The sequence below is a fragment of the Vigna unguiculata genome, chromosome 7 (assembly GCF_037176805.1).
Source record: "Vigna unguiculata cultivar grain cowpea cultivar isolate G323 ecotype 2 chromosome 7, ASM3717680v1, whole genome shotgun sequence".
NCBI classification, from domain to species: domain Eukaryota; kingdom Viridiplantae; phylum Streptophyta; class Magnoliopsida; order Fabales; family Fabaceae; genus Vigna; species Vigna unguiculata.
Window position 1 is genome coordinate 34,721,659 of NC_140798.1, and position 65,398 is coordinate 34,787,056.

The 65,398-nt window shown below is 30.7% G+C and overlaps 4 protein-coding genes, 1 long non-coding RNA gene and 2 pseudogenes across 7 annotated transcripts; 3 read left to right on the forward strand and 4 right to left on the reverse strand.

Annotated features, from left to right (window-relative positions):
- Nucleotides 1-596: 596 nt before the first annotated feature.
- LOC114186348 (uncharacterized) lies at nucleotides 597-3,914 on the reverse strand. 3 transcript variants are annotated; one of them, XR_014996687.1, is made up of 5 exons: nucleotides 3,830-3,914; nucleotides 2,695-3,321; nucleotides 2,503-2,560; nucleotides 2,187-2,292; nucleotides 597-1,039 (listed from the first exon to the last, which is right to left on the reverse strand). It is a non-coding gene; the product is annotated as an uncharacterized LOC114186348 (long non-coding RNA). The 3 variants fall into 3 exon arrangements; XR_014996688.1 differs by having other exon boundaries at nucleotides 3,720-3,833; XR_014996689.1 differs by lacking the exon at nucleotides 3,830-3,914 and adding an exon at nucleotides 3,564-3,686.
- A 2,524-nt stretch (nucleotides 3,915-6,438) lies between these two features.
- Nucleotides 6,439-15,002, reverse strand: LOC114190960 (serine/threonine-protein phosphatase PP1-like). The gene is made up of 4 exons (XM_028080056.2): nucleotides 14,566-15,002; nucleotides 7,957-8,516; nucleotides 7,388-7,603; nucleotides 6,439-6,810 (listed from the first exon to the last, which is right to left on the reverse strand). The coding sequence occupies exons 1-4, from the start codon at nucleotides 14,738-14,740 to the stop codon at nucleotides 6,787-6,789; spliced, it is 975 nt and encodes a 324-aa protein (XP_027935857.1). The 5' UTR covers nucleotides 14,741-15,002; the 3' UTR covers nucleotides 6,439-6,786.
- A 7,037-nt stretch (nucleotides 15,003-22,039) lies between these two features.
- On the forward strand, nucleotides 22,040-24,909 carry LOC114192776 (RNA-binding ASCH domain protein). Its single transcript, XM_028082592.2, has 7 exons — nucleotides 22,040-22,285; nucleotides 22,393-22,536; nucleotides 22,615-22,682; nucleotides 22,781-22,831; nucleotides 22,933-22,992; nucleotides 23,069-23,569; nucleotides 24,605-24,909. Exons 1-7 carry the CDS (start codon nucleotides 22,156-22,158, stop codon nucleotides 24,638-24,640), a joined length of 990 nt encoding a protein of 329 aa, XP_027938393.2. The 5' UTR covers nucleotides 22,040-22,155; the 3' UTR covers nucleotides 24,641-24,909.
- Nucleotides 24,910-30,018: 5,109 nt separating this feature from the next.
- LOC114191348 (ethylene-response factor C3 pseudogene) lies at nucleotides 30,019-30,717 on the reverse strand (annotated as a pseudogene).
- A 2,607-nt stretch (nucleotides 30,718-33,324) lies between these two features.
- On the forward strand, nucleotides 33,325-34,910 carry LOC114192391 (rubisco accumulation factor 1.1, chloroplastic-like). Its single transcript, XM_028082098.2, has one exon. The coding sequence runs from the start codon at nucleotides 33,471-33,473 to the stop codon at nucleotides 34,809-34,811; it is 1,341 nt and encodes a 446-aa protein (XP_027937899.2). The 5' UTR covers nucleotides 33,325-33,470; the 3' UTR covers nucleotides 34,812-34,910.
- A 1,440-nt stretch (nucleotides 34,911-36,350) lies between these two features.
- Nucleotides 36,351-39,793, reverse strand: LOC114192640 (nucleolar/coiled-body phosphoprotein). The gene is made up of 5 exons (XM_028082416.2): nucleotides 39,449-39,793; nucleotides 38,305-38,594; nucleotides 38,104-38,193; nucleotides 36,930-37,279; nucleotides 36,351-36,846 (listed from the first exon to the last, which is right to left on the reverse strand). Exons 1-5 carry the CDS (start codon nucleotides 39,696-39,698, stop codon nucleotides 36,582-36,584), a joined length of 1,245 nt encoding a protein of 414 aa, XP_027938217.2. The 5' UTR covers nucleotides 39,699-39,793; the 3' UTR covers nucleotides 36,351-36,581.
- An 11,829-nt stretch (nucleotides 39,794-51,622) lies between these two features.
- On the forward strand, nucleotides 51,623-52,928 carry LOC114189935 (AT-hook motif nuclear-localized protein 20 pseudogene; annotated as a pseudogene).
- The last annotated feature ends 12,470 nt before the right edge of the window (nucleotides 52,929-65,398 follow it).

Sequence of the window (65,398 nt, forward strand, 5' to 3'; positions counted from 1 at the left end):
CATTGGTACGCACAATTTATGAGAAAATGCAAATTACTAAGGGGTACATTTCTTTAGCAAACTGAAGCGCGATATTTAGAAATTTATACATTTTGCTCTTTAATGTTTCTATTTTCACCGTTTTCAACAGTTACCGTAGTACTAAAGTCTCATAAAAAACAGTACATTGTAATAGAGTTCTACTAAAAAAAAAGTGCAAAGGTCATATAAAAATATTGCCCTCTATATTACTAAGCAATGTTTAATACCAGTATTATAGTATAAGAAGAAAATATGAAAGACCTGCATCAAAGTTCAAAAAAACAAAAGACATTCAAAAGTCCAAGACGTGCAATGATAGCCCATGAAACCTAATCAAATTACATATTCAAATGTCATATTAATGCATTTTGTATTTTGATATACTTGAATACAATTTTTTTGTTTTTCCATATTGTGTTTATATTTTGGTTATAGACATTGGAAATAAAAATATAAAGCATTACTTATTTTTAATATGAAAACATGAAAAACAACTTGATCTGCTTTTTTCAAAATTTTTATTTCAAGTTTTTCTAGACAAAGATGCAAACCAACATAAGTGAAGTATGCGTTAATGATTGGAAACGTATTCAATTCTTCTATGTAAAAAAATCACCACAATCTAATGTCTCTTGGATGGGTAAATCCAAGGAAGTAAAATTGGCTAGAATCATTAACACAAACTGCTCTATCAGTGTAAATTTATAGTCTAACAAAACCTTTGAGAGCAAAGGTCATTTCATTTCCACAGCATCCATAAAGCATATATGTACATAATATATGGTAGAAAAATTATGAAACATGAAACAGCCATAGAAGATGAAGATAAAAAGCCTTTGCTTTTGTGGCCACCTAGCAGTGTCAAATATCTCTTATAGTACATCACGCTCAATGCATGATTGGATGTTCTACCAGTAAATGTAAATTTGCTCATCCATCATCATCACCTCAGAATAGATAGAACATAAGACCATAAAATCTTCTGTATTTAAATATAACCCCGTCAATACATGTGCACCTATCAGTACATAAAAAGATGAAAGAAAAAATTTAATAGTTAACACAAAGCATTTGAGTGATGAATACATATAGTATAGTAGTATATACTCAAATAGATACTAACATGAAAAGAGATGAAAAAAGGAGTTGTGTTTGGCATTTGATAACAGGGGGCACTTAAGGGAATTTCCTATTCTAACATACCAGATAGTCGAATAAAGGAACAATTTCACATAAAAAATGTATAATATACATACACAGTTTCAATTCAACCTAGTTGTTATCCAAACTACAAATTTTTTATAGTTACTAAATTCATTAATTGTGGAAGAGGAGGGAAGTAAAAGTTTATAGGAAATATCTAATAGAATACAAAATAAAAAGCCTCTAACTATTAATCAATGAAATAAATTTCATTCATCTCAATGAATAACTAAAAGAATACAATATAAAATAAGTTTCATTTATCTCAATGAATATAAATGACGTCATGTGAGCACCAATATTCATAATACATGTTGATAATCCATTTACATGACTGCTGCAATATCGGTCAAGTCAAATAAAATAACACCTTATGAAAATGTTAGAAACTAATTAAGAAATCCTGACAAAGAAATCGTTTCCAATTTTGTCAGATATTGTATTGATTGTTCTCCACCAACCCCGTCCTACAAATAAATTTCATAATCCATCATAATCACAATTCCAGATATAGATTAAAGATATCATGACCATTATAGCACAAAGGATTTCTAAATCAAGAGAATAAAGTTTGAGAGTACGAAAATATGAACAAAATGGAATGCAACAACTTCCAACTGTAACACTTGGTTTTATTTGGAAAGAAAGGTTACAATATTATCAAGAGCAGCAACAAAACAATTACAACCACAATGATGAATGTGTATCATCTCAGTCATTAATATTAATAGTCATTTATACCTGCAATCATCATATGAAGTTATAACAGCAAGTCCCTATATGGGACAAAAATTAAGTTTGGGTCCATTCTAAAATGAATTCAAATAAAAAAAGAAAGTCATTAATTGATGTTAATAACCATGTCTACCAAATAAAAAATAGCTATAAAAGTAGCAACAAAACAATAAAAAAAATGAAAAGAGAATAATAAAATACTGATATGATCATTAAATTATACTTACTTTCAAATCATTAGCAAGTTTTAAATTTTCTTCAAGATAACCTTTTCTTGAAGCCAAATCATTAGACACACAGAGAGATAACTTCATTTTGCTCCTCATCAATTGCCTAATAAAAATGTAAGATTCGAAGTTTAAGATTGATATCATATAAGTAAGATGGTAAAATACAACAATAATTTACAAACATATTTACTAATCATTTTTAGTTTAGAGAATTGTCTCTCTAGTTTGCATTTCTATTCAATAGCTGTAGTTCCTGCTGCCATTAAATTTAGTTAATTTCCTTAAACATAAGTGACACATTTATATTTTGTACCTTCGTGCGGGAAAAAACAATTTTTTCATGGAGGGATCTCCTATTCTTGCCTGCTTGCCTGTAAATAAAGAATTTTTGGGATCTTTTTAGAGTATATCTATCATTGCATTCATACATATTAAGAATATATATGAATTTAGAGTGATTTCAATCTAAAACCATGAAGGAAAAATATGGAGAAGGCAAACTTACAGTAAACCTTCAGCAACTCCAAACACGCAGATCAAGGATTATGCTCCCTAAGGTTTCATAAGGACAAAGAAAGGAAAAACATTAGATAAACATTCACATGGAAAGGCTTTTTTGGATTATAAAACATATTCAAGATACACAACAAATAGAAACATCAAGATAGAAAACAAAACCTTAACAAAAAAAGCCAAAGCAAACCTTAACTGCAAAAGCTAAAACAAACCTTAACAACAATCATCTCATGAAAGAAAACAAAACCTTAATAACAAAAGCAACAAACAAACCAACCATCAATATAATAAACAAATATACAAAAATAAAAACAAACCACAAACCCATTTGATAGATCCACGAAAATACGGTAATAGGAAATGGAAACAAAACAATCAGTTGATTAAGGAGAACAAAACCTTAACAGAAAAAAGCCAAAGGAAAAATATATAAATTTGGGGTTTCAAAAATATGAGCAGGAGAGAAAGGAGGGACTGTTCGCAAGTTCATTCCACAAAAGCACCACAAAATATAAAATTTCAGTCGTGGCTAGAAGCTTCCTCGACAATTGATTTGCAAAGGGCCTTAGATCCTTATCCATGAGTCTTATTTTCTTTGACGTCAAAGCACTTCAATCTGCAAAAAAATCAAAACTTTCATAAAGAACAGTCACCACAAAGTAAAAAAAAATAACAGAACACAAAGTAAAGAAAAAATAACAGAGTATGAAGAAAAAGAAAGAAGAAGGATCCACAAAGAAGAAGAAAAAAAAAAGAAAAAAGGATGAAGAACAACAAAAACTTCTGTAAACCTTCAACAACAACAACAACCACAAAAAAAAAAGACCAACAAAAAAAATAAATAGAAGAAAAACTTACCTACACCAACCAAAACTTCTGTCAACATGCAACAACAACAATCAACCCAAAAAAAGCATTAAAAAAAATATCTTCCACCCAAAACTTCTGTTAACATTCAATAACAACAATCAGCCAAAAAAAATAAACAACCAAAAGAATATTTAAAACACTTACGGTGTTGGTATGAAGTAGAAGAAAGAAGAAGCAATGGACTTGAAGAAGAAGAAGGAAAGCAAAAGACGGAGAGGAAGAAAGATAATGGAAGAAGAAAAAAAATCAAATACCTCGATCAACTGCAATGGCTTGAAGAAGAAAGCTCCGCCTGTCAGCAAACGTCAATCACCATTTAATGCTTTCAGCTGAAAAAAAATAAAACCCAAAAGACGAAATTACCCTCAATTTGAGACAGGTGTCAATTAATTACGATGTCTATCTCAGTAAATTACCTATACTAAGAATTTCTTAGATATATAGTAGATTCCAAATCCTTGAACCGTGCATTAATTATGAATGTCAGTGCTTCTTTTCATCACAAATTCAAACCTAGGTTCACGTGCGTGTGTGTGAAGTGTTAAAACTTATATACTAACAAAAAGTTAATTATAAATATTATAAATAATATCTTTAGAAGTTAAATATATTTTTGTTCCTTAATTTTTTGGTGAAAATTGAAATTAAACATTTGTTAAAATTTTGATCTAATTTAATCTTCAAACTTTATAAATGCATGAATTTAATCTCAAATTTGGTGGTTAAGTTTATTTGACGCTTTATGCGGCTAACATCGAAGGGAATATGTGTCAAACAGTGTAAACAACTTAAATGATATCATAAAACACGTTTCAGACATCAAATACACTTAATAAATTTTGGTTAAAATGACTAATCGATACATTTCTAAAGTTTAAAATATTAAATGAGGCTAAAATTTCAAAAAATGACTAATTTCAAATTTCATTACAAATTAAGAGATTAAATACATATTTAATTCTATTTTTAACTATTAAAAAGATAAATGAATAAATTGATTGAGTGAGAACAAAACATAACTTTAGGATACTAATTGTTACTCTTTTAAACTCTTCGACTTGTTGTCGATAATTAATGCGAAATCTGTTTGATGGGTTGCAATTTGATTGTTTTTTTTCTGGACTAAAATATAAAAATAAAAGCAACTAATTTCAATTTATTATTTTTTAAATATTCCTTACATATAATGTGTTTTTCCTAACCAAAGGCAAACGTGTTTCTAACCAAAAGAAAATTCTTATATGTAATGTTTTCCTACCCGTTTTTCTTTTTTTAATGTTACAATATATTCAGAGGTAATGGCTGTATTTTTGCTTGATTTGAAATAGATTATGAAAACTTATTGTCTAATATTAGAATCTTACTTTTAAAGATAAATTTCAAACGAATAAAAGTAAAAAGCTTATAATTAGAGGTGAGATATAACCGTATCTTGTTAATATATGATGTGAGATGCAATATATGTGTATATGTAGGTAATATATGATGTTTAAATTAGATTAGTGCACTCTTATATGTGTTAAAAGCATTCTTTTAAGCACTTCATCTCCTCAAATTGCGTAGTATATTTTATATAAATAAAAGTATACATATTTAGTAATAGTTTAGATTGATCATATGTGCTTAGAAAATAAGATATTATACGAAGTTTGTAAAATAAAAAGAAGAAAAATAGGTGAAAATCGGAAGAACAATGATTTACATTAAAAAGAATGAAGATAAACGAGAAAAAACTTAAAATGTTTTAATATAATTAATTGATTGTTTTAATTATTTTCATATAATCATATTTAATGTGTTATAAAGCTATTTTTCACATTTTTACATATTATTTTCATTTTTCTTTGAAAAGCACAACTGTTTTCTTTTTTTCTTTTGCATTTTGTATACTATCTCTTTCTGAAAACAAACAGCTACTCTTATCTTCCAACAGAAATAAATAAGATGTATAATTATTTACGATTTTTTCCCAATATACTTTATTGAATTAACCTTGTTATATCTTTATTAAAAAAAAATCAAATCAACCTTAGCAAACGATGAACTTTATTGGTCCATAAGCACAATTTTGTATTGGGTTCAAGTTCATTGGGCCAGTTTTGTCTCTGTCTACAATAAAAGACTTGTTATTTACACCTCTCACGTTTATTGATCTATATTTTCTTTGCATTTTTTTTCAAAAGTTATGTTTTGAAGCAGAATTTAAAATTTTAAGAAATTAATACATTCGGAAATTCCTTTTTTTTTTTTTTAAATTTTCGACAGCACAACCTTTAAGAGCTTCAGAATTTCTCTATATTGATAATCGAAAGTGGTACGTAATTCCTTCAAGATCTTATTAACTAATCAAGGTTCAGAATATAAAAGCACAAAGAAACCCTCCTACTTCATTAAACATATATCGTTAATAGTTTAATTTATCATCAGGACTGAATTCCTTGGTCACATTTTCTTCTATGTTTTTTCTCATTTATATATTGTTAGGAAAATAAATACGGATTAATTTTATTTCTTACGACGTAGAAAACGTAAAAAAATTAAAAAAAAGTCTTATTTATTACACTAGATGCCATTTCCAATGGGATTATTCACTTAACGTGCAATCTTTTAGCCAGGATTATCATAAAATACCTGCACATGCTAAACAAACAACGTTAAAATTCACTTGATTTTCCTATCAAATTGTGTTGCTATAGCAATACACTGTAACAAAACCAATGGGTCCCGTATAGTAATTCAAGTGTGTTGAACATGGTTTCACTGTTTCATACACGTATTCATCAAGAAAAAACTCGACAGATTCAGCACAAACAGGATTTCCACACCGAAGTGAAAATGGCTACCCCAAAAATTAACGAGACCATTTTTAGCTGTTTCAACGTCATTCATACACCAACTGTAAACACTTTTAATTAGTTTTCAGAACACATTTAGATGTATCACCAATTCTTGAGAACCTTACAACTCAACCACATATAGAGGATATTAGTGTACAAAAGAAACAAGGAGGAAATTATGGCTGTCCACCTCAAAATGCAAATTTGTACCAGAGAAAAACAACGGTCTACATAGTTTCATGATGTGTTTCCCTTTGTTTTTACATTTCCAAATTATCATAGGATACCAAATGGAACTATTTTCTTTCCTTGCAACTAATACGTCTTCAAGTTCAAGCTGACCAGTTGCGGCAGCAATTTCACCAAAATTAACTTCATATTCTTGTACCCATGAAAGACTGAAAGGCAACAACAAGAAGAGAAATTTAGAAAATATTGGTAGCATGCATCGAATGTGAACAAAACACTACAAAAAAATTGACACTTGTGATGTTTTAATTGAAAAGCTGCATTCTATGTCCACTGTTAGTAAATTCAATCTCCCAAATATTTCCTAGGATGATTGTCACAATATAAAATCAGATCATTACAAGTTTTCAACAATCATATATTTCACCTGAATGGTTTAAAACTATGTAATCCCAGAAAACTACCAAAAGTGTACACCAGGACAATATTTATTAGAAAAAAGAACACAGCGAAGATCTGCTCCAACAAAAAATACACCTTCCCTACAAATTCTTTGTAATCATGACAAACAGCTATTTCAAGAATAGAAGACAAAACAAGAAGTAAAGCAGATTTTGGCATTTAATACGATAATCTTATTTGTGAATCTCTGCAAAAGATTCACATACCAAGTCTGAGATAAATTAATAACAAATATCCACATATATTCCCTACACATGCCATAAAATATATACCACTTGATTTCGTTTACGTATTGCATCAGTAGATATTAAAATATCATCATACCTTTACACCTGCTGGGGAGTTTCCTGGCTTAGTAGTGGTAGTACTGTTGAGCTTTGCTTTTTTATCAGCTGGCTTCAATATTTGGAAAGAGCACATTAGTGTCTCATCAACACTCATCATAGCACCAGCATTGTCAAACTCCCCACAATAATTAGGAGCCGAAAATATTGTTACAAGCTGTCGGTTAGCAAAGAACTCATACCCATCCTCAACCACCTGGTCAAAACTCAAGACATCAATCCAATTTAAATTTAGTAGCACGTCTGCTTGATGGATACTATCCTTCAATCTAAATGCAGAAATGTAAAAATGAAGCCTCAAGATAATAAATGGCATGTGAAAGGGAGAAGTTTGGCCTCAATGAATAACCTGTGTAAGAATTTATGTGGAAAATAGTAGTTCCAAGTTTGTATGAAGTAAAGCAAGTGTAATAATCCTCCTGATAGATAGATAAATATTGTTGGAAAAATCTAATAGTACTTTTAGTTAAAAACTTAAAATGGAGATACAAACTCAACCCTTTTGAAGACTTGCTATAACACATTGAACACTAAAGGCAGAAGTTTAACCTGATGAGCACGACAAATAAGATCCAAATCATGTTTCTGAAGAAACTCCGAGACTTTATCAGCACCAAATGTATATGAAACTCCCCTGTCATTCATTCCCCAACCTTGAACCTCTTTGCTAGGATCTGACCAGAGGAGATCACAAAGCAAACCTGTATCAGGCACATCAGTGGGCCGTAGTAGATTTCTAATTTGATCCAAATTATGTAAATCAGGAGAAAGGCCCCCATGCATGCACAATATCTTTTCATCAATGAGTGCTGCCACAGGGAGGCAATTGAAGCATTCGGTAAATGTCTTCCATAACCTTACATTGAACCTTCTTTTACACTCGTCATAAAATCCATATATACGGTTAATAGATGCACATTCATGGTTACCCCTCAAAAGAAAAAAGTTCTCAGGATATTTTATTTTATAAGCTAGGAGAAGGCATATTGTTTCCAAACTCTGCTTCCCTCGATCCACATAATCCCCCAAAAATAAGTAGTTAGCCTCAGGAGGTAATCCACCATACTCAAAAAGCCTTAAAAGATCAGAATATTGACCGTGTACATCACCTGAGAGATAAAAAAAAGGGTAATAAGAAATCATCACACCTTTATTTTTTCTGTAAACCATAATAAAGTACTACGTGGCAATTACAATACTAAAGGACAGCAATAAATAGATCATGTCTTCCGAAACCAAGATCTTTGCAGATTTGTATACCAGACAATGTCAAGCTCAAAAGGGAACATTTGATATTGCCAAGCCATATTTGACATTGGCTAAATTTTGTCATTTCAAATAATACTTCAAGCAGAATTATTATTTGGACTCGTGGATATCAATTCTTCTTTCACCAATGCTAAGTAACTTATTTTACATGAATACTGGATATCTTTATTAAAATTTTTTTGTTTCAAATAACTGCTCCAAGCAGAATTGTTATTAGAGTCCACAAATAATTGAATACAAAGTCCTCAATCACTAAGGCCACATTAATTGGTTATACATGGATACTGGATATCTATACCACTTTAAAGGGAAGTTTCACGGCTACAAACAAAATAGCTTTTTCTGTTTGAATTTACCCTATTATTCATGTCTAGGAACATGTTAGTAAATGGTACTCATCAAATAGATGTTCTTGCTTCATGTGGTCCTTTACAAACTACAAACATAAAGAACTTGAGCTGAAGCTCTATTTGAGATCGGATATCTAATATTGTTTTATACTTCGAATTTAACAGCCCTGGTTTAACTGGCTAAGCATAAATGATACATATAGATGTTTTTGATGTAACAAATTAAGATCTCTAGTACAGGAGAAATAAATTATGTGTAAAAAAAAAGTTTCACTAATGGAGATGTAGAAGTCAAAAATTCCTAAAATCAACTACTTTAAAAGCTTATTTTTCCGAAGTTCTCTTAATTAAAAAAAAAGGTTAAACGAGTTTTTTGGTACCCCCAAATTGACTCAGTAAAATTGGTACCAACAAAAAGAAAATCCAACATTCAATACTATGTAAATTTGGTCTTGATCAAGGTTATCAGACTCAAGAGTCTACGTAGACTCGTGAGAGCTTCGTAGACTCGACTCGTAGACTTGACTTGTAGACTCGTAAGAGTCTACTACACCCCTACTTCATATGAAAAATTGTATATAGTACCATACCAATTCAGAATTTAATCACCACAATTAATGCAAATAGTAAACAATAGTTCAATAATTGTAAAATAACTTAGTTCAACACACATGATTGTTATATAAGTTCAAATTACAGCAAACACATAAGTTAATACGAATCAAAAAACATAAATAACTTCTACTTTCTGGCCCCAATCCTCTACTTATATCATCTCCAATATCATCATCTTCTTCATTAGGATCACAAGAATTTGAAGTAGTGCCCGTCCCACTTCCAGACATTATAAACCAGTCTCAATCAATTAAAAATCAAATAATTTACTTTTTTAGAAAACCAAAAATAAATTAAATAAAAAAACAAAACTACATATATATTATATATATGTAACAGAACAACAACAAAAGCCAGAGAAAAAAAAAATGAAATAAAAAACAAAGAAAGATATATAATATATTATATATGTAATGATTAGTAAAAGTAAAAAAACCCAAACGGGAATACGTATGTCAATTACTTCGAAAGAGGGAAGATAGAAGAAGGGAACAACGACGCCACTGAACCAGCGACCCGACAGAGCTGCCACACAAGGCGATCAGAGTTGCCATGCGATCGAAGCTGCAACATGGATGACCAGGGCTGAAATGTCGAAATAGGTCAACATTTTCAACTTCGATCTTCTCTTCTTATTTGATTAGGGTTTTTGAGTTGGGATTCGATCTCTGTTTTTGCTTGGATTTTCAATTTGGGTCATTGGGGTTTTGGTTTGGGCTTAAAAGCCAACATGTTTTTGTGTCATTTCGTCTCGTTCTTCGAACTCGGTGACTCGCTCTCGAACTCGTGAGTCTAGTACGAGTCGACGAGTTTACTTCGAGTTCACTATGAGTTTGAAAAAAAACGAGTTTATATGCAAGTTAACCCGTGAACTCTGTCATGACTCGCAGGCTCGTATGAGTGTACGAGTCAACCCGCGAGTTTGATAACCTTGGTCTTGATAGTCACTCTTAATTTTGAATTAATAATGTTGACATGCTAATTTGACAATGTCACATGCCAATAAATATCTTACTAAGATTATTACATGCCAACACTATTAACTCAAAAGTAGTAGAGTTAGTGCTAGAATCAAATTGTCATATTTATTAAATGTAGAATATCAAAAAAACTGAGGAATTTTTGGAACTACCAATTTCAATACGGAAAATTTTAGAAGCACCCAAAACTTATTTAACCCTAAAAAACTACTAGATGATTTCAGAACCAAATTAACATATTTACTATAGGGTGAATACCAAAAACACTACAAATGTACCAAGTTTAAACAGGAAATTTTTGGAAGCACCAAAAACTTATTTATCTCCTAAAAGAGCTATTTTTTAAGATCTCTTTTTCATAAAATTTCTGTTTGACCCATTTTATTTAAAAGAGAAGAAAAATAAAACAAAAGTTGGGGCAAACAACACTATACAAATCATAGAAAACTTTCCTTATATATCAAAATCTGAACAACCCGATCCAGAAACTCGGTTTAGAAATTCAATTTTGCTTAACACTTCAACTCTCAGATACAACAATAAACTTGATTAAACCTATATGACTGAACCGGGACCTTAGGGATCTGTAAAAGAATTATATAGCAGCGGAGATAAATTATGTTATTGTAATTAGAAACACATCATCTTCTATCCACGCCATTGCTTAAAAAGCTTCATTCCCATATGATATAACTAACTCTGTGTGTTAGACATGTAATAAATAACTTAAAAATCCAATTCTGGGTGTTAGACTCCATGCAACTAATGATTAGGATAATAAAATGAAAGGCGGGGACATTTAATCAGTGGGTAAGTAGTTGGGAGAGGCTAGGCTCTTGAACTCCAAGTGATCTCATACTCTTTCTTTTTGTGTTTTTATCTCTTTGTTTTTCATCTCTGTTTGGGAACATTTCCCTGAAGATCATCAAGAAATTGGCTATCTTTAAAACAATATTTGAATAGATATAATCAATTCTATCAATGGGTATCTGAGCTATCAATCCCAGGAGCATTTCATGGTTCACACTCAAAGGATGGAGGCAAGACTGGAATTTTTGGAGTGTAGGTATGAGAATTTTGTGAAGGCTCATGAGGAAAACAAACAAGAAATGAGGTGTGTTCTTCAGGAGGAAAGGGCAACAAGTCATACGCAATTTAGAGGAAATGCTACAAAGCCTCAAGCAAAAATTGAAGAGAAGAGGTCATCACGTTCACAGCACTGGTAGGAGTAACACCAGCGATGAAGGTCAATTTGAGGGTTTGATTCATAGAAGGATAAATAGAGCAAGCTTGAGATTCTCATATTTTTAGGTGAAGACGATTATGGTTGAACAGCAACATTGAGAAATATTTTGGTATAGAGGTATCTGATACAGAAAAACTTCAAGCCGCTATGGTCACAGTGGATTGTAAGGTGTTGGCATAGTACCGATGCCATGAGTTTTGTACTCTAGAACCCAAATGGAAGGATTTTCGTACAACACTCACTGAGCAATTTCAACCATCCACGACCCAGAACGCATGAGTTCTTGGTAAGCCTCAAGCAAGCCAGTTCAGTGGAGCATTAAAGGGAGCCATTTGAACTGTGTGAAGGGCCACTCCAGGGAGTAGACCCCAAGTATCTTATAGAGATTAACTTGAATGAACTGAATGATTTCATATGGGCTAAATTGAAGTTGCATCCACTGAAGGATTTACCCAAATAGATGAGGGATATGCACAAAGAATTAGAGAAAATTGCTTCTCGGTCAAGGGGTTCCTTGGAGTAATAAGAGAAGGGGTTATAGTTAGAGCTACTCAACTCATGTGCAAGAATCTATGATGCACAAATACAATAAGAGTATTAGATCCGACACATCCGATATGGTGATTCATCTCATCTTTAAAAATATATGCATATATATAGTTCACAAAATAAAATAATATTATTATTAAATATTATATATATATATATATATATATATATATATATATATATATATATATTAGTTGAATGTTCTAAGGCTAGTTTAGGAAAATCGGGTAGTGTAGAATCTAAGTCTTACTCAAAGGACAATACAAATTTATAAAACAGAATTATAATTAGCTCACATAATAAGCAATCGTGTTAGCTCCACAGCACTTTTCTGAAGCACTTTTTCTTATCATTTTTAACTGCTGACTGACACTTCACGATATGTATTTTAAATGTCCAAACGTATCTGTATCAGATATATACTAGACACAAATACACAGGTCTTATCCACATATCGATGCTTCACAAACAAGAATGATGCGTTAGGAGGTAGAAAGCAAGAGGCAGCATACAATAAGAAGTAAGAACACATGCCCGGGAAGTGATTCCAGTAGCCTAAAAACCACAAGCCCTTTCAAGAGCAGAGGATTTAAAAGAACATCCAATGCTAAAATGCAATAAAGGAGAAAAATAGGCTGTGTTTTAGGTGTGATGAAAAGTTTGATCAGGGCATTTGAATGGCAACAAGAAAATGCAAGTATTGATCTTAAAGGTGGAAGGTGACCTTGTTAGTCAAGAAATGGATCTCAAATTTGTAGCTTTCTATGTACAACATAACAGGTCTAACCTCAGAAATCAATTAAGATATGGGCTTAGGCACCTCGTAATACCCAAGTCTCTAGCATAACTTTCACTCTATAACACTACACTCGGTGACACATAACTCAACTCCCTTGTTGGTCAAAACCCTCCATAGGTAGCCATTTCCAAGACAGCAACAACCATAGTTTGATACCAAATGATAAGCACTTAGAGAACTCACCCCCAAATACTAGCAAATAAGGGAAGAAAATAAAACACTTAAATACTCTATCAAACATACCATACTACTCAATGTGAAACTTATGCACTCAATAACACATGTTTCCCTATCACAGTAGCATTGCTCTTTCTCAGCACGACATTTCAGTGTAAAACAGTTTCGTAGGTTAAAAAATATAGTTCTTTTTATTAGCATAGCTGATCTGCCTTTGTTTCCAATATTATGTTAAAACAAAACCGCACAACTCTTTTAAGGTCGTAAGCTGTTTGGGGAAATGAAAGCTGATTTTAAGGCTTGGGTTTATTTTCCTGCACAATACACCCTACTAGTAGCATCAACCTCCAACCATTATCCCATAGTAACAGACTGAGCAAAGAACTATGTTAGAGATGACACACAGATCTTGATCCAACAAGACTTAATAGAGGAACGTAAAAAAAGGGATTAAATTATTTGATCATTTTCATTTAAACAGAAAAAAAAAATGAAAAGAAGATAAGCCACCAATACCTCAACTTTTAACAGGAATGAGAACACAAGACAACAACTGCATTTGGTCAAGGAAGACTTAAGTGCAATGATCAATGGATTTCACCCCGGGTCAAAAGTCGGCAACTGTTTGCCTCGGGAACTTTAGCTAATATGGTATATGAAGCTACATCCATTTCTTTTTCCACTATACATAAGCTAACAACAAATGTCGCTTAACAGTTTATCAGTACTAACATTGGACTAATCACACAACCTTAATAGATACATCATCAACACCTCGGCCACACCAAAAAAACATTGACCAAATTTTTCTTCCATACATTTCACCACTAATCCCCTCTATAATACAACAATTCCCAATAACCTAGCCCAACGCAACAAAAAAACATAATGACGCATGCAACGAATTTGCAACCAAACACAGCAGAAAAGTAAACTAAACTAACTTCTTAAACCCTAGACACAAAATAAGATGCAAGGAATTAAAACAGACTCGAACCACTCGGATCATAACAGAAGCGCAAAAATAAAATAAACCCTCGCAGTTGACCATGCCAGATGCCGTGTTGTAGTACAGGTATTCCTATGCACGGCGCGGTTTCGGGAGGGTGATGTAGGGGTTAAAAAAGGAACAAAGGACAAGAGCAAGTTGGAAGAGAAGAGGAAAGAAATTACCGCAAATCTTAATCGGTGCTTCGAGCTCCAATAAATTAGGTTGTTGCAAGAAAATCTCTCTGGAAGCGGCACAGAGCTGTCGGATCTCGGACTCCGACAGCTGCACCTGCTTCCCCGGTCGGCCGCGAACTTCGAGAAGGCGATTGATTATGTCGTCAAGAAGTGCTTGGTCCATTTGTTCCACTTCCAGAACAAGCACGAAGTCAACGTCTCTATTGGATGCAAGTAAAAAGATGGTGAGTGATATCCGAAGAGTAGAGATAGTGAGCGAATAACATGCCTCGGTGGAGACGACGACCGAAGCGCAGTCGTTTTGCTAGGAAAAGGGTGTGCTTTTAGGGTGTTGCCTTCGGATACTTACATACATTGGTTTCAACTTGGTGAGGGAAACATTAGGAAGAGGCCAGAGGGATTATTTCGATTAGGTTATGGCAAGATAGAGAGAGAGTGAGAGAGAGATTAAATTTCATAATAAGCTTCTTTCGCTGACCTACCTAATTAAATTACTCCGGTCATCACCGGAAAAATCAAATATTGGTTTTCAAATATATAAAAAAGCAACTTTAATTAATAAAAACAATGAAAACAATATAATTTGTAAATAATTTAAGAATGGGAACGTTAAATAGAGTGAAATTAGTCATTTTGCTTATACTTTATATATGGTTAGATTTTGTAAAATTAAATTGTTGAAATGTTTTTTTTTTGTTTTGAATTAAGAAATATGGGATTAAAAAAATTAATTATTTAAGAAATAAAAAAATGTATAATTGTAATGCAATTTGCTGATACTTTTATAAATTGTTTGTAATTTATTGAGATAAAAAAAACTGAAAATATATAAGTATATGGCTAAATAATTTAAGTTTATTATTATTTTGTTGTTCAAAGTTTAAAAAGTAAGAATTGATAATTAGTATATTGTAGTGAATTTATATGTTATTAAAAATATAGTTTAAAATTAAATAAAAGAATCATTGAGTGAAATTTTTTGTCTTATGAAAAGTATTAATTTGAATCGATTTAAGAGTTAAATTATTTATTGAAATAAATTGAGTTGATAGCATTCAGAAAAGCAAAATTTATTTTACTTGTACTTTTTCTTTTAAGAAATGTTACTAAAAATTATTAATAGATGTGTGGTCAACCAAAATAAAGTAATGGTTTATTTTGAAATTAATTGTTAAAAATTAACAAGTGTTTAATTATTAAAAAGAAATGGTAGGAATTTTTTAATATTAATTTTTTTTAATAATTAAAAAATACTAATAGACGTGTAGGTAAAACAAATAATTAGTTATTGAATTGTTTTATTGGCAAATCTATTAATGCTTTTTTATCAAACAATTTTTTTTCACTCAATTATTCTTTTATTTAATTTCAAACTATAATTTTAATAACCTATGGATTTACTAAAATGCAATTATTGTCGATTCCTACTTTCAACAACAAAATAATAATAAATTAAATTATTTAACCATATACTTATATATTTCATAGTTTTATTAGCTTATAAATTTTTTTTAAAAAATTACAAGTATAAACAAGATTACACTAACAATTCTTGTAATAGTTAATTTTGTATAAAGCTCACACGCAAATCATATTATTCAATTAATTTATTATATATATATATATATGTAATACTTTTGAAAATTTATATTATACAACTAATATATTTAACATTTAAATTGTATGCATTAAAATTGATATTTTTAAATATGTAAAAATAAAGTTTTATTACTTTTCAAATTGGAGTATTATTTTTTTGGTTAAATTGCTCTTTTGGTCACTCTATTTGTCATGAAATTTCAATTTGATTCTCTGGTTTTTCGTTGTCTCAATTTGATCCTCATTTCCTTAAAAATGACTCAATTTGGTCATCATGTTAACTTTGATTAGACGATGTTAAATTCAACGTCACCTGTCAATTTCTGGTTTTTTTGAATTTTTTTAATATTTTTAATATATTTAAAAAAAAAATAAAAAATAAAAATTTTTATTTTTTTTAAATTTTTATTTTATTTTTTACACGTGTCACTTCACAATTATGTCACATGTCAAAAATTAACAATTTTGGCATGTGGCACAACTATGAAGTGACACGTGTAAAAGATTAAAAAAATAAAATAAAAAAACAGAAATTGACACGTGGCGCTGACTTTAACACTGTCTGGTCAAACTAACGGTGAGGACCAAATTGAGTCATTTTTAAGAAAATGAAGACCAAATTGAGACAACAAAAAACTTGAGGATCAAACTGAAATTTCATGACAAATAGAGTGACCAGAAGAGTAATTTAACCTATTTTTTTTATCATTTAATTTAAAAGTTCCATCGATTAATTCTTCAATTTTATAAAATGTTACTTTTAAACCCTGAAGTTAGATTATGCAAGCTTAATCAATTAAGCCTTTTGTTATGTTGATCGTGAAAATCTAGAAGATGGTACTTTAGGATTGGTAGATGAACACTCAATAATTTTGATATTAAAAAGATAAATATAAATATAAATTTTATAAATGAGTTTTATTATTTATAAATACATCATTATTGTGTAAACATTTTTCTCTTAACCATCTCCCTTCTCTCTTGATTTTCATTCTTAAGTTCATCTTTTTGAAGATCAGAGACGGCTAAGGTGATCCCTGTAGCGGTTCTCCACTCATGTCCGATCAATCTTTCAAATTGAGTAAGTTGATTTTTTGTCTTTTTCTTTCATCTGATGGTAATCCCTGTGCATGTGAGTAATCTAGGCTCACATGTGACTTCTATGTTTTACTCGTGAGTTTTTGTTGATTAGTGGCTCTAATGATTTCCATGATCGTGTTTGTGATGTTCCCAGGTTGAGTAGTGTGTCCTCACAGCTTTGGAAGGGATATTTTATACTCCTTAAGTGTTTTAAGCAATCTTATAGTTAAGGGAAGCTAATTTAAGTGTTGTTAAATTGTAGAAATATTGAATTGATAAATTGTATGATGGTCATGTGAATGGTAGGTGTGTTTGATATGAGGATTGATACATGATTGTGTGAAATTGAGGTGTTAAACCTGAGATTGTTAGATGTGAGAAGCATTTGAATTGGTTTTGTATTTGATAGTTATTGACAATATTGTTTGTGGTTGATTCATTTTTGTTATGAGTTTGGCATATTTGAAGGTTATTGAGTTGTTTAGAATTGACTGAGAATGCATAATTATGCAGAACCATGTTCTGTTCTGCATAATGATGCAAACTTGTTGGTCAAGGGATAGCTCACTCAACGAATCTAAAGTCAGAGGCTCAATGACTTAGAAGTTGTTGAGTGAGAATTTACTCGTTGAGCAAAACTAAATTTAGAACTTAGTGACTTAGAAGTTGTTGGTCAAGTACCATCTCACTCAACGAATCCAAAGTTGAGAGTTATTGATTGTATAGTTGCCAGTTGATAACACCCTCGCAAAGTGAATTTTAAAAGAATTTTCTCATGGACTCCTAGTGATACACTCACTAGGTGAGCCATTTGGTCGTTGGATGAGTGCATTCGCCTAGCGAGGAGGTAGTTTTGTTGAGCCAGTGGATCAAAACCCGAGTAGATGTTAGATGATCAATTGTAGAGGATGTGTAATTTATATGAGTGTTTTGCTTAATAAATGATTGATCTATGGGATGTAATTGAGATTTGTTTATGCTAATTCAAGGAGAATCAATGGTAAATTGTTGTAGTGCATGCATTGATATAGAGATTCAGTTGGAAGTTATCTTGACGCTCTAATAACTATCCAATTCTTAAGTAGAGAAAGATATGGTATACCTTGGCCAAAATACGTGTTAACCCTTATGTATGGTAATGATTACCGCTCTGCAGAGCATTGAATGCCACCACAAGTGCACAACTTACCATGGTCCAATATCAATGCATGTATCCAGATAATTGAAACATAACTTTAGGTCTCTGTGTGAAATAAAATGAGTGAATTTGTATGATTTAAGTATTTAAATTCTTGAAGGATAAAATATTTTTATAACATTAGCTTACCCTTTTCTATGTGTCTTGTTTTTTTTGTCTTGTTTTTTTTTAAATGATCACCTGATTAATGTGAGTAGATGTGGATCTTGAAGTTGGACCGATGCAAGATGCAACTGTCTAGTTAGTATATAGAGTTCTTATGTATATATATCTTTTTGAAAACTTCAAACTTTTAGACGAATACATATAAATTTTTATTTTAGCTTCTCTTATTTTGTGATGACTATAATATGAGTTTTACATGTTAGTATCTTTTTTTTATGTTTGGTGATTATCGGATATGAAATATTTTGTTTAATAATTTTTAAATTATTAAATAAGATGTTACATTTAACTAAGTTACATAATATTTTGAAATATTGTTAAAGGTTTAAATATACTTTTAGTTATTTTGGTGATTCAAACAAAATTTTACATTTTTTAGTCGTTTGATATTGTTTAGTGTTGTTTTTAGTTCCATGAATGACATGGTTTATTTGAAGTTTATTAAAATGATTTTATTTGTTAACTCCCACGATGATTTTTCTTTAAGTTTATTAAAGTGTTTTTATTTGTTAACTCATGATACATAACGAGTAATATTTTAGTTATTTTACATAAATGAATTTGTTTAAAAATTTAAAAGATGACCAGTAATTATCCATCATTACCGACTTTGATGCTTTTTACCATGATTTTTCTCTTCTCCAAAAGTCTTCTGAAAGATATTGACAACTAATTTAGAATTACTATCACTAAAATATCTCAACTCAATGAAAACAGATATTATGGAGGAATATCATGAACTAATTGTATTTGAATTTAGTAAAAAAATTGGTTAATATTGAGATTACTATATCTTTAATTAATGATATAAAGTATCATGATATCTGTAAGGCCCACTAAGTTTAATTTTTTTTTGTCTGTCCTAAGTTAAAGGGGTTGCCCTTGTAAGTGGGCCTAAGGGTTGGCCCAGCATATAAAATCTTACTACGTTGCCCTAAGTTTCACTTTCCACTCTTTCACAAAACCTTGAGTCGCAGCCGTCAACCCCTCTGCTAAGGTTCTGCCTCTGCTGTTACGTGAGCCAGGAAGTTCCGTTACTCCATGTAAGTGACCTTCGAGTTCATGCTAGTTCCCTTTTTGTAACCTTTTTGTGATCTGTTGTAAGAGTCTTGGTTAACCCCACTTGTCAGGTTCTGTTCCACTCTCACCATGGCCCTGTAGTTCATCCTTAGAGTTGTCGTACTAGTGGTCACGCAGTCGGGGTCTTCGCTAAGCTTTTTCCAGGTACGGGAAGTTAGAGTCTGGGTCCTAATTGTTTTATGGCTGGATTACAGTTTGTTAGCCGTGGTATACACTGTATGTTTGTGTTGAATGCGTGAACTGCCATGTACTGTATTTTTGGATGCGAACAGGTGACTGTTACAGGAGAACAGTGGCGAGACCTGTTAATCTCGCCCAAGCGAGCCAGTCTCGCCTAGGCGAGACGAACAGGGAGCTCGCCCAGGACTTTTGCACGAAAGGTCGCCCAGGCGACCAACTTAACCTTTTGAGTGAGCGAGCATCTCGCCCAGGCGAGAGGGGTCTCGCCTAAGCGAGATCCCGCATGTGCTCCTGCTTCCCTTTTTGAGCCCTCGCCTAGGCGAAGGGGGCTCGCCTGAGCGAGATCCTTCAGCCTGAGCGAGGGGTTGGGCGAGGCAGTACGTTGTTTGGGTGCTTGTTTATTCTTGGATGATTGATATTGGTTTGGGTGTGAATTGTATGATGAGAAACATGTATATAATGGAGTATTATGCATGCTTGGCATGAATCACGAATTGTGGATGACGGGTCTAGTATGAAAGTTGGCATGTGAACTAAGTGAGTTGGTTATTGTTAAAAGGGCATGAAAATGAGATGAGTTGAGATCCTATGAGCATGAATGGTTATGATGAATTGAAATGGGTTGGGCCTGGAACATGAAAGGCGTTGGCTTTAAAGGTTGGTACAATTAACGTACACGTGCATGGTGAATATTGTTTTGGCTGCGTGATTATGTTTTGTATGTATCAGTGCATAATTCCTCGGGGGTCTCTAGGTGAGGCTTTCAGGGTCGCGCTTCAGTGGTCGGGACGTAATTCCATGGCCCCTGTTAGTGGGTGTCCATGGTGGTGCCCCATCTGTATAACCAGGTAAGGATTCAAGTTAAGGTTGCATCCTGACACTCTAAGGAGTCAGTTAGTCTCACTTAGAGCGGACTGACTCCTGTGGTGAGAGTAGCAGGAGGCCTGAAATTCATTAAGGGCTAACCTCATTAAGGGCTAACCTTGTGGTGAGAGAAAATTGATCCATCGTAACACTTGTAATACATAGCTCAGGGGTGAGCAGAGGTATCCACCACAAGTGCAAGCATCCGCTGAATCCGACTAAGTTATACGTATCCGGATGAGTCGAGTCAAGTCGTAGTGTATTGAATGAAGAGTCATAACATGCTTGGTTGTTATATGGATATGGGGTGATGAAAATATATTTGACTGTATGATGAATATGTTGTTGGCTCTAGCTTACCCGTTTTGTTGCATGGTTGTATTGTATGTGGCTGTTCTTTCTTGCGATGATCATCAATTTGATTGATGGGAGCAGATGGGCGAAGTTCTCGTGATCAACAAGGGAATGATGATTCCGCTGCTTAGCCATCTGGGCTGGAGTTTTTCTTCATGATTTCTTTAAGGCTATGGCCCATGTATCGCTTTATGCAATTCTACTATATTCTCTTCTGTTAGACTTGTATATGGTTTCCGTCAGCATCGTGGTGTGCCCAGACTGTAGGGGTTGTGTTAAGGACCCCAAGACTACGCTACAGTACTACTATTGTGTGACGTTTCCTTTGATTTCGCTTAATAATTGAATGGGATGTTACAATATCTATAACAATATACGAAAAGGATCTTCTTTTTTTATCTACATTTTAAAATTTTAATTTTATCTTTTAAAATATAATTATTTATTAAATTTTTAAAATTGATCGTTATTTTTACAAGATTTTTATAAAATCGTCTATTTCTTCTTCTTCTTCTTTTTTTATTTATCAACCGTTATTTTTTCATTATATATTTTATTTTATTTTTAATAAATATAATTTTATTTTATATATTAACTTAATAACTTTATAATATCATCACATACTAATATAATATAATATTATATATATATATATATATATATATATATATATATATATATATATATATATATATATATATATAAAATGTGTACGCGTTATTTTCTAAAAATATTATGCCTGTGTTTCCGCTATTATTTTCTAAAAATAAAAAAAAATTAAATAATAATGTTATTCAATAGTCTATCAAATATTTTTAAGAAAATCTTCTACTCTAACTTATTAGATTTCAAGTTTTCATGCAGCGATTAAACGCAGTTTCCAAATTTTTAAATCGTATCATTAGAGAATATTACTTCACAAGATAAATTAAAAAATTAAAAAGCGTGAGTAAACGAAGACACAAATCTCGTTCTAGTGAGGTATTTGCGCGTAGGCAGGCACAGAATCTTTGTTGGCGGGGTAGAGCGAAGTAAGATCGAGGTGAAGCCGCCGTAGGATGCGACGGAACCATTCTAACTCCGGCAATTACCGGAATCCATGTTTAACGATGCACCAGCCTTGGGCTTCTCTCCTCGTTTACGGGATCAAGCGCGTCGAGGGCAGGTCATGGCCCGCTCCAATCACAGGTTTCTCTTTCTCTTTGGTTTCACTCTGTATCTTTCAAAGAATCACGTTAACCTACCTGTGACCTATGTCCCATGTTTGATGTTCTTTATTTCTTGTGTTTGTTAAGGTCGTCTTTGGATTCATGCCGCCAGTAAAGTACCGGACGAGTCTACAATCAAAGCAATGGAATATTTCTACAGGGAGATTTATGCGCTCAATGGCGTCACTGATATCCAATTTCCTCAACACTACCCCGTTTCTAGGCTTTTGGGTATAAATTACAGCGTAATATCTCAATTCACAACTTCCTCCTCTGTCAATTCACTTCATCTGAATGATTCATACGCAGGCTGTGTTGAAGTCGTTGGCTGCTTAACTAGTGATGAGCTAGCATCCTGGGAGATGGTTCCTGAAGGGGTAACATACTGATTACTGTTTTTTTTTTTCTTTAACTTTTGTTTCCTAGTGTTGCTCATTCTCTTCCCTTAAAACCCATTTTTTTTGTTTTTCGTTAGGTGAGGTTGGAAGCTCAGACTGATTATTGCTGGCTGTGTGAACGGCCACAGGTTTGTGTATCTTTCTAATGCTGTGCTATTCTTATGATTATAAAATTAGGTACTGTTTGTGTGTATGCTGAGCAATTATTAAGTGTTTGTGCCTAATCCAGAAATTGTTGATTCCATTTGAGATGCGGGGTTACCAAGGTGTTTATAACTTGGAAAGGAAGGTATTGTTATTCTAAATTTGCGTTTTGCTTTCTGTTTCTTCTTGGAATGAAGGCTGATTTTTCTACTTGTTTGAAGATTTATGACGCTGCAGTTAGAGGGTTGTCCCCAGTTAATAGCCCACTGCCAGTGAAATTTCCACTTCCAGACCCACGAGATCCATTTTGCTTGAAGCCAGGTTCCATCTCTGCGCTTACTCCTAATTCAAAAGCTACTGAAGTGGACAAATCATCCAGTATAAGTCTGGCCATAGCTGGGGCACAGGCGGCAGCCACTCAGTTCTCAAAGAAGGATCAGAGTTCCCTTAGTACCAGTGCTCGGAACAATGCACCTGATACAATGAATGCTGATAATGAGGACACACATACTGCAAGATCTTATAATCTACGATCAGGAGGCAGGTCTATTGAAAATGACAATATATCATCCACCGAGTTAGATATGAATTTTGACGATTCGACCTTGCCATCATATCGTGAAAAGAAAAGAAGTGGTAATTATAGTGAGGGGAGCAGTGGGCAGACTCGTTCTACCGGTGCAGAAGCAGATTTGAGACAGTATCCTCAAGCACCGTCTAAGGTATCTCTTTCTGGAAATGGTGTCATTATATATGTACTATGACTTGTGGAAAATGCAGCCCGATTATTATTCTTCTTCTTATTATTATGTAAAGTAATAACTAAAGCAAACACAGTGGACATGAATGCGCAAGAAAAAGAGAGAAGAGGGAATTTTTCATTTGGTGTAAAACTCACTTTACATCAATTGTATCACTTCCCTTTTCCCCGAAGGAACGATACATAAATTATGCCTGATGCTGATATGACTGGTTTATGGACTATGTCAGTATTATATTGCTCCAGTACATGTTAAGGTTTATGGAGAATATTTTTCTCCGAAGTGATGACACATAAATTATGCCTGATGCTGGTATGACTGGTTTATGGAATATGTCAGTGGTATATTGCTCCAATTCATATTAAGGTATTTGTTTTGAACAGTCAATTGAACCTGGGAATCGTTCAACATTGAGGGAGGGGTGGCTGACTTGCTTATTATCTAGAATAGATTATCCAATACGTAATAATTAAATCATAAGGCTGGGCAAGTTTGGGACGCTGGGTCATGTCTACCCACGAAGTGCACTGAGTCCTTACGTGGCTTTGTCATCTACCCCATTAGAGCCATCATTCATATTTTATTTTTTAGCACCTTCCATTTGTTTGTTGCATCATTGTGTATCTAATCTTGATTCATGTTATGGAGTAGTCAAACTGAAGCTGCTCATGTGTGCATTCATGCATTTATTACCTTGTTTTGTGTCTGAATGCAAAGTTGTGCTAGCAATTCAAGGAATTTGGGACATTCTCAAATGATGAATCTTTTATCATTCATAGGTTGTAAGACATGTTTTGCTTGAGTGAGGCTTTATTTTGCATGACAACATTATTCATGTTTCCTGTTTTAATTCAAGTTATGCATTGACAATAAAGAATGCATTAGACTGTCAGAACACAAATCTGAATACGAGTCACGTTCTCTGCTCACATTAGAAATATAATACTAGTTTTTTATAATATACTGCTAACTTATGCTTGTTCTCTTCATTGTTAGATTTTTGCTGCCGCTTTGAAAAGCCTGAAGCAATAACTAGGGAAGTATTCTGACCAACTGGAGTCTGGATGTGAATTTGTATCATAGTGAAGTGTAACTTCTGAAGCTGTCGTAAAGCTTGAAAGTGGTAGCGCTCATGCAAGAGTTTCGATGTAGAGTCTCTAAATTAATTTAGGTTCATGTACAATTTGTAGTACAAAATTGTAGTCTGTAGGTAATGGGATGATGGATTGGATCGGATCCAAGGCCAGAAACTTGTGCTGCATGATGTTAGAAATGAATCTTTGTTTTACATCCATCTATAACATATTGGCATCTCAGATATTCATTTACTTACACAACAGTGCAAGGGTGTTAAAAAAAGCCAGTAGTATATGCTCAAACCATATATTAACTCAATCCATATTATAATAAATCAGATGAGAGATAAAATCAGACAGTGTCCAATGTTTTTGAACCAGATTATTTTTGTTTCTGTTTTTTTTACAAAAACCCAATTGAATCCACTGTGTTCTCTCCTTGAATCTCCTAATCCCCATGTGTGCGGTGGAACTGTACTACGCAAGCCCTAATCACTAATCTAAAATTGGATCTCCTTGAACACTCACAATTCCCTTTTTGATGAATCCTGATCTGTTTGAGATAACCTACTCTATGAGATAAGTTTAACGTCATGCCAAATGATTTACTTTAGTTTTGAATTTCATTTCCAATCTTAAACTCATCATAGCTTCACACTGTAATGAGAATTTGTTGGTAAATTCTTTTTGTTATTCTCTTCTTTGATATTATGTTCATTCTTTGATATTAAGACTGAAAATAGGGTACCCTTCCGGTGGGAATGGAAGTGGCGTGACACAGAGAATGTGGCATGTTTGACACTCCCTGCATGCATCTGCGCACAATGTGTTTGATGAAAAACTTGATTGCTAAGGCATGGACGTAGTTTGTTTCTGAATCAATTCCCTATCTTGGTTTCTGCATATTCTATTAATTTTATTATGTGGACAGAAATTCTTTTTCCGGTCGTATCAAAACAAAAAGGCTTCTTGCAGTTAATGTTGAAATATTGTGATTCTCGAATAAAAGGTATTTGTTGACTATTGTAGCAGTAGTTAAGCATCAAGTACTTCGGTTCAAAGCACGAAAAGTCTTTTCACTAGTTGAGTAGATTGAGTCTCTCACTTGAGAACCCAAGGAACGTGCTTTGGACATGCGATTTATAACATAACAGTAAAAAAAGTTGATTTATGTTCTGATTTTTCCACTTTGTTGCGGCGCTTTTGTGTATAGTTTGTAATTGGGGTTGGTCCTCTTTGCGATCATACTTTTTGTTAATTATGGTTAAAAAGTTTCCTATTTAGGTAAAAAAATATTATTTTATTACTTTATTTTAATTAAAAAATAAAAATTTAATCTATTTTAATTCAATTTTTAGAAAGTTTGTTAAGTTTGTCAAAATATTTCTTTTGTCAAAAGTAATTTCCCTAAAAGTATATATGTGAACGGGACCAACTGTTATTTTTTTTCGGCTTTTTCATTTCCATACTTTACCGGCTTTGAATTTGATATTTTAAGATTAATGAAAGGGATTACCTAAGCTGCAAGGATTAGGTTATCATATATAAAATTGGCATACTATTTAAACATTTTTAAAATAAGTTTTATTAAACAAGTGGAGTGATTATGTTAGGCACGACGTACCGTTGATCTTAACTTTTATATTATTTCTTCCCATTCGTGCATGTTGATATGCTTAAGTATAATGTGTGCATGAGTTTAGGAGTGTTTGATGAATTTAAAATATATTTGTAAGATTAAAAAGTTATCCAAAATAAAATATATATACTTGGGTAAAAGTGATATATTTAAAAAATATTTTTCATTATTTTTCCATAACCAATACTAAGCCACTTTTATACCACCAATCAAAGTATAATCTCTACCAAGAATCCAATTTTTAAACATTAAGAATTTTTTATTTTAAATTATATTTGCTTTATACTAAAACTCAAATACTGATTAATATATGTATCGAGCTCTTTTTTTCTTATTTAAAAATACTATACATCCACATATTTTGTATTTTATGTTTACTTTTTAAAAAGAATCGGTGGATGAATTTGAAATAATTTAAAGTAAAGTTTGAATCGTTTGTTTTGAAGGACTCGAAAGTAAAAATCAATTAGGAAATAAGATTTATGGAGAATTCGATAAATCAGATAAATAAAAAATATTTTAATAGATTAAAATACAAAATTATAATTTTATCCTTATGATTATAATAAACATAAAATAAAATTTTGTTATTTTTTTATTACCTTCAACTTTTTCCACCTCCCCATCGGCCAATTTCTTCATTCTTCATCATAACAGAATACCAATGATTAATGATTGCAAGGACCTTTCCATAATTTTAGTTTTCATTCTTTCAAATTTTTCTCGTCTTAGTTAGGATAGTTTTTAACCGAATTCACGCAAATCAATTAAAAATGTGAACAAAAGAATTTGTAATTTGCGGAAATAAATTTTATTTGAACATAATTATATAAAATAAATATTTATAGATTTATAAATCATGTTATAATTAAAAAATAATAATAAGTAATTCTAATAATATAATGATATCTTAAATTTATAATAAATAGTTTAAATTAAGATATAATTGTATTTTAAAATTTAAATATATATAAGTGGTTAAAAATCGTGAACAGATATGATAAAGTAGTAGTTATAATTGACTGAAAAAGTAATAAGTTGAATAATGTGTGAGATGTAGTTTCAGTGAAAAGAAAATAGGATAATAGAATATTGAATGATTGTTACATAATAAGGTATAACGTAAGAGATCAATAATTGGATGAAAAAATATGATCGACAAAGTATGATGTAAAAAGATGATTATGGTTTGACAAAAGGGTATGAAAGCAACCTCTCGCCGACCCACGCTCTACGATCTACATTCATTATGTCTTCATTCGTGTTAAGATCGACTAAAAATATATTTTAAAAATAAATTAGAAATCAACCAATGCATAAAATTATGAAAGGTAAATGATTTTATACTGTTTTATAAATTATGTTAACCACAAATTTTGATTCTGGGGTTTCAAATGTTTCTTCATCACACTTCTGCATAAAATTTTTGTTTCTTAATCAAAAATTGGTATGAAACAGTGGATCTTTAGGACAAGAATTTAACTCATTCATAATGTGGGTATTATTATTATTAGACTTTTCACTTTTTGAAGGTTTCAATCCTGAAAGTTAAGATTTGTTAGCGATATCAAATTTCGATCTTAGGACTAATACAATAAGTATTTGGATCTTGAAAATTGAGTTAAAGACCTACTTAAGATAAAATTTCTTAATTTTATTCTATCTTGCTTCAGAAAATTCACAATTTCTAAATATCATGATAAAAAATAATTATTTCTAATTCTATAAATATACTTCGAATATTTCGAACTTTAAAACTTCTATTTAGTTTTTTCAGGAATAAAAATCTAAAAATATCTTATATATATATATATATATATAGTTATGTATAGGTGTTTGAAAAAGTAGTTTATTATGATAATATTGTGATCTCACTTAATAAAGTAGCAAGTAATATGTTGGAGTATTCTCAATTAGTTTTTAACAAATTGACTGTACTTTTAATTTCAAAAATATTAATATTTAAGAGTCTCAATTAAATACTAATTGGCGCGGCCTTCCTTTTTATATAGTTTTTTATTACATAAATTTTAATGATAGAAGAATAATATTATAATTTATTAAAACATATAGATATTTTATTCAACAATTATATATATATATATATATATATATATATATATATATATATATAAATATCCACACTTATATACTAATGGGAGGAAACAATATTATTTATAGTGATACAAAACAAAATTATGATTGATATACGGTAACTATGCATTATAAAAATAGTAAAAAAACAAAATTACTATATATACAATTTTCATATTTAAATACTAACCACTTTTTAACTTCTTGATTATTATTTTTCTTCTAACAAAAACTAATCATAATTGCTGATATTATTTAAAAGTAAAAATATTAGTTTTTATTTTTTATTTTTTTATTCGTTACTCATAATAAACAAATTACAATTACTTGCAAATTAATTTTCTAAAGCTAGATATATTTTTAATATAAAATTTAAAATATAACTTTGTTGTATATAATACTATATAAAATTATTTAAAAAACAACTCATCACAGGCTAAACATACTAATTAAAAATAAATCAAAGATGTAAACATTATGTTTCAATTCAAACTACAAAAACTAGATTGAAATGGAAGCCTTGTTATAATTTGGATCCATAAAAAATATCAAGACCAAATCAACCAGATCACCAATACTTTTAATTCTAAGTGTGCGGTATTTAATATTGTTTTCAATATACATTTATTTTTAGGTGATAATATATTATTTTATCAGCATTGTTTTATATATTTAAAGTATGTAACTAATGATAAACTATGCAGGTTTAAAGAATGAAATTAATAAAGTTAATTTTTTTTATTCAAAATAACAAAAGCAATAGCAGAAATTATGAAGAACTAAACAAAGATGACTAGAAAGAACACAGCACTGTAATAAAAGCTCTCTTACACGAATTGCACCAAAACATTTCATGTCATTTTTCAAAGATATAGCGGTTAAGAAACAATATGCATTTTAGAAAGCACCTTTTCAACAAAAGACGAAGAAAGTAACCAACTATAATCATCTCCGATAGTTCTTTTATTTTTCTTTTCTCCTGTGAGTTTTACATTACTCACATTGAGTTATATATATATATATATATATATATATATATATATATATATATATATATATATATATATATATATATATATATATATTGAGTGTGGAACTTGTTAGGATGATGAAAATTACGCGTCTTGGATCACTTAGGGGTGACTGTTATATAATGAACTCTAAGTTTATGATGTTGTTTATCCTGAGAGAAAGACATTTTGAATTAGTGTTTGATTTTTCTTATAATTCTGTAGTAAAGTATTTTGAGGTGTCTCGGATGATTTTTCTTCATATTTGAAATTTTCACATTATATTCTTGTGTTCATTGTATTAATTTTATTTTTATGTTAATATGATAATTTTTGAAAGTAAAGACGATAATGTACTTAATTGATGATTGATAATGCATTTTTTCTATCAAGAGAACTAAATATTAAAGATGGTTCAAACAGATGGTGAGTGACACAATATATCTAACAAACAACACATCTTATTGAGATAGACTCTAACTTATAGTTCTGATATTATTTTAAAAAATGTTCTTTAAACCTATTTCAACCGTATAAAATAAACTTATAAGATAAAATTTGCGATTATTTATATATTATATATTCGTCATATTTCTGGTCTTATATATGTTACATGAGATGGCACTTATCTCTAGGTTATGTGGCACCGGAAACATTCGTCTTGCTTACTAGGGTTTTCTCAAAAACTGAAAAAGCTAGAATTTATGTTCAGACAGTGCGAGAAGTTCTTCCAAATAATCTGCTCCAAGATCTTCCAAAACCACGATATTTTCCATTCCAATGTGCTTTTGTCTCCTCATCTTCCTGCGCCCCACCCTCCTCTTCATCAAGTTCCTCCTCTTGAGTTCGAGAACAGGAGAGAGGCCTCTGGGGAACCTGAACTCCATGTTGTGCAGCGATTGCAGAACGACATGAGGAGGGAAATTGAGAACAGCTTTGTCGCCACGTGTTGTTATTGCAGCTTGGTCGTAGGCCAAAGCAGCATCCTCGGCAGTGTCGAAGGTTCCCAACCAAACCCTCGCCCCGTTCCTCGTAGAGTCTCTTATCTCCGCCGCGTAGTTGCCAGGTCCCCGCTTTCGAACCCCTCTGTAGGAAACCTTGTGTTGGGATGGTGTTTCATGAAGCATTTCCAGGGACCCATTTTCGTAAGAGGGAAGAAGAGACTGGTAATGATGTGATGGGAATATAGAACACTGATCCAAAGGGTATTCCAAGTGGGGGAATGGAGTGAAGAAAAGCTTTTCCATTTGCTTAATATTTGTTAATGGTTGATCTTCTTTTGTTATAGAATTGTGGGAGGGATCTGCAATACCATGGTGTGTGCGTGCGCGCTTATATAGATCACACTCATAAAGTTTAAAATAATATAAAGAAAAAAAAGTTAACTTTTGAATTTAAAATAATAATAATAAGAATAATATCAAATACTAATAAAAAAAGTGTGGTAAAAAAGAATATAATCATAGCTTGAGAAAAGTGATGTCATGTTTTTTTTTCTTCAAGTGCAATGGAAAAGTACAGTTTCATAGTTTGTTTTCGTGAATTTTTTTTAGTTAGTTAGAGACTGTAATATATTTATTTTTAAGTATTTTTACAGCAACAAAATTAGAAGTTGATCAAGATTGTTGTTATTACCTTTTGTAATTAAATTAGTTGTTTATTTAAAGTAATTTAATTAACTTTTATAGTAAAATTAGAAGCAAAAAAATTGGTTATGGTTAAACTTTAGTGACGTTCCGGATAAGCAATCATAAAAGCATCTTGGAAATACGTTCTGAACGTAGACCGCTTTTATTGTTAAAGGACTTTCAAAGATCTTTTCTTCCTTCTCATATATTTTTAGAGATGTAAATGACTTGGATCGACTATATATAGTGTCCATCCACTGCTAGTCTTGTTTAAAAAAAATTGTTTCGTTCTCATATATAATTTTAAATAAAAAGTTAATTTTAAAGTACAATTTAAATAAAAATACTCACTAAAATATTAATATAAATAATTTAGTATTTTTAAAAATTAAATTTAAAAGAGTTATATCAAATATAAATTTAAAAACAAAATATTGTTTTATTAATTTAATTTTATATATGTAACTAAAAAAAATTGAAATATATAAAGTCAAAATTTACAGGATTATTCAATTATTAACATTTTTCACTAATAATACTAACAGATAACCTGATAACATACACCTATAAGTCGAAAACCATAACCATGATACTTATATTCACTTTATCACTGATTAATTAAATATCTATATCACTGCTGCGGATATAAGGGTGGCAATTAGGGTCTGGCTTGCAGACTCACGAAAAAAAAAACACGAAAAAAACTACGTAGGGTAGTGAGTTCGCAGGTCCACAGTAACCTGTAAAAAAAATTGTATTTGTGTATATTAATTATTTTTTTTATGGATTCTTGCATTAACGTTTCAAATTCTTGTATAACTGAAAAAGACAAGTATTATGTATTTTTAATGTGTTAAAACTTAAAGAATACATTGTGTATGCCATAAAATGAATATGAATATGATGAAAATGTTGAATTATCAATTTATCATCCAACTCCCCAATATCTTTACTTGATTTTGTGAACTTCTTAAAGTTTCTCACTTTTTAAACATTACAAGTTTTATCATAAAAGAAAAAGCGGGTCAGCCCGCAGGACTACGGACCAAGTGCGGGTCAGGACAGGCTAATGATTGTAGTTCGCATAAATTATACGGGACAGGCCAACCCGCGATGTACGAGTCTAAATGGGCTGTCCCGTATAATTTATGTTGTTCGGATACGAATATGATTAAATTAAAAAATATATATAAATGCAGGATATGAGAGACAACGTGTATATTTATATTAGTTTGAAAATATCAATTAAGATAAAATTGAATTTAATCTATTTATTCAATATTCAAAAAGTGAAAAAACAATGATGGTACAAGATTTGTTTTTTGTTTTAATCATCATAATAGAAATTTTTATAATAAATTTATAAGTTTATGAATTTTTTAGAAAATTATTAGATTTGTGGTTATTAATAATGTGTTAGAGTCATATCAAAATTATGTTAAAGAAAAAAAATATTTTTTAAATTAAACATAATTTATCAATATTCGATATGTGTTGAAGATGGAACACATCATTATCATTTATAAGACGTGTCTGAAAGATTTTATTCATAACACTCTTATATAATTTGTAATCTCTAAATTACCCCTCTTATTTCGACATCTAAAAATATTTTTTCAAAATACTCGGTTCAAAATATATAAAAAAAATATATTCAAAATAAACATTTTAAAAGATATTTTCAAATTAAAAAATGCTTTTCAGAATACTTATCTCAGTATACAAAAATATATTCCAAAACATTGAGATTCAATTTTATATCGATTGATACATTTTGGAATAAATATATGTTCCAGAATGTTTGTTCCAAAATGTATTAAAAAAATGAATTTGGTACAGTAAATCCAGAAGTTTGACGCAACCGTATTACATCAACCACAGCTTTCATATCACACCAACGAGAAGCACCAAACAGATGGCCTTCAATTTAAAAGATTTTGATCTTATAAGTTTTTTGTCATCCAAACGTTTGATGAGGAAGAAGAACGGAAGGGTCTACTATGCATGTAATTTTATGCATGTAATTTTAGTGAGGGGTAAAATTGGATTATAAGGTTTTATGGGGGTGCAAGAAGAATAAAAAGGGAGATGCAGAAGAAATTCCGGTTTTTGCGGTTATGGGTCTCTAGGTTGGACTAAAATAAAGAATTTGTTATAATATAAAATTATAGTTAGTTATTGTTGTAATTAAATTGTTAATATCATAATAAAAGGTTAGAAAGAAGGAGGAGATAAGATATTTTGATGATACTACAGTTATTTCTGGTGAAAAAGATAGTTAAGAAAGAGATGAGTGAATGAGCAGAAAAAAGATCTTAGGAGAGTGGCATGAATGAGATAAGGTAAGGCGAAGGAAATTGTTCGTTCAGCACTGTGCGAACAATCTTCAAACACTTTGCAGACAGTCTCAGCAACATGCTCTCCCTCTCGCCTTCTGTCACTGCAAACACTCTCAGCCTCAAACCCAATAATCCCAATGATCTCTTTCTCATAACCTCTCCATCATTCACCAACCGTCGCCATTCCGTCAAACCCATATCCGCCATAATCAACCCTTATTCCTTCAAGAGGCAGCAGCCGCCGCCGCCGCCGCAGCAGCAAGTCTACCAACCCTTCCGCCCTCCGCCGGAACCCCTCCCGTCGGAATACGGCAACCTCGACCTCGCCGCCCAAATCGAAATCCTCTCCAACCGCCTCGGCGCCTGGTACCAGTACGCGCCCCTCATAAGCTCCCTCATCCGCCAAGGCTTCTCCCCTCCAACCATCGAGGAAACCACCGGCATCTCCGGCGTAGAGCAGAACCGCCTCATAGTCGCCGCGCAGGTGCGCGACTCCCTCGTCCAGTCCAACGCCGACCCCGACATCCTCGCCGCCTTCGAGACCGGCGGCGCCGAGCTCCTCTACGAGATCCGCCTTCTCAGCGCTTCGCAGCGGGTCGCCGCCGCGCATTTCCTCGTCGAGAATCGCTGTGACGGGAAGGCGGCGCAGGAGCTGGCGCGCGCAATGAAGGATTTCCCGAGCAGGCGCGGGGATAAGGGGTGGGAGAGGTTTGATTACACTCTCCCAGGAGATTGTCTCTCTTTTATGTACTACCGGCAGGGTAGGGAGCATAGGAACCCGTCGGAGCAGAGGAGTTTGGCGCTGGAGCAGGCGCTGCGCGTGGCGGAGACGGAGAGGGCGAAGAACGTAGTGTTGGAGGAGTTGCAAGGGAGTGGTGAGGAGAAGGATGAGGCAGAGGATGGGGAGGGAGCGACGCGTGTTCCGGTGGTGAGGTTGAGGATTGGGGAGGTGGCGGAGGCTAGTTCAGTGATAGTGTTGCCGGTTTGCGCAGAAGATGAGAGGGAGGTGTTGGAGGCGCCGTTTGAGTGTAGGAGTAAAGGGGAGTTTGGCGTGGTGGTGGCGGAGAAGGGGTGGAGGAGGTGGGTGGTGTTGCCTGGGTGGGAGCCATTGGTGGGTTTGGGAAAAGGGGGTGTTGTTGTGTCGTTTGCGGATGCGAGGGCTTTGCCGTGGAAGGCTAATAGGTGGTACAAGGAAGAGGCCATATTGGTGGTGGCCGACAGGAGTAACAGAGAAGTGGCTGCTGATGGTGGGTTTTATCTTGTGAATGGTTATGGTGATGCTAAGGGTCTGAAGGTGGAGAGGGGTTCTACATTGAAGGAGAAGGGTTTCACTCAGAGTTTAGGAACTGTGTTGTTGGTTGTTAGACCTCCTAAAGAAGAGGATGATGATCAATTGAGTGACGAAGATTGGGAGTGAATGGGTTCAAATTCATTATATATATGTTTTTCTCCATTCATCAATCCCTTGTCTCTTTTTTTTTGTCATGCAAAATAAGATTATATTCATTTGGGATCACATGCAGTTACCTTTTGTTCTTCATACATGATTAAAATTATTTAAGCGTTTTTTTTTTCTCTCTCTTTTCTACATTATCTTCAAGTGGGGTTAATACAGTGAGTGGTTTCTTTTAAAATCTTTGATTGTGTTGTTTTCCAGTTTTTGCACAATGGCCATAACCATTTGATCTATACAGTGCATTTCTACTTAACTAGGACATGCAAGGTTCAACCTGTCATGCAATTTTATCAGTGAAGTATATATGAATTAACCATACCAAAGTTAGAGGTGGTTAAGGTGTATCAGATGTTGTGCATGTAACACTTGATCAACTGTAATGTATATATCGGTAAGTTATGTTCTGACTGTTGAAAAGAAAAATTTGTTGGTATCTAACTGATGAAAAAATTTCAGTACACTGGTAATGGAACGTGTTAATGAAAATTGAGATGACACTCTGTTACCAAGAACATGGTGCTTTAATGGTTTAGACACTTCACAATTCATAACAGATATACCATCATTTAAATATGATAAAATCTGTATTTAACATTTAGTTGTAATACGAGTTCATTATATCCCACCAACATAATTTCAGCCAGCGTCATTTCTCTGCTTTCCTCCTCCAATCATCCACTGCAATTGTTTCTGATGTCCTTGAACCCACTTTTTCTGTCTCCTTATACACTTTCTGGAGCAGTACATGGATTACAAAGCCCTACCTATTATGACTTACAATTATATATTTAAGAATAACTAATTTGTAACCATATACTTATTTGTTTTTTCGTTTCATCTCACTTTTACTTGACTTTGTTATTTTTTATTACATCACTTATCAGTTTTTTTTTTTTTTTGTATATTTCTTGTTTATCACTGCTATTTACTTAATTTGAGTTATTTGGAATAAATGTGCCCAAGTACAAAAAGTTGAGAGTATATTAATATAGCAACTCATAAAATTTTACAATTCATTAGTATTTTAAAGGTCTTAAATTTAAAAAGTGTCCAAGATGAGTATTTCAAAATTTAATTAAAAAAAATGTGGTAGATAAGAAGATATATGCCATTCATTAATGAAATTTCAAACTAAAATGTCAATTGATTATCAAAATAAATCCAAATTGTTTTACACACTTGCTTTTTTAGATCATGAAAGTCTCTAATATCATGTAACAATTATATTTAGTTAAATATTACACATCAACTTTATGATATATAAATGAATGCATTTCTGACCTTGCAAATCGGATTTATAAAATTAAATTTAGTTTTAAATTGATATGCATATACTTTGACATGAGAAAAATGTATTGAGAAACATTAAAACCAATTTTGTAACACTGAATTAAACTTATAATTCTTTTTCTAATATATCTATACCGACAAGATTTCATTTCGGGATCAAATTCCATTCGAATTGTTTTAGTAAACAGATGCCAGAGCAGGCTATGCATGTTTTGAAACAAATAATTAGCTTAAATCAGCACAAATAAAAAAGGTAGAGAAATCACCTTTTCTGAAGTTAACCAAATTGTTTTCTGAAGAAATCACAATCAAGAGACATGTCTGAGACCTACTTATGTTACAACACTCAATGAAATGGCAAGGACGCATCCTCTTTCTCTCTTTGAACAGTTTTACAGTGACCATCATCCTCTATCACATTCATTGACCTCAGAAGAATATTTAACCAAGCCATTGTTGGGCTCGACGGTCTCCGCTAGCTCCAACAGAATGCCTGATGCTAATCTTTTCATTAGCATACTTTTGTTGAAGCCATTCAAAAGCATTTACATCAAGTTTTCCATTAACTGACTTCCCTTGCTTCCTACGAGTTTGTTGCTCCCGTATTGAAGCCCACAATTTCCCAACGGCATCCCTCTGACTAGCTGTAAATCTTGACACATTATCAGAGGCATGTTTCACCAAAATATCAATCACGGTTTGACACCTGGATAGAAAAATGATAACTAGCAATTTGAAAATGTGTGTAAAAGACATAATAATACAATAGGAAACAGTAACAGAACTTACCAGGGTATTTTATAACGCCGGGCAGCAATCTCTAAACATGTTATCAAGGCTTCTCTTTGTGACTTGAGGAATCTCTTGGTTTCTTCCTCATCCTCCCTTATTTCCACAGCTGCCTCATTCTTTGCCTTTAATTTTTCACCTTTCTTTGTGGAATTAGGAATAAGAGCATCAAGTCCAAATGGGTCAGCTTCCTTCCCTTCATTATCATTATCTGTGGCAGCTGTTTTACCACCTTCATCTGCTATAACTGTGCTATCTTTCAGAGACTTTGCTTCCTCTGCATCCTCCTCCTCTGTTGCAACAGGAAGACTAGATATAATTTCCTTGATTTTCCCAGCTGCTTTAGAAAACTGTACAAAAAGTAGGAAACAATTAATGAGTAACGAAGAAATAATGTTTATGGATCCAATTATTCTAGGTTAGATCTATAATAAACAACAATTTTTTCACTTCAAATAATTTGACACATCAATAGTCCCTCCAAAAATATACAAAGTCAAAGTATTAGCTAGCAGAGAACCATGCCAGGGAATTCAACAGTTCACTTAAATGAAGAACATTGCTATTTGCAACCAAGACAAACTCCCACCACCCAAAAATCAAGATAGTTTGTCCCCCTGATTCAGTGAATTTGTGTCAACATGCCAGAGGAGACACAACTAGTAATGCACCAATGAACTCCCACGCCCCATTATGCATCTATCACAAAGTATAGAAAGGGTGAACACAGTGGATGGCTGTATTGGACATGAATATGCTTATCAATCAGTCATATACTTGACAATTAATCTTATCATTGCTCCAAAAGACTTTTCCTTTCCAATACATTTTAACTCCAGCCAGTAAAACCAAATATTCAAAATACTATGCCGAGACACCTGGATCCATCTTTTGTCACAATTCATGTGGATGAAAAACTAATGAATTGATATGTGAAATGACAACTTCGAAGATAACTACATCAAAGTAATGAAAACTGTACATGAATATTATGAAATTATGAACAAATAAAAGGACAATACACAAATAAAAGAATACTATTCATTGTGTGATGATTGGAACAGCATTACATGTCCAAAGTAATTGCACATCATTCCAATATGCTTCTCAATGTCTCGAATAGGAAGAACGTAGTTGTCACCAAGTTTAACATAGAATTCAATGAGAATCATACCACAAAGCTGTCATCTGTGTATAAATCATTTGCCACCACCGCATTAATTGTCCATGCTGCCAGTTGATTCTTTTGCTTCTTATTAAGGTGCTGAAATTAAAGGATAGGTCGGAGTCAAAAAATCTTTCGCACACCCTCCCTGAGAAAATACAAATTGCTAAGAATGAATTATGAATATCTGCAACAAAAAGGTAATCTTACTTCTTTGGCGTTTTGAGCTGCTGAGAACAGACAATGGTAATCTGCCCGAACCGAAGGATCTGTACAAGTTATGGATGATGACATTGCAGCTTCTAATATAGCAAAAAAATAATCACTAATTTCTGCCTTTACACTTCCTGCCTGAATGAGCTGTACAGCAAGCTTTGCAGCCTTACTAAACTTTGAAGGGTTCTTGATGTGCGAAGATATCTTCTGCATGGCATCAATAACTTGAGCTTCAGAAGCATCCGTCATGGTTTTGAATTTCAAGCTTTTCTTAGGCGCTGCAGCTGAAATTAGAATAGATAATTCAGAATTTCATGAAAAAAAAAATCCCAACTCCATCATTTAACTGGGAAGCAAATACAAAAATACTAATGCATTTATAGCAGCATTCTTAAAATCACGAGAAAATCAAACTAAATTATCATCCTTTGTTTTGTTAAGTAAATTCAAGGGGGAGGGATGGCACCCAGACCAAGGCAGGGAAAAATTTCCGTCTCAGAAAGCACTTTTATAGAGGAACTTACATTTACCTCACCCCAAAGAAACAAGTAGGGCTCAAATTCGCAACCTAACAGATTTCTTTTTGTTTAGGAACATCAAGGCAAGCTCAAATAGAGTTTTTTTTTTTGGAAAAAACAATATACGGAACTGCTAAAGAATGATATAATCAAGTAAATTCTCATTAATAACAACAACACTTTACCCCACTACATATAAAAGGCTGAAATTACTGAAGTTGACAGTGTGAAAAGAAAAAACAGAGAATTCCAAGAAAATAGATCTTTAAGCTGAATTCTGCAGTCCCGATTGAATGCTAAATGACCGTGTGTATCCATTCTTCTAGCCACGATGGACGTACACATTTTTCCCATGCGTCCATGTTATCAAATGGAACGTAAGTAGAGTTGAATAAAACGCGTCCTTCCAACTGGTTTCATAGTTGAAGCATAAAAAGTGAAGAGACAACAAAAAGGAATGGAAAACCTATCTACGAAACTCAGGGTTGAGGTGAGAAAGCCGAAGAAAAAAAATAAACACTATACAAGTTAAATGGAAGTAATTGTTGGAATTGGAGAAACCCTAATTGGAAGAACAAGTGAATAGAAAAGTATGATTAAAAGGAAAAGCAGAAGTTGACCTTGGGTGTCGGGTTCAGCAGGGTTGGGGCGCTTGAGAGCACTTTTGAGGATCGGCTTTGGAGGCGGAATTGCAGAGGATTGCTTGAGGGCACTTTTGAGGATTGACTTCGGTGCCGGAACTGCAGAGGATTCCGTGTTGCCATCGTTGTCGGTAGCAACAGCAATTGGTTCTGGCTGAGGTTGATGATGTTGAGGAACAATAATGTTGGATGAAGGAGGTGGCAATCCTTCAAACAGATCGTCTGCCATCACAATTTCTCTTTTTGCTCTTCTTCACCCTCAAAAACTCTTCCTTTCAACGACTCAAAAATATTAAGACGCTCCTTCTTTCTGTTCTTGTTAGATTCCATTACATGTAAAAGCTTATTAAATCAACAATGATAAAATATCAAAATTATCAAATAATGTTATTTTCGATCTTACAAAAGTAATGCCGATTTTATTTTAATGAATCAAATATAACTCGATTTTTTTAGGTTTAATATCTAATATTGTCCTCTCATTTTATTCAAATTTTTAAAAAATTTTCTAATTTTTTATTTGTTAAATTAGTTCTCTAATTGTTTAAAAATATTTAACTGATATTTTCGGTTAATTAATGTTAATACATTTTCTTATTTATAATTTTGATTAAATTTATTTTTTTAAAATGAAATAATTTGGTGTCATTTTAAATTTGAGATTAAATTCGTAATTAAACTTAACTAAAACTTATTTATATATATATATATATATATATTTTATATATACATGTTATTTTTTAAAAAATAATTATACATCAAACATCTAAATATTTAAATTATTTTATTTTTAAATTTTTACATAAAAATAATTCCTATTTAAACTTATAATATTTTAAAAATATTAAAAAATATAAATATAAAGTGACATTCGTCACATTAAAAATAGTTGTCAAAAATTTGAATATTTAGATGAAATAATTTGATATATAAATGTTTAAAAAACATTTTAACATGTTTATATAAGTTGTAATTAAGTTTCATTACTAATTTGATATCAATTTAAGAAAAGATCAAATTGTTTCATTTTAAAAAAAAGAGATGACCAAATTGAATCGAACTTATAAATAAAGGGACTAAATTAAAAACAAACATTGTCATGTGACAATAACATAACACGTGATACTGTACGGACACAACATTAACGTCAATTTAATATAATAATTAAATTAAACATCGTTACGAAATTAAAAGATTGAATTGAACAAATAAAAAATTAAAGAACTTTTTAAAAAATCGAATAAAATTAATGACTAAATTAGATATTAAGCCATTTTTTTACTAGTTTAAATATATACTTTGAAATATATCTCAATATCGTACTGTAAATCTTACATTCATAAACGCAAACACTTAGGGTGTGTTCCTTTTTATAGATGGATATGGAGGAGAGTGTGAAGATGAATTTGTGTTGATTTAGGTGGATGGATATTTGTGTTTTTTTGAGTGGATTTAGAGGGTAAAGTGAGTGGATTTGGAGATAATTTTTATGAAAGTTAGTGAAAAATTTGATTGATGTGATAGATAAAATTATATGTTAAAATTGATATATTTATTAAGTTACCATAATACCCTTGTGTAAAAAAAGATGAATTTTTGAATTGATGTTCTTCAATTAATTTTTACATGAAGGAAATGAGAGGGCATCCAACTAAGGACAAGAGTGAGGTGATGGATATACTGAGGTTGAGTTACGACAGCTTGCCTCTAAAGCTAAAGCCTTGTTTTTTATATTTTGGAATGTATCCTGAAGATTATGAGATCAATGCAAGAGAAATGATCCAACTATGGGTAGCAGAAGGGTTCGTGAAACCGCATGAAGACGCAGAGCTTGAAGTTGTAGCTGACTTTTACTTGGATGAAAAACGTCAGAATGTTGTCTCACCGGCGAACAAGGACGTCTGGCCGTCCACCTTCACCTCCAGACTCACAACTCCTCCGCCAGCCGCCAGCTCCGGCGACTTCAAACAGCTCCTCCACGTCCACCTGCACAAAACGGAATGCATGAAAAAAAAAACAAAAATATGCATGACACCGGTGTCGTAACCAGTGTCGCCCCTTCTCAAAACAAGGCACCGGTTACGTAACCGGTGCCATCACTCTCTCACTCAGCACCCCACACCGGTGCCATCCACCCCCCACACTATGACAACACCTCACCACCACTGCCACCACTGCAACAGACCGTGCTGCTCACCACCCTCACCTGTGCCATCCACTCACCACCCAAACACCTGCTGCCCCTACAACACACTGACAACACCGGTGCCCACACTGGTGCCTCTCCCAAACTCCACAATATTGTACTGCATGTGCATGTGAGGAGATGAAAAGCGAAGTGCAATTGAAATGAAAAGCGAGGGCAAATACGGTAATTTGGTCGCAATCCTCTCTAATCTGCTCATTTTATAGTGGATGAAAAAAATTGGCTATTCCTCGAATCCGCACTCGCATATCCATTTAAATCCATGCAATGGAACACTTCACATTGAATCAATCCGTGCTCGCAAATTTATTTGAACAGTATAATCTGTCCAAGCGAACAGACCCTTAGGCAGTGTTCGTTTCTACATATTATATTGTTCAGACCGATTAAAAGAGATGGATTATTTATAAAATCGTGTTCGTATCAGTGAATAAGAATGGAAGAACACAGACGGATTTAAAAAAATACTTCGCAAATAAATCTTCTCACAAATACAAAGATTTGAGCCGATACATCAACTTTTACTTTTTTAACTTTATATTATATCATAATAATATAATTATTAATAATAATTATTAAATTAATTATTATATATATATATATATATATATTATTTATTATTATAATTTATTTTATATATATATATATATAAAAGAAATTATAATATATAATCAGTAATATATAATAATTAATAATTAAAATATTATTTAAAATATAATAATTAATAATATATATAAAATGATTATTATTATTATTAATAAAAGTATATAATAATTAATAATTATTATAATATTATTAAAAATTAATAATATATGTAGTTATTATTATTAATTTATATTTATATATATAATTAATATATAAAAATAAATTAAAATATTCTTAAATTTTAATTTTTAATTTTATTAAATTTTTATTATGAAGGGTATTTTAGTAAATTTTAAATTTTATTTATTATAACTTTTTTTAAATCTATTATATCAATCAAATCATTCACTAACTTTCATAAAATTTATCTTCAAATCTATTTATTTTATCCTCTAAATCTACTCAAAAAAACACATATATTCATCTCCTTAAATCCACACAAATCTATCTTCACACTCTCTCCCAAATCCATCTAATCATTGGAACACAGCCTTAGACTTCTTAGAAGAAGTCATAGAAAGAAAAGAAAAGTTCTAAATAAAGTATTGGAAATTATAAAAATAAATGAATATAAAAAGAGTAAAACAAAAATATACAACTATTTTCATAGAACTCTACAATTTATTTATTTATAAAAATATGGATGAAATTGGGTGATAACTACATATCTATTTATAGTATTTTAATTTAAATTTACATAACATATTGATAAGCATGATGGGTTTTATGTATTTTATTTCAAGCAATTACAATTTTGGAGATATGAACAAATTATAATTATATTAGATACTTTCCATTAAAATATAAAATTATTTTAAATAAATTAGTTAGTTAAATTAATTTATGAATAGCATTTTGTCTTTAAATGACTTAAGTACATAGTCGGAATTTTCAGCAATATTGATTGATATATTGACAGATTTTCTTTCACAGATAAATTTGATTTTTTTGTTATAATTTATATTATCTAATTGTAGTTAGTATAAGACATTTTATGGATTGAATTATATTTATTGCATCAATTCGAATTCGAATTTAATTTCATTAACTCAAAACACACAAATTATATATATATATATATATATATATATATATATATATATATATATATAACTTATGGTATAAATACATATAATTGATATTTAATTTCATAGTTAGTTTTGTCATCTCCTACCTTTTTTTAAATATGTTTTTGTCTCTAAAGTTTTAATGAAATTTGAAATTAGTTCATTTTTAAAAGTTTTGATCAATTTAGTCATTCATCTTAAAAAATGCGTGAATTTAGTCATTTTGACTAAATTTTGTTAAGTTTATTCGATGTTTCAAGCACATCTCATGATAATATTTGAATTTTTTTATACCGTTGAACACATTTTCGTCTCAATGTTAACTCAAATATTATCATTTATCATAAAATGCGTTTAAAGTGTCAAATAAACATAACAAAATTTGGTAAGAATAACTAAACTCACGTATATGATGAATGACTAGATTGGTATAAAGTTTTGAAGAGAAACTAATTCCAAAATTCACTGAAACTTGAGGGACAAAAACATATTTAACCCCTTTTTTTTCTTTCTTGTTTTCTTGTTTTCTTTTATTTTTTTCCTCTTTTTACATAATTTAATTTATAAAAATATTTCATCGAATTTGATAATATAAAAATTATAATTAATAATTTCTTGTAGCATAACAAAGCTCAACATCATTTTGAAAATCCTTTAAAGATCAAAATAAATATTTTAATTTGAAATTAAAATGTCTTTTACACTTCCAAAACATATAAATTTAACATTTTTTTTAACAAATAACATGTTTACACAAAATATTTATTATTTACATCCAAGAAATTTAGATCTTCTATCTAATGTATTATTGAAAACTCTCAACTATACTTCTCTCGTAGAAGACTTTTTTTTTTTAATGTAAAAAATCTGTAATCAATAATTTGAACATGCATTTATGGTCATAAACTAAATTTGCTTACAAATATGATACGTGGAAGTCATAATTCTGTGCATACAATTAAAATGCATATAACAATTTTGGAGGACAAATATAAACTTACTCATAATTCGCATTAATCCAAATTGTTAAAAGTATCATTTATCGACAAATTTAATAAGAATCGATTACTGAAGTTTTCCTGACAAATTTTACCGTTAAATAATTAAAGTTCAAATCGGAACTTTGACACTCTCTTTATTGATAAAATTTATTAACAAAAATATCATAATAAAAATTATAAATTACCAACAAATTTATTATTAATAAATATTTTATTAATAGTAAAAATTGTATTTTCAAATAGATTTTACTAAGAAATCTATTATTGATATTTTTTTATGTCGATAATTTAATAATTTCTTGTAATGTAACGAAACTTTAAATCCTTTGATAACTCTTACATCATCAGAATCAAAATTTTTGAATTAAACTACTAAAATATCATATTTTTACACTTTCAAGATATATAAATTTAATCAATTTTATCAAACAATATTTGTACATAAAATACTTATTATTGCGAAAAAAGTAACATAAGAAAATTCAATTATTCTATCCTTATGTATTATTAAAATTTTAAAAGTTTAATATTTTTGAGACTTATTTTACTAAAGTTTAAGCTCTCAAATATACTTCTCATAGAAAAACTAATTTTGTATAAAAAATCTTTAATCAATAATTTAAATATACTTACTCATAATTTAAAAAAACTCTAATCAAATTCATCTTTACTTAGAGGACAAAAATAAACTTACTCATAAACCATTTATGATCAGGAAGAAATGTTCTACTCTCCACCAGATACTTATACTGAACTGTAATTTAAGAAGGAAAAAAAAAGACATATTTTTCATAAATTTAAGAAAAGACAAAAAAGAGCTTTTAAAAAATGATAAATTTTCTAAAATAAAATTTGAATAATTAATTTTTTATTTATAATTTTATACTCAAATAACAATGTATTAACATTTTATTTCAATTATATTGCTTATAAATTCAAACAATTTATTAAATCTTTACACTTGAAGCTGCTATTTTTTGTTTGAGAGGGAAAAAAAAGAAAAAAAAGAGTTAATTTTAGGCATAGAGGAGTCACATGGGAGCAGAAGCATGGTTTTCTTTGGAAATAGGTATTCTGTTCTGTTCCTTTGGTGTGCTTCATACCTAAAACAAGTGCCACCATAAGGTTTGGTCAACAACTTCCGAGACACACAACCATTTTTGTCCCTTGGAACCCACAAATAACCAAATTTTATGACAACGTTTTCAAAAACAAACCAAACACTCATCTCATGCTTCTTTCTCAAAATTTAGAACGCTGATTCATTTGTCAAAACTTGTAACTATTGATTTATGATTTTATAATTTTAGTGTAATCAATTTAATTAGAATGAAGGATAATAAAAAGATTTTGTTTTTAATTTTTTACATTTGGAAGCATATTTGCGAATTTAGGGAGGGTATTTTGTTGATCAATAAAAGCTATTATCAAAGATATGGAAATAAAAGTTTAAATATGTTAACATTACAAAATTTAAGCATATGGTGAACGAGGAAGAAAAAGTTATTTTCAAGTAAAAAAAGCTAAAAAAATAATAAAACACATAAGGAGAGCGATACTCAAAATATAAAAAAGTAATTTACAAATACTACAAGGATTTTCTTTCATTGTTCTTTTAAGTGAAGAGATGTGTTTAGTGCATGTCGGTTGCCACTATTTATAATGCTATATAATGATATAGTATTATAGGAATATTTTAAAAGTTAGATATAAGATAATACCGAAGAAATAAAAATAAAATCGATTTAACGAAATAAAAAGTACACATTTTATTAAAAAGAAACTAATGTTGAAATTATTTATTATTAATTTAATATATTAGGAATTATAAGGTGAATTAGCGGTAAAGTTAAAATACAAATAAAAGATGTAGATTTTCGATTAATACTAGGTAGTTATCGTATTGATGCTTATATCTGTAAAAAAATGTATTTGACACATCAAATTTTTTTAATATAATTAAATTATTTTTATTTACTTTTAAAATTTAAAAATTAAAATATATCAAAATTTTATAATTGATTAATTTTAATTTTATATCATAATATTTTTTTGAATGACTTAACTGGGCCATGAGCTGCCATAGTTTATTCCAATCAAAAGTCGATCGTATTTGGAGTTCAATATTCGCTTCACTCATTTCCAACTTTCCAAAAGTTTGCCTTCTTCGTAGATTGAATTTCGTTTCCAACTTTTCTCTAAATTGTCTTCTTTACAGTTTAGCTAAATTCACTCTTTTTCAGCATTATCCTCCAAATTGCCTTCTTCGTAATTCGACTAAATTCACTCTTTTCCAACGTCGTCCCCAAATTACTTTCTTCACATTTCGATCAAGTTCACTCTTTTCCTACATCTAATATCATAATGTATCAGAGTTTATATAAGCAAATATGTTTTATTAAGTTTGTGTACATTGAGTTGAGCTATTCAGATTCACATGGCTGACCAACATAACAACTTCCATATTTTCCTTCTGCTTTGCTTCCTTAGGTGCTAGCTGTCAAGTTTGTTCTGCTACAATTTCGCAGTACTGTCCCTGTCATTGCAGTTTCCTCTGCTCTTAACGTTCTGTAAATGCATTTCTTCACTCAACACTATCCACGCAAAAGTCTTCTTTTCACCTGCCTAGAGTAATCCAAGTAGCTACCTCCTTCACCCATAAATTTATAATATATATTTCATTTTGTTATTTTCTTATTTAATAGTTTCATATGGTTTAGAAGACAAAATATAAAATAGTTAAAATATTTTTTCTTCTTTTCATTTTTGAAGTATTTTTTAAACATGAAATCGTGACAGAATTCCATTTTAAAATAAACAATACTTCAGATATACGTATTTGATTCTAAACGATGTTATTTGGAGTACATGGAATTAAAACAATGACGTTCATATTCTGCCACTGTTTCCATGCCCTTAGTCATCACCTTCATATTCTGCATCATGCAGATTCTCAATGTTTCAGGTTTACAACTATATTCATGCACCAGTCTGAAAGGGAACCACTTTGAAGTGCTGCGATTTATTCATACCCAAACTTTCTGTTCTACTTTACTAAATATTTTCTCTTCCTTTATTAATATTTTATTCAGTTTCTAGAATTTTTTGTATTTGAAAATTTTTTTGACAAAATATTGTAAGATAGGATCAGTTGAATTTTTTTTTTTAAATTGAGTCAAATCGTTATTAGGAAGGACAATTTTCAAAACCGATTTTGCTTTTTTTTTAGAAGAAGTAATGTCGTTACTTTTTTATAACGACTTCTATTAAATTGAAAATTGAAGTCATATTATAGCATGACGACTTTATTTTTCATTTTTTTTAACTTTTCAGTTTTATTTTTTATTTTTTAGTTTTTCACTTTTCATTATTTTTTTTAAATATTTCAGATTAATTTTTTCCTTTTTTTTTAATTTAACTGTTTTTTTGTTTTTCAGTTTTGATTATTATTATTTTTTAATTTTCAGTTTTCGTTATTTACTTTTTAATTTATAAGATCAATATTTTTTAAATTTATAAGTTATTTGTTTTTTTAAAATATATTAATTTAAAGTTAATTTTTATTCTATTAATTTTTTTACTGTTTATTTTTCCAATAAATTTAAATTAAAAAAAAAATCAAAATTCATATATTATGAAAAAGAAAATAAAAAAACAAACAAAAACAAACAAAAAAAAATTTGGAAAGGTGAGTCATGCATAACGACGACTTCATTTTTTTAAAAGCAAAAAACGTTATAATATAGTAGACATCACTTTTTAAAAAAAATAAATAAAGAAACTGGTCAGGGGAGGACGACTTCATCTTCAATATTGTTCTCCTCCCTGACGACTTGACCCATTTATATTCGACTTCTAACAGATCTCAAAATACAAAAAAGCCCAGAATTTATTCATTTTTGAATCTTTACTGAGTTTAAGATTTAAATTAATACTTTAATTCTGAATAATATGACGAGTGGTTTCACGGAATTCATTGATATTGAATTAATATAGTTATTAATTCAACAAGGGGGAAGTGAAATTCCGAAGCAATCGATGGTTAGCAAAGACTACACAACCTTTCCCTCTCGATCTCTATATTGAAAGTAAAGCCTTAACAGAAAAATGAAGAAGTTAGCATATCATTTTTCAATTCGATTGGTTAATAAATCATAAATGTAGAAAAAACAAACTTGGAAGTCTCAAGTTTCAAACGGTTTAAAATTAAACGAAAACGAAATGAACATGAAAACAAAAACCACCCCCCTTAACCCTTATCAACTCACGTGCCTATTTTGTCTACATTGAATCGTTGATGTGAGATATTTTGTGTTGAATCATCAAAAGTCGCACAAAGATCGCGTGGGCACTCATCATTTTACCTACATAATTAGAATATCTCATCACAACTTTAAATGAACATAGAAAATGTTCGATTAAATGATTATTTTGATCCTTCTATATTTGTTATGTAATATTAATTTGATTTTTAATTTTTTTAAATTTTTTAATTTTTATTTTTTATACGTGTCAATGATTTTTTAAAAATTAAATTATTTTGATACATTGTACAACTATGAAATGACATGGATAAAAAATAAAAAAATTCAAAAAACATTCAAAATAATTCAAAAAATTAAAAATAACAAAAAATTAACACGTGGTATTAACTTTAGAATCGTTTGGTCAAAATTAATGACAAGAACCAAATTGAATCATTATTACAGAAACAAAAACCAAGTGAATACAACTAAAAATTGAATGATCAATTTGACACTACTTGACAAATATAATGAGTAAAAGAGTAATTTAATCAAAATGTTTACAACAGAGCAGCTCAGGAATCTGGTGCACCCTCCAGCTTATTTACTCTGTTATACTTTTATGAAAACTGATTATTTGTCATTTTTTTCCCAAAAATTAATCAAGTTAATATAAAAATAGAAAAAAAACACTTAGTTTCAACTGCATAATATAATTATTGTAACATTAAGATTGGTTATAATTAAAAAATTAGGATGTAATTTGACTTTGGAGATTAAACACTCGTTATAGTTAATAAAAAAATAGTTAAATTTAAAGACACTACTACTAATAATAAAATAAAAATTATAAAAAATCTCATAAAATTATACCTTATTTATGGTATATACGTTGTTAATTTCTTCTTTTAGTTGTTGGGGATGGACCTGAATTTTTATATTACATGGTAGGATTTTGTATTGCGGTACTTCCTGAAGCATATTTATACCTTTTCCCCGTTTGATTTATATACTGCTTTAAGAAGAAATAATTAATAATATACTTAATATAATTTGGAAGGAGAGAGAAGAAAACGTCATGAATTTAATTCTTTCTGTTACCAATTAAAAAAAAAAATTTAAAAAGAAGAGCAAGAAATGTTGTAAGTTCAATTTTTCAACTAACAAAAAATTAACAACTAACTTTTATCTGATAAAAAAAATTAAATTATAAATAATTGGTGAGGAATTTAAGAAGATGGAGTAGGATACCCAATTAAGTGTTTGAGATGCATTTGGGAGGTCAATTAATTCTTAATATACAATATAGTTTAATTTTGTCAATAGAGAACGAGTGAGCCTGAGGAAATCTTGACCAAAACAACATGACTGAAGAAAAAAAATTCTTCAATATATAATATATTATGTTAAATATTTACATAGATAATGATAGATAATACCGTTTTTTCTGTCGGTCCGAATTCATTTTTTTTAAATAACACATTTGAATTTTTATTTAAATTCAAATAACATATTCTAAATAATTATTCAAATGATATAATTTATTATAACAAATTATAATGAGGTTTTTGATGAATCGAATTTTCAACAAGATTATATATAATTTTGTCAAAAATTCAGTTCACAATTTAGTCTCTCGGAATTATATTTGGGTAAAAAAAGTTAGAAGTGTTTTATTTTAGAAAAGAAATCCTATTTTTTACTTAAAAAAACAGCATTATCTATGCAAATATTAGAAATATTAATTTTTTTTGGAGAAATTTGTTGCTCCACCTAATTTCACTTTTTGAAAAAAAGAGAGAGAGTGTAATAATCACATTTAAGAACATATTAGTTTAAAAATTTATTCACATGACATGCTTAATTTTATTAATTGTAAAAAAAGGATTTATTAATGAAAATGTAAAGGAATTGAGTTTAAATGAGTAGTCATTATAGTAAAAGTGTAAAGAATCACTATATTTTACTATGAAAATAAAAAATAAGATAAATATACACGTATCGAGGTATACCAATCCATCAATTTGAAACTTTGGTCAAACTATTTAGCATCTTTCTTGACTTAAAATACATAAGAATAATATATATTTATATAAATATTTGGTGTTATGTAATGTAAACTAGTTTGTTAGTTTTATAATATACTTGCAATTATCCATAGAAAAAGAGACAAGTAAAACCATGGTGGATTGGGATGCAAACAAGAGGCAATGATTAGAATGAAACAAACAAATAGTAAAAGACTAAAATACTATAAGAAAGCTACAAATTTTTTTAAAAATAAATAAATAAAAGGGTAACAGAAAAGGAGATTAAGTTATTTATTTTATATTTGTTGAAGAGAGAGACAAAAGAAGATGTTTATTTAATAGGTTAAAATTTAAAAAAGAAAAGATTTATGGAATGGGTTTAAAATCAGAAAAAACGCAGGGAGGTTGAATCTGGGTTAACCGTGGACACGAGAAGCAGGTGTTAAACGGTGAGAGAAGAAAGCAGAATATAAGTAGAATCCAGCGGAAAATAGAAAGATGGTGGAGCGAGTTGAATAATTCATGTAATCATCCACACATCAATCGACACGCAAATTAAGCAAAGAATCAAAAGATGGTGGGGTGGCCTCTGCTATCTCTTCTCTTTCCACCTATTCACCCTTCTTTTCTCCTTATTCCAAATCCCTTATTCAAAAATCATTTTACCCCAGCCAAACAATCCCTATTGACCCATTAACTCAAAGTCTGGTCTACCCTGTAACTCAGCAATAATAAATTTATCCACAACATTAGTCAAAGGAAAACCAAAAAATATTAAATAAAAAACCCAAATTCATTACTATTATATTTAAAAAAATACTATTTATTTTGGTTGGGGTGGGTTGGATGGGAGGAGCAGCACAGAGTGCAGAGATTAGAAGGCAAAAATGGTCAAACATGTAACTGAGGCTGTGCTGTCACTGTGTGTGTGTTGTACTGTTTGAATAGGAAGAAGAAGTAGTAGTTTTCTTCTCCATCTGTCTCTCTCGTATATATCAATATTGTCGGGAAGTGAGCAAGTTCGTGCACCCCACCTTCTCTCGCACCCCACACATATATAAATATTATATATATAACACACATACCTACAAACCAAACCCTAATCACACCTCCATCTTCATCTTCATCAACTTTTTTTTTTTTACTCAACAAAAAACTATACTATATCACTCTACCTATTCACTCGCCTCTCTCCGATCTATATATAATTCACTTTCTTCTTACTTCACTTTTGGTCGGTTCATTTTTTTTTGTATTGTTTTGTTGTAAGTTATGGCGAACCGGTGGTGGACCGGGTCGGTGGGTCTTGAGAACTCGGGTGATTCGATGAGGAAACCGGATCTGGGGTTTTCCATGAACGAGAGTGCGGTGACTGGGAACCACGCGGGGGAAGAGGAGGAGGAGAAAGAAAACAGCGACGAGCCCAAAGAGGGGGCTATTGACGTGGCCAACACGCGCCGTCCGAGGGGTCGTCCCCCAGGCTCCAAGAACAAGCCCAAACCGCCGATATTCGTCACGCGAGACAGCCCCAACGCGCTGCGAAGCCACGTCATGGAGATAGCCAGCGGCGCCGACATCGCCGACTGCGTGGTCCAGTTCGCGCGGAGGCGCCAGCGCGGCGTGTCCATTCTCAGCGGCAGCGGGGCCGTCGTCAACGTTACTCTCCGCCAGCCCACGGCTCCTGGCGCCGTCATGGCTCTCCACGGCCGCTTCGATATCCTCTCCCTCACCGGCTCGTTTCTCCCCGGACCTTCCCCCCCCGGTGCCACCGGTCTCACCATCTATCTCGCGGGAGGCCAGGGACAGATCGTCGGCGGCGGGGTGGTGGGCCCGCTGGTGGCGGCCGGTCCGGTTTTGATAATGGCGGCTACGTTTTCCAATGCAACGTACGAGAGATTGCCCTTGGAGGAGGATGATCAGGAACAGGGCGGTGGCGGCGGGTCTCCACCGGGGATGGGAGGCGGTCCCGGCGAAGCGTCGTCGTCAATTTCGGTGTATAATAATAATGTTCCTCCGAGTCTTGGTCTCCCGAATGGACAACAGGTGAACCATGAAGCTTATTCTTCTCCTTGGGGTCATGCTCCTCATGCCAGACCTCCTTTCTAAAGAACAACATCGAATTTCTCGAAGCAACCAACAACACTATATTACTCTTCTTCACACCGATCATATATCAGTCTTACTTAGTTCAGCCAGTTAATTAATTATCTCCAGACTTTATTTAAATATATTAATAATAATAATAATATTAATATTAATAATATTATATCTGTGTTTCTGTATATTTAATTTACTATCCAACTTGTCTCACTCTAATAAGCAACCTATCTGTGGCGTTGCTTCTTTCTGTAATCTAATTTCTTCGGTTTTGTTTTACCTTACACACTTTTAGTTTTCACTCCACCCTCTGCTTCTATTTCCTTCCTCACCTACACTACAATACACCGCTGAAATTCAATTTTAATCATACATATGCATTAAATTCGTTATGGATCATGCTATTTTGACCCATAATATTCAAAGAAAATTAAACTCAAGAACAGGGAACCCACTATTTCTTTCATCCTTGCTGATCCATCGTGTTTCTAATACTATTTAATAAGCACAACTGGTCCCTAGATCTTAGCTCTTATGAACACACGCAGTGCTTCAGACATGGGACAACCATGTAGATTTCTTAATATTGTTTGTCCTTGTGTATTTCTAATGGTCAAAATTACTTGTTAATTAAACTTTATTCACTTAAGCAACACACTTTCTATATAACCTGAAACATTATATAATTGGAACTTACATTAACAACGTTTGAAATATTATATAAGATATAGTCGTGCAATTGTGCTGGTTTTTTCTTCTATATATAGCTATAGACAAGACAATAAATAGCTGTTTCCAGATTAGGGTGGGACTCTTGTTTGTCCCTGAGTTTGTTCTCGGTGAGTCCCTTGCTGTTATCAGCATTGTCTGTGATATTTTTTTTTGTCAGATCTTGGCATTGTCGATTTCTTTTTCAATTTCTTTAACTTCTTTCCTTTCCTCTGTCGTTCATTGCTTTGCTACTTCGTCTTTTGCCCTAACGATTATCATATTAATTTATCTTCTATTCAAAATTTTCTGCATGAGGGGGAAAAGAGAGTGAATGTTTAAGCATGAAATAAAAACGAGAATTTGGCGAATAACTCATTATATATCATTGTTTTAATAATATTAAGTTGGTATTTTGGTTTAGGTCTTCCCAATCATAAAAAATCCATGTCCTTATTAACTACTCAAATTTTAAGAGATTTAAATTCTGATATAAAATTAATTTAAGTACATTGTGTGTTTTTATCAGCTCTACGATGATGGTAGTATAAGGTGACTCACATAGTAATATTGTTTGGCTAAGGGAGTAATATGTGAAATGATGTACTTTCAGAGGTGGTAAAAATATAACATTGAGAATATGTAGTTAATAAAAGTGAAATAGTGAGAATTTCACATTCAAGTTGTATTCTAAATTGTTATATAAGTGTAAATATAAGAAATATAGTTACTAAAAATACATCGTTACTTAATATTTTCGCCATTTGTGGTTTTCTTTCTTTAATTTTTAATTATTATTTTTACCTTACATTTCACAAAAACAATATATTAGTTCTTTTTTGAATGAGTTGTTTGACTTATGATATTGTTTGAATAATATCATTTAGACTTATTTCCATGATATTGTCATTTTTATAGTAAGCAATATATTTCAATTTGAAATAGTATATCAAAGTTTAAATTTAAGAGGAATTTGAGTTGAAATTTAAAAGGATGAAAATGATAAAATTAAATCCCAAATATGGGTTGGATGAGTCGTGTGACTTAAGGAGATGAAAATATTTTTATAACTTTCACTTTCCTGTTTTGAAATTATATATTGTTGACCTAATGTTTGATTTAAACCACGTTGTTTAATTTATTTACATGTAAGTATATCGATCTATTTAAATGTTTTAAGATCAAAAGTAAACAAATTTTGTGTATAGTGCATAAAAGACTGATCTTAAGCTTGATAAATAGGCTATTGAAGAAAAAAAATATGATCTAACAGAACCTACTTTCATAAATTAATATAATAAATTACTTGAGTGTTTCAACCCAAGTAATTATTTGTTGCCTATTAGTAATAATTATAGATAACCCAATTTCGACATGGATAAAGACTCATTTTTTTAGGTTCATATTTTATTCTATCACCAGAAAAACAAGGGGTGAGTCGTTTAAGGCGAGTCTTAAACTTTATGGTCCTTTTAGACAAGGGAATGTATATGTAAATATTATATTTGTAATATAATTTAAATAAACAAGTTCGATATTCACATAAAAAAAATAAAATAAAAATAGTTAATACATGGCTTATTTGATTTTTTATTAAATAAAAAGTTAAATATAATTTTGGTTCTTTAATTTTCATGAAAATTAAAAATATTCTATTTTTAAAATTTTGGATTAATTTAATCTCTTAGTTTCAAAAATAATGTATTTGTTTTGTAATTATTTAAGTTTATTTAACGTTTTGAACGCGTTTTATGTTAATATTTAATTTATTTATATCGTTTAATTCATATTTATTTCAATGTTCGTCGAGAAATACATGTAAAAGTCAAATAAATTTAACAAAAATTTAGTTTAAAAAATTAAATTCATTCGATTTTTAAAAATAAAAAGGTGATGAAAGTATATAATTTCAAATTTACTAGTACAAATTTCCATAATTTTCTATTTATAATGAATAAAACATTTTATTTTTGCCCATTTTTTTACAATTCAACTTCAACTTTATTTAATCTAGCTCTAGAAAGTATTTCCCAATCTATTATTTTATCCAAAAAGGATTGTGGCACGTTGTTAACGAATTGCGTTTTATAAGGGTGAATATTTTGAACCCTGAACTTGCCATTTGTGGAGAAAAAAAAAAACAATCTTCTCAACAAAAGTGTACTATCTTGATTTTTTTAATATTTTTTTATTCATTGGAAAAAAAAAATCGTAATGAATTTGAATTTTATCCATGAAGATATGTACGACTGAAATTGCTGTTTTGTCTGCGTCCTTAAAGTCCAAATATTAATTTCGGTGATAGCGATTACGAGAACTTCAGATGTCATGTCAATAATTAATGTAGTAGGTTTCAGTAAATCACAACTAATTAAATTATGTACACAAGCAAGGAATTGAAAATTAATAACAAAAGGAAAAGACGAAATTGTAAAGATATGGGTGTGGTTTTTCTAGTGGTAATAAATCAACAACTTTTAGATACATTATATATATTCAAACTTGCATATGTCGTCATTCATGTCGCAAATGCACAGAACATGTAATTTACAATCTTCTTGAAACATCAATTTAATCATTGAAATGCCAATAGTTACTTAATGATGACAAATAACACTAATTTTATTCATCAATTTTTTAAATAATTTTCACCATTTTCTATCACGAAATAATTATACCCAAGACATCATCATTGAGTAGAAATTCAAATTAAATTTTGTTTAGAAAACTAATACACATGTATCTATCCTCTTGTATTACATTTCCAAAAGCACGTTTATTCAAAACCATGAAAGAAGATGAAATGAAATATTATTATTATTTATTTGAATTTTACTTCTTTACTTACTAATATATTGGTTTAATTATTCGGATGGTATCTATTTTATTAAAGATGTATCAATTTAGCACGTCGTTAATGACGTTAGTCAACTCTGTCTGAAAGAGACTTAATTAAAACACTTTTTCAAAAGATGAAATGCAATTAACACCTTTTTAAAAATATGTAACAAATTAGCATATTTCTACCGAAATAGATACCATCCAAATAATTAAATCTAATCTATTTATAGAAACTAAAAATGAGAGCATTTATATTTTAATAAAGTCAAATCTTCATAATTGTCTTAGAACAGTGGTTTCTTTGGAAAAAAAAAATTAAAAGTAAAATAGAGGGACTTCTTTAAAAACTACCAAAATAGGACATTGATTTGTCACATGAAAGCAAATAGACCGACAAAATTGGCAAGTGGATGGTGTGTCTAATCCAAAACTTTCAGTATTTTGCAAGGGTTTTCCATTAACATAAAAATTTATGAAATTAGTCATACTGTATAAAGATGCTACTTTCTCCATTGATGGTGACTCTTGGGGTAAACATATTCACTAGCTTAGTTAAAGTTACACATAATCATGTTTACATTTATGCTTAATTCAAAGTTAAAACCACACCTTAAGAGGATTTTGTGCCATACCATATCTAAAACACATAAAAGAAGTTTCTGTCTAGAAAATCTCAGTTCCAAATTTATCAGAAGCTGTTTGAAAATTAGCTACTGCACCAAATAATGCAGACTTGAAACCTTGCTTTGGAACAAAATCTGAGCAATAAACTTCCCCGATCTGTATTCATGATATAGTACGTATGCATTACATGAAACCCAATAATTCAAGAGCCCCTTCACGCACGCGACACTACAGTCTGTTTTTTCCCGTAGGTACCTGCTCATATAAGCATCACAGTTGAAAATTGTAAGTTAAGTTTAATTTACAGTATATAAGTGGAGTAAATTTTATAAATCAGTTTTGTAAATTTCAGTTAAATTTCAAAATCATTTCTTAATATGGTATTAGAATCGTAAGTTAGAAATTATCATAACAAAATTTGTTGTTTGCTGATTTATTTGTTTCATCTATTATTGAATTATCTATTTCGACCACGTTCAATAGTCATACATCACTTATGGGTCGAGACCTAAAGTGATTAAAGTTTTTATTAAACTTAATAATTATACATCGCTTAGAAGTCGAAATTTAAGATGGTTAAATATTCTTTCTTTTTTCACCTTAAAGATATCTTTTAAAAATAAAATCGTGTCGAAATCTACGTTTCAAAATGAACAATAGTTCAATGAATCTATCATCCAATAAGATTACTAAAGAGAAGATCTTGAGGTGGTTAATTTGGAAGGATTTTGCTTGAGTGAAGTAGCCAACATGGAGTATCCAATTCACAAGGGATCACGTGTCAATGTTGATGAAACCCTAATATATTATTCATGTGCTTACTCATTTTTGCAACATTCTAAGGGTAAAGTATGTAGATATGCCTTGCTGGATCCCATTTAGGTCTGACGAAACAATATTCAAATTGCTTAAAGTAGGGATGGCAATTAGGGCCTGGCCCGCGGGCCCGGCCCGCAGGCCCGCATAAAAAACGCGGGGCGGGCCAGGATAGTGAGCCCGCAAGCCCGCGCGGGCTCGGCCCGCATAGGCCCGCGGCCTGCACGGGCTAGCCCGCGGCCCGCGCGGGCCGGCCCGCAAGCCCGCATAAAATTAAAAAAAAGAAAAAAAACTTGCACTTGTGTATATTAATTACTTGTTTTATGGACTCTTGCATTAACATTTCAAATTCTTGTATAACTGGAAAAGACAAGTATTATGTAATTCTTAATGTGCTAAAATTTAAAGAATACATTGTGTATGTCATAGTATGAATATGATGAAAATGTTGAATTATCAATTTATCATCTAATTCCCCAAAGTCTTTACTTAATTTTGTGAACTTCTTAAAGTTTCCCAATTTTTAAACATTGAAAGTTTTATCATAAAAAAAATAAATAAATAAAAAATTTTAAAAAAAAAAAAGCGGGCCGGCCCGCGGGCCCGCGGGCCAACCTTTATGCGGGGCGGGCCAGAGTATGCGGCCCGCATAAAATGTGCAGGGCGGGGCGGGCCGGCCCGCGGTGTGCGGGCCTTATGCGGGGCGGGCCTAAACGGGGCGGGCCGGCCCGCATTGCCACCCCTAGCTTAAAGTAACGATAACACTTCAATAAAGACTTGCCAACCAATGCTTTATCTCCTTTTTTTTTTCCTCCAAAATTTTCCTCATTTCAGCTGGAATTTCTCATCAACTACTATGATGATATGTGAAACTCTACAAACCAAATTAACTACTTCCACTTTAATACGAATTCATTGAAGAGACACTGATAAACACTAAACATTTTATATAGCACAAGTGCATGCATGTTTTAAGTATATAATAATATAAAAGAAAAATTGATAGTGGTTCATCATTGATTAACGGAGCTATTCACCATGAATTGAAATTGAGTGAATGTCCGAAGTTGATTGTCAAAGTATTGGATGCTTTAACTATTTTTTTATTGACAACGTGAAGTAGCCGTGAAGTACACGGCTATCAATAGGTTGTTTAAAATTCATTTGTAAAACAGTTCATTTTACATCGCAGATATAACATCGGTCGTCGAGAAACTAATATAGAAATCGCTTTCATGGTAATTTTATAAATACTATATATCATTTGGAATTTACGTGATATTTTATTATATTAGCAGCTAAAAGAAATATCATATGATATATATATATATATATATATATATATATATATATATATATATATATATTGTCAGTGTTTAGAATAATTATGAGTTAAAAGTTTAAGGTTACAGATGAGATAGTTGGTGGAAATTTAATCATGAGATCAAGTCTCATTGAGAATAAATCAAAAAGTTACAAATGATTATAAATTTATCGTTTAAAGGTTCTGGTGTTAATTTTATGTGTGTTTTAAATTCGTTTCTTGTTAGTATTATATTTCTTTAATAACTTTTTGAAAAATATATCAGCCAACAATTAGTTCTGATAATTAACTCAAACAAGTTCTTATTTTGAAAGTTTTTTTGACATAAGGTCAAGCAAACATGTTTCATTATGATGAATTATGGCATAAATAAATGTTATTTTTGACCAGTTTGAGTGAAAAATATTAATATAAAAAAACTCATACTAAATAAGAATATTATTGAAAATTTAAGTTTTATGTTGAATAAAAGGATTTACACGTGTAAAAAAGATAATTTAAAATTTAAAATTTAAATATAAATTTTAGTATTATATTGAATAAAAATAAAATAAAAAATGAATTTATATATTTGTGTGAATCTATCCCTCAATTCCACTAATTAATAGAGTTTGTTGTATAATATATATATATATATATATATATATATATATATATATATATATATATATATATATATATATATATATATAATTAGCTAAAGTGGAAACAGACATAAAATGTTAAATTTTCTTTTATTAATCTGATAAAATAAAAAAAAAACTTAATATTTTGAAAAAAATAGTAAATAAGAGGAAAAGGTGTTTATGAGAAACCCTCTCGTCATATCATATACTTTCCTTTCCCTACTAAATTATTCGTACTTTTATTCTCAATTTCTTTCATTCTGACTAGTGACAGATATTGACTAACAATGTTGGGAAGCTAAAATAATACATTCATAATTTATATATTTAATTATTGTTACTAATAAAATAAAGATAAATACATAATTTAGTATAACGATAATTATAAAAGAAATAACTCACTCATACAAGAAGCTCTTAAATAAATGATTAAACTAACGTTTTGCTATCAAGTGAGACAAGAGAAAATTACATTCTTCTATATTTCTTCGAGAGAATAGAAGAAAACATCTAAGAGATGAGAGCAAAAATAATAGATATTTTTCTCTTCATAAACAAAAGAAAATAGGTGAGAATAAGAGATGAAAACAATTTGTGAGAAACTCAATAAATATAATGAACCACAATTAAAATTTGGTTATAAAAAAATACACATTACAATATTTTTTTCTGCTATGTTCATAAAAAAAAATTAATATAAAAGATACTCATTAAATAATTAAACTAATATTTCATTATCAATTGAGACCAAAGAATTATCTACTTATTTTTTCTCTCGAGAATGAAAGAGAACAAAGGAGAAATAAAAGAATGAGAATGAGATACAGATGAGAATCAGATACGAAAACAATTTGTGAGAAACACAAATCATAATAAATAAATAAATAATATCTTTATAAATGTTTTTATTTTTTACTTTTTATTATGTTTAATTTTATATTTTATCATTTATTAACATTAATTATTATATTTATAAAAACATAAAATATTTAATTTAATTATCACTGATTTATAATATATTTTTTAATATTTATAAGATAAAAAAATTTGAAATATTTAGTATAAAAAAATTTCAAAATTTTTGGAGCCACCAGTGTTCCGCCACTGAATCCAGCACATCCTTCCTTATGCTTACAATTAATGCAACGGAATCAAAATAGTTTGAACTCACATAGCAATGAAATTGTACATAGCTTCTTATTTCATTTCTTGAAATTAATCGTACATCACATCGTTTCCACTGTCTTATCACCAGAATTTGCAGTGATCTGTTCATAAAATAATTCAGAAAAACTTAAATAATAATTATGATTATCTCTTTGTTTGATATTGATCATTATTTTAAATAAAACACGTAATGTGATATGACAGGAGGTTTTCTTTCGCATTGGTTTGTTTCTCCACTATGATGTATCAAATAATAATGCTACGGGTCAACATTAATGGGTTAAAATTATTTGCGAGGGATGATAGTTTTTATTGTGGTTTAAAGTTATTTTTTGAAAAAATAATGGTAAAAAAAATATTTTATTAATAATTAATTTTAATGATAAAAATTAGTCGGTAACTAATTTAGATATCAAAATAATTAAAATAGTTATTATCACGAATAAAAAATTATTTTATTTTTAAATTGATTTTTAAATTTAGTTACCAACAGAAATAGGTCATTAGTTACTAATGTTTTTTCTATCAAAATAATTAGTTTTTAAATTAGTCTCTAATTAATTGGTAAAAAAATTAATCTTCAATTATAAATTTTTATTTATAATAATGACTATTTTAGTAATTAATAATTTTTTATTTTATAAATTTATCATTAAAATTGATTACTAATATAACATTTTCTTATAATATTTATTTTATTATTTCTTACATTACAATAAATGCGAGTGGGTACAAATTAAAATTAGACAAAAAATATTATTCATTCCTTATTATTAATTGCCACTACTTATTATTAAATTGCCACTACTTATTCATTTATCTTTTCTCTTTTTGAATGAGTAAGATTTAAGAAGTCATTTTACAAGTACCTAATAATAAAAAAAGATAATATAATTAATTATTTGTACATATACTCAATTATGTTATCAAAAATTAAATATTTTAAGTATTATATATGTATATATAATTCATTATAGAACATTCATAATCGATTATAATAGTTGATTGAGTACTCTTTTTTCCATTATTTATATTTTAAAATTAATAAATAATATTAAAATAATAAATAGATTTACTAATAACAAATAATATCAATATAATTTTACTCATTTCTAATTTTTTTTTACTTGATAAACAGTCTGGTTTTTGTTTCTTTATTTAATATTTCTACTCTTCACTTTCTATCTTACTAATAAATTACACTAACTTTTTTTCTTAATTAAATTTTAAGTTTATGAAAAAATTGTTTATCTTTAATTAAATTAGTATTAATTTTTTATATTTATTGAGTATTCAAAACTTTTATATTTTTTTAATTGAGTATTTGTGTTAAATTTCTTTTCGGATGACGTGATTAATATTTAAATAGATTTGTGCCCAAAAAGATTAAAATCATAGGAAATTTATGTATAGTCAAAATAGGCTAACTAGCAACAAATTCGTTAGGACCGAATCTAATTCACGACTCTCATGTTATATTAATATAAAAGTAAATTTTAAATTTAATTTAATTTTATAAAATTAGTTCATTTGTCTTTATTTTTTAACTGTAAATTAGTTTTATTTTTAATTAATATAGAACTTTCCAAATGAGACATGTTAAATCATTTTAAATAATTTGTAGTAATTAATATTATCTATATTCTACTTAGGTAATAATATGAGAAACTACACCAATTGCGTGTTTCATGACGGAATTACGTAGTGTAGTGGATAACTAGAGGAACCCTATGATAGTTTGACATTAAGTTAATGCATTAAAAGTGGAGCAATTCAATCTAAAAACTTTATCAATAATCATTACATTAAGATATAATTTAATGTTGCTGAAGACAGAGGGTAATTATTTCAGGGAAGTGCATGCTGAGAGTAAGAGCAACTTCTAACAATTTATGATTTATTTTATTGAGCCAACACTCACTTATTTCAACATTGACTTAAATTTTGGACAATAATATTTTAACTACTAAATTTTAATAACTTTTTTTTATAATATGATGTATAATATTTTAAGTGATTTTGAAAGATTGAAAATAAGAAAAATAATAATGAAAAATTACTTAAAAAATAATACTTAAAGTTATAAAAAAAAGTTGTCAAAAATTTAGTAGTAAAAATATATTTTTGTTATGGTAATTAACACAAATCATAATTGGTATTGGGTGAATGAAAAAGTTGCCAATGTTTCCTCCTTATTGCATCAAAGGCATGGGCATGCATGAAAAATGAATAAAGCTCACAGTGTGAGATAAATAATCTAATTTGAAGTATTTATATATCTTATTATATTATTAAAATGATTTGTGAAATGAGCGTTTGAGTGTAGAAGTATATTTTTATTCATCATTGAGCAATTTATATTAGAACTTTTTTTCACGCATAAAAGCAATTCTTCTTTAGGGAGTTTAAGAATTGGAAAAAGAACTTGGAAAAAGAACTTTATAATTGTAATGATGATACATTACCCTAATGAAAACAAAATGTACAAATTCTTATATTTTATGTACGAATATACTATGTTAAGTAATGGAAATTGCAGAAACGACTAAATATGAAACCATAAACTTAAATGGAGGTGTGCATTACTTAATGAGAGAGAAAAGTAGAAATTATTCAAAAACCATATTAGGGTTAGCAGTTTCCTCCAATAGTCAAATATTACTTACCTTAACCAATTAAAACCAACCTTGTCTCCTCCCAAGTAACTACTGAATGTATCAAAACTTGTTTGATCTGATTTTCATTAGACAAATCAGCCGGGAAGGCCTTTAAATTACTTTGGAACTATTTACTACATGATCACGCACAAGTTATTGGGTTGTCTTTGATTTGAAAATGCTTCACAAACTTATCAGGATATGAATTGGATTTTTCAAGATTCAATCTCTTTAACAAATAGATTAGATTTGTAATCTAAATTTAGTAAGTTAAAATGGATATGAATTAAAATCTAGATTTATTTTAAATTAAATCAATTAGATTTAGATTTTTTTCAATCTAATTTAAATTATATTAAATTCACTTTGTCAATGAGATTAAATTTAGTGAGATCGATCTAACATACTTGACTATTAGGTTCACTAGATATAGGATAGGACAACTCGACTCGCGCATTTGGCTTAGGTTAACTCGGCTTGACCCTTTAACTGAGATTGATTCGGGTCGACCTTTGGTCAAGGTTGACCCGAATAGACCTTCAATCAAGGCTAACTCGGGTCGACCTTCAATCAAGGCTGACTTGGGAAGATCTCTAACTGGAGGCGACTCTAGCTAACCTTTGACTAAGACTAACTTTTTTCGACTCAAGTCGACATCTGACCGGGGCCAACTCAGTTAACCATCGGTAAGGTTGACTCGATCGACCTTCGTTTAGGTAAACTCAGCCAATAATCGGACAGGACAAATGGCTTGATCTACGGTCAAGCTGACTAGGTTGAACTTCGACCAACTTTTGGCTAAGGCCAACTTGGCCGATGTTCGGCTAGGCTGACTAGGCCAATCATCGGTTGAACCAACTTGGTTGAACTTCGACCAACTCAAATGAACTTCGGCTCGGGCTGACTTGATTGCGACTGACTCAAGTTGACCTTCCCTCTAGATTGACTCGATTGGAGTCAACTCGGGCCAACCTTTGACCGAGGATGATGCGTGGTGATCTACGATCGAGACTAACTAGAGCCAATCTTTGACTTGGATTGAGTAAGGCGACCTTCGACCTTAGTCGACTCGGTCGGTAACGACTCGACGGGGGTTGACTTTTGTCAACCTTCTACTAAAACTAATGCGAGTCGACTTTGGTTAGGGCTGACTTTTTATCGAAGTTGTGTCTAGTAGGTGTTTGACGAAAACTGAATATGATTGATCTTTGACTAAGACCAACTCGAGCTTATATTCGAAAGGAGTCGACTTGAGCCGATATTCAATTAGGGCCAACTCATGTTGGCCTTCAGTGAAAGCCGACTTTTACCGACCTTTGACCTAGTTATCAACTACCTTGGATCGACTTGTATGTATCTTGATTTTGGATTTTCAAAATCCAAAAAAGATTCTAATCTAAATCCAATTAAGTGGACTAAGAATTGGATTTTGAACGTCCAAAAAACTGATTCAATCCAAATGCAATTACGTGGATTAGATTTAAAATCCAAAAATATAAATTTAGTTTAAATAAATCTTCTTAAATGGACCTAAAATAATATGAATTTGAATTATTATAAATTAAATTCCAAAAACCTAATATACTAATGTTGTTTTATCAATCAATTATATTTGTTTGTGTTCTCGTAATAACAGTACCTGTTAATTTTCTAAGCATTTAGGACATTTGTTTGTAGATTTGACATCCTTGTTTTGTCTTGAAAGTAGGAGTGACAAAAAATGTCAGTTCGATTCATTTTGATCTAGTATGTCTTTGACCTGTTAGAAACGGACTATGTCAGGCTAGATTACGACTTTTTAATTTTTAATTTTTAAAATTTGTTTATATATATATATATATATATATATATATATATATTTATAATTTAATCATAA

What these genes read in the sequence shown, in the direction of transcription:
- LOC114190960 (XM_028080056.2), bottom strand. Translation starts at nt 14,740, where the DNA reads ATGGACCAAGCACTTCTTGACGACATAATCAATCGCCTTCTCGAAGTT. An exon ending in TTATTTGTCGTGCTCATCAG is followed by an intron (nt 7,604 to 7,956) that starts GTTAAACTTCTG and finishes AGTTTTGACCAG; the next exon opens with GTGGTTGAGGATGGGTATGA. An exon ending in ACTCCCCAGCAGGTGTAAAG is followed by an intron (nt 6,811 to 7,387) that starts GTATGATGATAT and finishes GTTGCCTTTCAG; the next exon opens with TCTTTCATGGGTACAAGAAT.
- LOC114192776 (XM_028082592.2), top strand. Translation starts at nt 22,156, where the DNA reads ATGCGACGGAACCATTCTAACTCCGGCAATTACCGGAATCCATGTTTA. An exon ending in CCCCGTTTCTAGGCTTTTGG is followed by an intron (nt 22,537 to 22,614) that starts GTATAAATTACA and finishes ATTCATACGCAG; the next exon opens with GCTGTGTTGAAGTCGTTGGC. An exon ending in GGGAGATGGTTCCTGAAGGG is followed by an intron (nt 22,683 to 22,780) that starts GTAACATACTGA and finishes GTTTTTCGTTAG; the next exon opens with GTGAGGTTGGAAGCTCAGAC.
- LOC114192391 (XM_028082098.2), top strand. Translation starts at nt 33,471, where the DNA reads ATGCTCTCCCTCTCGCCTTCTGTCACTGCAAACACTCTCAGCCTCAAA.
- LOC114192640 (XM_028082416.2), bottom strand. Translation starts at nt 39,698, where the DNA reads ATGGCAGACGATCTGTTTGAAGGATTGCCACCTCCTTCATCCAACATT. An exon ending in ACACAGATGACAGCTTTGTG is followed by an intron (nt 37,280 to 38,103) that starts GTATGATTCTCA and finishes CTTTTTGTACAG; the next exon opens with TTTTCTAAAGCAGCTGGGAA. An exon ending in CGGCGTTATAAAATACCCTG is followed by an intron (nt 36,847 to 36,929) that starts GTAAGTTCTGTT and finishes TTTTCTATCCAG; the next exon opens with GTGTCAAACCGTGATTGATA.